This window comes from Passer domesticus, chromosome 3 (assembly GCF_036417665.1).
Source record: "Passer domesticus isolate bPasDom1 chromosome 3, bPasDom1.hap1, whole genome shotgun sequence".
Classification (NCBI taxonomy): domain Eukaryota; kingdom Metazoa; phylum Chordata; class Aves; order Passeriformes; family Passeridae; genus Passer; species Passer domesticus.
Window position 1 is genome coordinate 120,745,572 of NC_087476.1, and position 72,089 is coordinate 120,817,660.

Consider the following 72,089-nt stretch of genomic DNA (forward strand, 5'->3'; position numbering starts at 1 on the left):
CTCCTTCCATTTCTTCTGACACCTCCTACAAATGCTCTAATCCAAGGAGGTGCTGGACACTGGAGCTTGGCTGCCTGTGATGTGGCCAACATATTAAGCATGTCCTGTCTCCATTGCAAGCCAAATAAACTAAGTAAATAAAACAGGGCACCCAGGTCCATCAAGTGACCTTTTGCAGCATCACTGTCACTGGCCCAAGCACCACTCTACTGAGAATAATTTAGAGGGTAAATGTCACTGGTGCTCCTGAAGAGCTGTGGGGTTTGAGACGGGATGGGACACTCCAGGCTCTTCCAGGACTGAGAACTGGCTCGGTGCTGAGCTGCAAACTTCAGGGATGCAGGAGGAAAGCAAAGGCAGGCTCTGTGTCATCTCCTCTGTGCTGCCCAGAGGGGCACAGGGACTTGCAGAAGGACATCTTTTAGGCTAGGGCACACATGGAGAAAGAGGACATAACCAAGTCATGGAGAACAGGCAGAACCATCCTGTTGGGAAGGGGCTTTTCCCACAGTGAAACACCCTGATACTCAAAGGTGCTGAGCATCAGGAGCTGTGAGTGGCCAGTCACTGCAATCACATCCCACAAATGCTGAGGTGCCATGCACTAACCACAAATGAATACTTTTTGTTTTACAATACATGGAAACAGAATTTAATAGCTCATTGTTGCAATATTAGTCATGCACAGGCATCAGGTCATGGGACTGGCTTGGCATCAGAAAGTTCTATGAGCCTACAAAGAAAGCAAAGTGTTGCTTAGGGGAGCATGCCTCTGAGCAGCACTGTCACTTCTGGGGAACTGTGTATGGACTCAACAGCTATTTGGAAATTAAAATGTACACAAGCTGATCGCTCGTTAAGATGTGTTTCGTTTTGGTGTGTAAGAGAGCATTTATCATAGTTGGCCCACACCAACAATCAGCTTTGGACAGAAGCCACCTTTACTAATGAATGGGAGGGAAGAGTTTTTAATCTCTCTGAGATCTCTTATCAATTGATTTTGGATGATGTATGGGTGGTTTTGTTCTCCAAGAATTACGATACTCCTCAAGTGGCAGCAGAGACCCAATATTTTTGTTGAATGGCTTTGTCTCCTGACACGCTGCCATTTGGTCTTGACAGTGTAGCAGCCTCCCTGCAGATTCTTTCCCATTGTCTCCCCTTATCCTTGTCTCCCTTGCATTGTCCAGCCTTCCCTGTGATTGCATTAACACAGATCTAAACAAACAAGGGAGGGGGGAATAAACCAGCTGATACTTTTGATGAATTCTAGCCACAAAATATTAAAAGGATGATTTTAAAGCTCTGTGCTTGTGGATACGGTGAGAATAAACCTGTCATGTCAAGCCCCTGAATGGTACCTGTGAATGAAGGTGGCCAGAAGGCACTAAACTGGCACTGAAGAGAGAGCCTTTGATCAGGTCCTCAGGAAACACTTCCTCTGTCTTCCTGAAGTGTAACTTTAGACCAGGCTCTACCAAGGCCACTTCACTCTTTTGTGCATCCCCTTGAGCTCAGTGGTGAATGAGCTGAAACCTGCTCTGTTTCCTTTGCTAGGTGGCACGTGTCAAGGATCCCTGCGATCACTTTTGTTCCTTGCTTTATCTAAAGAGCTCCTTGCAGGAGCCCGGGGTGTCAGTGGCCATGAAAAGAGCACAGCTGGAATATTGCAGTATTTTATATCCTCTGGGCAGACAATTAACTCAGCCCCATTAGTGGCTGGAGTCTCAGGTCTGCATCCAAACAATAGCAAGGAGGTGTCAGATCTCCCTCAGGAAAGCGGGAGCACCAGTCTCCCCATGGGAGATTCCAAAGCTGCAGGAAGCCTGGTGGCTCTGCCCCGTGTGTTCAGAAGGACAGAAGTGGGCGCTTGAAGGGTGTGGGCGGATAGAAGATCTCTGCAGCAGCTCTAAATACCCTCAAATTGCTCGCATAGCTCCAGTGAGGGGTCGGTGTGGCTCCTTCCCAAGTCAAGAGAGATTTTGTGCTCAGTGCCACTGGGCAGATCCTTAGTCCTTGAACCCCTCCAGCAGCTCTTGTAGGATCACCCCTGAGGATGTGGTCCCAGGTGAAAGCAGAAAAATGGGGCAAGAAAGAAAAACAGTAGAGTTTCTTTTGGTCAGCTGCTATGGATTTCAGGATCTCAGCCTGCTAGAGGAAGAAGGAGCACAGTGACCAGCCCTTCTAAGACAAATTCCCCTCTCAATAAACACACACATGGAGCAGAGTTTCTGCTCCCATACATGGATTTCCACGTGTCCTCATGACGATCAGCTCCAGGAGAATAATGTCATACAGGATGTCAAAAACAAGAAGCAACATGCTAGAAGAGTGCCACTTGGAAATAAAGCCCTGCTTTTATTGGATAGCTGATCTGCTAAAAGCAGTTATTTGAAATATCTGCAGATCGTTGGGATCCGTGAATAATTGCTATCTGCACATCTCAAATTCTTTGCAGTTTTTGCTGTTACATAGCTCTGCATGTCTATAAATAGTAGAGCAATGTCGCTCACTGCATAATACAGTCTCTGTGTTTTTACAACTCATCATGAACTTCTATGTAATTTATTTTTTATTGAAGAATTCCAATTAATGGCTTCCTGGTGATTTTAAAGCCTCAAATTATCAGTCTCTGAAAACAAAGCAGAGAACATAATTATCATAAACCGAGAATTTTTCATTTTGAAGCTTATCTGTTTGTGCTAAGTATCTTGTCTGTAAGTAATTAGTGCCTTTATTTTTTTCAGTAAAAATAATGACCATTCTATGCTGCACATCCAAATTCCACTAACTGCTGGATGTACTGTATACATTATATTTGAAAATGCATCACCTTGGACCAGCTTTAAAGTATTTCATCAAATGATAATGGCAACAACAAAATACATCTGTTTGTTGGAATAAATTATGTGACATATTAAAAAAAAAAAAAGCTATTATATCTTTTTCTCTTCTAAGAGTAAAAAGCCTTTAAAGAACGTGCACATTTATTACCATGGTGGTGTAGGATGATGGTGAGGCTATTTATAATTATTATGGGCTATTTATAATTCCCTGCTGCTGATCAGGACTGATCAGGTGATGGTGTGGATGGACAGAGCACCCTTTACATGGATGCCTGTCTGTGCTGATGCATCTTTGCACCGTGCCTAGTGCACCAAACCTAAGGCTGGAAGCTGAGGCAGGTAACAGGAGAAATCTGCAGCACCTCTCCCAAGCGCTCCTTGTAAAGAGGGAATTTAAACAAAACAGTGAGATCCTGCTCCTGAAAACCTGGGAATCAGGGTGGACTGGGATATTTAGAGTCACTCCAGTGCCAAGGGCAGATTTCTGGCACTGGTATTTTCATGAGGGACAGAACTTAGCACGAGTTTCCTGCACAGCCTCCCTTGGATGCACAGTGCCTGTCTGTGTTTGCAGGTGGGATGAGTTTTCCCAGCTCCAGGTAAATCAGTTTATAACCTGGATTGTGAGGGCTGGTCCTGCCTGCCATCACTGAACCTGAGCAATTTCTGTGCTACATGGCCCCCCAGATAGATCAGGAGTCCCCCACAGCAAGGGTGGAGGGAGACCTTGGCCAGATCTCTCATCCCACATTTGCTCTCCATGTCCAGAGCACTCTCCAAGCATCCACAGAGCAAGGTGGGGACTGAGCCCTAAAGGAGGAGGAGTATGCCCTGTACCAGCCCTACTCAGCATTACCACAAGTCTAACACACAGAGCTCTGCTTTATTTCCCTGTCTTGTACAGTAATGCCTTTTCTATTGTGGCATCAAGCAAGAAAATCACATAGTCAATAATCCAGCAGCAATGCATGTTGGATAAAGTGGGGAGGAATGAATTAGGAAGACAGTGAGGATACTGCCCTGTAAGAAAGTGTTCCTGGTGATCTGTGGACTCTCCTCAAGAGCAAGCTCATTTCCCGATTGCCCCAGACTGTTAATCAAATAACACTTCCAGCCTAAGATAGGCTGGTCTCTACTAGACACTGCACCTTCTGCAATGCCTGCAAACAGGTATGAATCAACTCCCTACTTTTACTTTTATAAAGGATTCTGCTGATTGTAGTAGGAACTTCCTAAAGAGAGTGAATTTTGAAGTGAGCCCAAAGTAAAATGCTAACGCCATAATTTTAAACCATAAATAAACATGCCTTAAATATCTCAAGTTGGAGTAACATCAGCTCCCCTCTCTGGCTGGCTCCTCGCTCTGTAAGAAGTGGGATGGTGCACAGGGCTGGACAGTGAATGTCCCTCGACATCTGAAGGGGGTTCAAGGTCCCTTCCCAGCCTGACCATGGCACAGATCAGAGCTGGTGACTGTCCAGCCCCAGCTCACACCTCCTGCATCCTTGAACCAAGATCCCGGGCTCCACTTCTGAGTTCCCTCTCAGTTTGGCAGACATCCAGGCCAGCTGCTAAAATAAATCTTTTTTTTCCTTCTCCTGCGAGCCCTGACGTTCTCCTACTGCAGAAAGGTAGCAATAGCAGTGGTGTTTCTTGGCTTTCATCCTGGCTGTGTGATCCACCCCGAGCCACCTCTCCCCACGTCTCCAGCCCGCATTCCCAGGCTGCAGGATGAAGGAGAGCTCGCCGTCTGCCTTGCAGTCTCTTTGCTCCCAGGCACTAAGTAAATGTCAGCTTTTTTCACTGTGTTACATACATTGTTAATTTTAAAAAGAAATCCAATATCATTGTTTTTCATGCTAGCTGAGATGATTCTGAAATTTAATAAAAATAGTGGAATTTTTCATTAATGGCAGCCAGGGTTTAAGCCAGCACTAACTTTCCATAGCAGCAAGAGCAGATGAAAGGAGGTCATCCTCATCTTGTTATATTGCAACTGTCCTCAGTCACAATTCAATGGCAATGAATTCAAATGCAGCCCTTTTGCTTTACTGAATTTGCATAAATAAACTGGCACAAGGAAAAGGGACACCCCAAGCACCTAGAAACATTAGACCAAATAATATTTTCTGTAAGACAAAAATGCAAGAGCATGGAAATTATGAGATACTTTTTCCTGGTCAGGCATTTCTCTTGCTGGCAGGGAGGGAAAAACTAAGGGTAATTAGGGTAGGAATGTGGCTAAAGCATCCAGATTCACCTTGCTCCTGTGGCAGCCAATCCTAAAGGAAATCCTTCTCCAGTGGGTACCCACCTGAATAGCAGGTAGGTGCACCACTCTTGGAGAAATTCCTACATCATCATCTGTAGTATCTGGATATCTTCAGAGCAGATACCAGCATGGGCTTTGCCTTCCCTGACTGCAGCTCTGTGGTCTGCCACCACCACATGAAGGATGAAAACTAAGGGGAAGAATGTGAAAAAAATATTTTGCTTGCAAAGTATATTTTCTTTATGGTTGTTACTGGAAAAAGAAAGAACCAAACCTACATCAAAACTGTGCTGTGAGGCATTTGTTCTTTCAACTTTGTTGTTGTAAAAGGCTCCCCAGGTCTCACCCCTGTCTGAGGCCAAAGTAAGTAAGGCTCTTCCTCTCCCCCAATTCTTCCATTACTAAATCAGCAGTTTATCATCCCCTCTCCCAAGGCCACCATTGAGTGGCCACCTCACAGCACGTTAACAGTCAGCAGAAAAATCAGGAATGTCAGCCTGTGGCCATCCACGTTGCACATGGGACTCGGAGCAGGACCAGCAAGATGCTCACCCAACCCAACCAGGTCATCTACCAATCAAGGAAATGCTTTTCCTGAGCCTCTTCTTTGGGCAGAACCAGATCAGTTCCAAAAGGAAGAACAATGTCTGCTCTCTCCTGGACATTTGGAGTCCCTTTTGTATGTAAAGATCTGTATAACTGCTCCTGAGTTGGTGGGAGGGAGGGTGGTGTGGAAAACAAAGAGCGAACAACCCTCCCCAGTGAACCCCCAAGGAGCCTGCCCAACTCCAGTGTCACACACACTTTTATTTCAGCATCTGTGTCTTCCCATCAGCAATGCCTTCGTTTAACAAGAAAAATACAACTTTTATTTTTCCCCTCTCCTTTGCTTCTGAGCCTGGCCTCTAGACATTCAAAAGCCAAAGAGATCCCAGAATCCACTTCCTCTGAGCAAGAACACAGACTGGAGTTTAGCCCCAGGTTCTGCCTCTGCCAGCACTGTGCTCTGATATTAGGAAATATCAGAGATTACAGAGAAACTGAGAGCAGCACTTCTGTGGGAAGACTGAAAAATATGAATGGCTCTTTGCAGAACAGCCCTTTCTTCCTGCAGACTTGCATTTCTAAGTTAAATTTGTCACATATTTCCCCAACTCGTCACTGCAAGCAAGGAACTTACTGCAGCAAGAAATTCACTGGGTTTCCACAAATTTTCCCCTAATAGATTCTCTCCCTGAGCATCGTTTGTGTGACTCAGGGCAGAGCTTCCAGGCTGGCACACGGCACTTTGTGCTGGACTGCCCCAGCCAGAGCAGCAGCAGAAATCACTGGAAACTTTGGGACTGGAAATTGGCAGTAATGTGTGATAATGAGGAAGACGGCTCCTGTCTGTGCTGCAGAAGCCTGACCTTTTAACAGAGCAAATGTCAGGCAGAGATACACAAATGTGTTTAGACCAATATCAGTCGCTTTGCTGCAGGGGTGCTCACGCAGGCCCATGGACAGCCAGGGATTTGCAGCCACTGTTCTTGCAGAGGGGGACAGTGCTGCAGGTCACTCGTGGAGGAAAAATCCCTGGAAGTTGTGCTGTTGGGTACAAAGGAGCAGATCCTCACAGCAGAACTATCCTGGATTTAGTGTATCCATGCTTCCCAACCCCACCTCACACAGAGCACATAATGCACTGTCTTTGCATTGGCCTGGTTCTCCTTCTCATTCTGCTTCACCTGAAACACTTCTGTTTTCCAGGGCTGCCAGAAAAGACTGAGCCTGCCAATGAGTCCAGCTGTGAACCAGTCAAAAGAGCCAGAAGGGCAGCTGGCTTGGGTAGGGATGTAAGTCCATTGTTTGGGATTCAAGGCCTAGCTTGTGGCCATCACCTGGAACGTCTGGGAGTCTCCAGGTGCTCTTCACAAATCTTACTTTAGTTCCCTTGTCAGTTAAGGAAGAGCTACCACTATTCTAGGAAAAAAAAAAAAAGTAAAATAAAGACCTGCTTCTTCTCTTCCCACACTCAGATGAGGACATCTGGCACAGTGACAACAAAGAGCAGACCTGTGTGATCCCAAATACCCATCCTCATCTCCTCAGTCCCAGGAGGCCTGACAGGTCACACTTGTAAGAACCCCCCTATGGTACCTGAGAGAGCCCTGAAATCAAATCCAGTTAAATTAATCCGATTGCTTTCCTGAGAGGAGCTGCACCCACATAAAGAAATCCAGCAGGACTGGCCCCTTAGCACAGAGCCCATCAGGCCAGCACATCCAGCCAGGACAACCAAGAAGCTACCAGCTCACACCAGGGGACACCAGGCACCTTTTGGCACTAATTTCTAATTTCGCAAGTGCAATTACAAGAGAAGTGAGTGTATGTGCTAAAGCATGTGGGAGGGTGCAGCACCCTCCAGCTCCTTTTGAGCAGTGCCACAGCAAGGCAAGAACATCGGTACCAGAATCCAAACATTGGGAAATGTGTGGCTCCAGTACCCAAAACCTGGCACGCCTACCCCAGAGCTCCCATGGCTGCATTTCTTGCTGCAGGGAGGAAAGCCAGGGTAGCTGAGATGCACATAATTGATCATTAGCTCTGCTTTAGCCTTGCAGCAGAGCTGCTCTCCTTGGGAGAGGCACAGCAGAGATCCACAGGGAGCATCCTGGTATCCCTGGGTGATGGCGTGTGGAGGACCCTCCAAGGGGCCCAGCTGGTCCGTGGGGGCCAGGGGAAACAGCAGCGAGGGAAAAGTCCAAATTGTTGTGCTGCCTGAGTTAGCAATGCTGTTGGGGGATAGGAGAAGGTAATAAGCAGAATTTTCTAGGAAGCACGCTGAAAATAAGGTACTAAGAAAAGTCACTGAAAATGTCAGGCAAGCCAACAGGGAAAGGTCCAAGGAGCAAGCAAAAGCACAGCATATACTTTTTCATCTATTCAATCTGACCCTGGGCCCGGTGCCACAATCTTTTTAAGGTTAGTGGTGGGAAAGCTGCCTTTTGAATGTTTGCAGAGGCCTATTAACATCCTGTGCTGAGGAACCTTAAACCCCAGGTAGTATTTCAGAGGAAATGGACAGCACAAAACACAGACTGAAAATTAACCACAGCAGACCCCAGGCCTAAATAAGTTCCACTAGCCCTTTCTGAAATCACTTAAAGGCTTTCCTTCCAGTTGGACTCCTGCCCAACCACTTTAATAGGTGCAGCAGGCAGGGGGGAAGAAAAATGGAGGGGGGGAGAGAGAAGAAGGACAAAAATAAAAGGGAAAAAGAAACCTATTTGGCCCAGTAATTTAAACATTCTTTGCAAAATAATAATAAAGTAAAAAAAAAAAGGCACTTTAACAAAAATTGCAAGTGTAGCAGGATCGGGAGGGTAACTTGGTGAAATTCTCTGTGGATGGCTGCAAACCTCTAATGGAAAGTTGTATAAGTGGCTGAGGCCAAAGTAGGCATTAATTACAATGAAAAATCAGTTTAGTGCAGGCCACAACTAAATTGGAAGCTGGTCCTCTAGGTAAAACAAAGAAAGTGAACAGAAGCTTTAGATTTGATTACATGGCAATACAAGAAAAATGTGCTGTATGTTGTCTATTATTAAAGCTGCTTTTGGGCCTTCTGTGTGCGCCTAAGGGATTTTAATAAAAAATTAGTAATAACCCTGCTGCCCTGGCTCGCCGCGGCTTTTGGCGTGTTTGTGGGTACAAGGCTACTCCTGCAGTACAAATTAAGTCACTTTAGACAAGCACAACCTTGAAAGCATTGTGTGGTAAGTTCAAGCAGCACACTGACTCCAAAGGACACAGTCCCTTACTGGAGGCCAGCTCTGGGTTTGGAAGCTGCAGTAGGATTTCATCAGGAAAGAAACCCTGCAACTGCTATATTTGTCTGTGATTATTCTTGGCAACACTAGAAATACATACCCAGGTTCATAAACACTGCATAAAATACTGCAAAAGAGTGAGTTAATGGCAAAAAGTCACCATTAACAGATTTTTTTTAACAAATGCTAACTCTATAACCTTCTTTACATTGATGTAATGCTACTAATAACATTGTCTTTATTGCTAATATCAGCACTTGGTCCTTGGCATGGCTGGATACAACTAAGCCAGGAAAGTTTACCTGGATTTATTTAAAAATACAAAAAACCCCCACTCTCCCGACTTTATAAAGGTAACTTTTCAAATCCCTATCCTTGAGATATTTATTTTAAAGTTGTACAAATTCAGTTCTTTTTATTCCAGAATATCCATAGCTCAGTGGATCCAAATCTGCCGCTGAGTCCCTGTTTGCAATTTCCTATAAACTAAAGGCAAAATTTGCTGTATGCAGAATTTTCTAACCTCCAGAGAAATAGGGGAAAAATGAAAAACCATTTTAGGGCCCATCCCTCAAACCCTGCCTGGATAAGAGTGTGTCTGTACTCCTGTATTATCGGTGTTTGCTATTTCACTGAGTTGCATCAGTTTCTGTGATCTCTACTAAAGAGCCTCCCTACTCTTGGGTTATTTTCTGCCCCTTCAAACCCATGTTCACCACTCTTTTTCCTTGCAGAGGAAAGTATGGAGAAAGCATCCAATTCCTTTCTAAAGTTACCAAGCAAGAAGGATGGGGGGAAACAATACAAAACAAAACAAAACAAGAAAAAGAAACGGCGAAAGATCCTCCACCAGTTTAATTCCACAATTTTTAAAGCCACCTCACTTGCTCATTTTTCAAATCTGACTCACAGCTGGGTGTGTTAGGTTGACAATCTGGCAATTCTCCTCCTAAGCCAGGTGGCTCCATGAGCTGTTCCTGGGGAGAACAGGGCAAACAGGCATATGCAGACCTGGGCTCCTCCTGCCCATCAAGGTGACATGGACAGTGATGTCCCAAGTGCTGTGACATGGGAAAGGGGCTCCCCTCTGCAACGTGACCTAGATGTGTCCTAGAAGAGCTCTGGAAAAGAAGCAACTTTGGCTTTCAGTGCTTTGTACCACGGGTGAGTTGGGCTCCAAAATCCTTTTATCCCAGTCACATGTGGCTGCATGCTCAGGTCCATATCACGGTGCGCCACACGCTCCCTTCCCTTCCACCTTCCCTCCTCCCAGCTGCACTTGTCCAGTTTTGTGGTGTCAGGCAAGGTTGTCACAAGAAAGGACTACCGCAGTTTACTGCTCTGATGGCCAGCAGAGCTGTTATACAGCACAGAATCCTATTACTTAGAAGAAGTTGGGGCATGAGCACTGAAAGAAAGGATCCTTCCAAAAATGAAGCAAAACCAAAATCGTAAACCTCTAAGTTCCTCCTCCAGAACAGTGGAGCACTGGGGATGGGTGGCTCATTCCCATTATTCACAGACTACCCCTATTGCAGCCTCCTCTCAATGAGAGGGTGAGGAGGAGCAGAAGGGATTTCCTGGGGAAAATCAGCAGCTCATGCCCTGAGTGCTGAGGTGGTACAGCTCTAAGGGAGGAGACTGGGAAAAGCAAATTGTGGTGCCGAACATTTCCCAGTAGCTCTCCCCTGAACCCACGATGAGCAATGGGCTAACTCAGACCCACCTCATCCCAACAGATAAACTCCATGGCTACCAGGCAAGGAAGCAGTGGGCATTGGTGGGGAATAGCCTGGTGTAGCTGGAATAGTAAAAAACCCCAAACAGTCCCCTTTGCATCCACATATAAACCTATAGATACACACATTTTGCAACGTGTCTGAGTTTGAAATGTGTTTGCACATCAGGGCTTCCAGACGTGTCTGGAAGGTGCATCTGAGTCCCTTCTCTTTCTTTCCAAAAGTGTTTGCTTTTCCTCATGAAAAGCTGCAGCCTTGGAGGCCGCCTGGCACCACATCTGCTCAGCGGGTGCAGGAGTGGTCTCCAGAATCAAGTCTCTTTCTCCAGCTAAGATCCCTTATGCTAAGATCTGCAAAAAAAATAATGTGGGGAGGGAAAAAAAAAACCCAAGAAAAAGGAAAAAAAAAAAAAAAAGAAAACAACTAAAAACTTTTGTCCGTGGTTTCAAAAGAGCCCTCTTCATGCCAGATTCATCTACATTAAATTGGTCATGACCTTCCAGGTGTCTTTAAGGTTGAAGTGTTTGCTGGACCATTTAAAGCTCCTCTCCCGGGCTCCTGCGACCCTCCTGACATGGAGAGCTGGGCTTTTAAGAGTGTAGCCACCTTGTCAATGCTCAGAGGTCACTAATAGCCTGCCTTGGGCCTTCCAGCGGGTCGCGTTCGGCTTGCTAGCCCAACACAAAGGAAAAGGAGAGGAAAGCTGGGGAGGGGGGATAATTATCATTCTTCCTCTCCACCCCCCCTCTCCAGGCTGAGAGTTATGCTCCATGTCACTGTGTTAATGCGCTTGCATCCAGGGAGACACATAATGCTCCTCTCAGCCCTGTTTATTAGTGAGATCCATTTGCGAAAGGCCCTTCTTTTGTACCACAATATGAATGTGCTTTGATGGCAAATAATTACGCTAGTCCTTTTGACATGAGGATCCACAGGCTGCCCTAGTTAAGCCAGTAATTAGCCTGTCCTCCTTCTTCTTTTTTTTTTTATTTTTTTTTATTATTATTGAGAAACTACAAATTATCCTCATATGAGCACTGGCCATTGCTTTTTCTCTTTTCTATTCTGCCTCTCACTCTCTCCCTCTCCCTTGTATCTCTCGGCACTTTGGATAAGGGGAATGCAGCTGCACTAGAGCAAGATAAAGCTCCGCCATCAAGATGATGAACAATTTGGATGAAGAGGCTTCGAGATGAACACAAAAGCTGAAGAAGTGCGGCTGATGCAGCCCCGGACAGCTGAAGAATGCTGCAGTCTGCAGATGAATAGCCCTCATTTGCGAATATACAGATTTTCCATGATGAATAAAAACTGAGTGTAGGTCACAATAAATAAACTTTTTTTTCCCCCCTTCTTCTCAAATAATAATTCAGGTTCCCGGCACCAAACAGCTGTAAATTGAAGGTTGTGCTTAGTTTTCTCAACTCTCAAAGGGGATAATTAAGCTAAGCTCATATTGTTTGATATATTAGCGTAATGATGAGCTACTATATTCTGGCTTGTTTCGAGTTATTTTAGGGGTTTTTTTTTTTCCATTATCTTTTTTCTTAAATTACATTTCAAATACATTTTAAATCTAGAAACAGCATTTCAGAAACACAGTTGCCCTATGTTTGGGTCTATCTGGAATGTATTCATATAACATTTAATTAAAGATGCTACAGCCCCCTTTTTTGGGGAAAAAGCATGGAGGTAAAAAATGCTGGCATTATTTGGCTAGTCCTGACATAATCTCACTCAACTGCCAAACCTTTATCCTTATTGGTGCAAGACAGCTAAACGTGGCTGTATTCTTCATCGTGCAGTCACTGCCTTTCTGGAACTTCAGGGCTGGTAGACCTTGGCAACCATAAAACCACTTCAGCCCTCCTAATTTTTCCATAATTTCATTGGAAGGTCATCAGAGGATAAATATATTTTCTGATTTTGCCTGTAAGCTCAGGGTTCCGTGCACAGACTGGTGGATGTCATCTTTTTAGGAGAGCTGACCAGATTTGGGGCCTCCAAGTTTAAAATACCTGCAAGTTGAAGAGGTGTCTTGAGAGGTGGAGTAAAAGTGAAGGAAGCTGATGAACCTGAGTGCAGGTGGAGAGCAAGGGTCCAAAACATGCTCATAAAAGCAGGCTATACAGTAGTAGTAATGAGTAGGACTACTCAATGAAATCATTTGTTATCTTGTCATTTTCTAAGCTAGAAGAACACGTGGAGCTTTTTCTCCATGATCACAACCCACAAAAACTGAACAATGACTATGTTAGAGAAGAATGAAATCAGGGAGCAGCACACTGATCTGGCTTTAGTTTCAGTATTGTGTAGAAAGTTCTGCTAACCTAAGTCAAACAGACTTTTCCTCTTACCCATATTTTGAGAATTAAATCCCACAGCACACTCATTTGTTTATATTCTAAGGCTATGACACAGCTTCATAACATGGTGAGAAGAGACAGTTCAAATATTTCAGGAAAAAAGTAAGATTATCCTACATCTTGACCTGTTTCTGGAACCAATGTCAAGCCACATGTTTTTTATGGTTCAAAAATGTGTGTGAATTGTTCCTTTCATCTCTAGTTTGGGATCAAAGGGAGAACAGCCCCTGTGATATTTACAGCATGCCTAGAAAGAAACCCCAGGAATCTTCCACCAAAGCCTGTTCCTATGACTTTTCTGAGTTGCTCTGCATGGCCAAGACTCTGACCTGGGGTGGGTGAGCATAGGGGTGGGTGTCCGTGCCAAACTTTTCCAGCTCTCCCAGCCTCAGTGGTGATGCCTCATCCTGATTTCCCAGTGAGGATTATCAATCCCACTGTCACTTGCTTGACCTGTTGTCATACTGCAGGGAGGCAGCCCAAACTCTGAGGATTTCAGTGGATTCAGGGCACATTCCCTGTCTTTTTTCCAAGATCATCGTGGTCTGCTCTAAAGCTTTGCCCATAACCCTCTGTCCTTGTGTTCATCCCATCCAACAGCAATGGGATGTCACCACGGATGAGGTGAGGCCCAAGTTTCTCCTCCTGGGAACATCCACAATACACTAACCACAAGTGTATTAGGAAGACCAGTTAATCAGAAATTGCAAAGCAGGGAGGCCAAGGGGGAAAGAAAAAAAAAAAATATTTTTTTTCCCCACACCTGGGAGAAAATTCCCACTGGTGGTTCACTTCAGGAAAACACTTCCACAATCCTGATCCAAAGGCCATTAGAGACTGCCGGTCTTCCCAATGGCTTCAAGGGAGTTTCAAGCAGGTCATTACTAAACACAGAGAAAAATAAAACCAGGGGCTTTGCAGTGCTGTGCACCCGAGAAAAGCAGGGAGCCAGGCACATCCCTAAGGATCACAGCTCCAGGGCCCTGCAGGTTTCTTCCCAGTGCACTGATGGTGGTCAGCAGGCTTGGATTATCATCCAGAGCCCATCCAGTACTTGAGCTGATGATGGATTTCCATTCATGCTCGCAGTAATGGCTGAACATTTATTAACTCTTTTCTCACCCATTATCTCCCTCCTTAAAAGGGTGCTCGCAGCAAATCCAGGATCAATAGGTAGGAAAACGGTTTTTTCATTTGACAGCTGCATAAAAGCACACCTTTAATTTGTGTATAGCCCCTATAGACTCTGCTCACCAATTAAAGTTTCTATTTATTTTTAACAGCCATGAAATCATTATTAATATTTTTGTTAGGACCCCAGATTCCTCATCAGAGAAGTGCTAGGGCCTGTTCATATTTGTAATGAGAGAGAGGGAGGGGGCAGCTCCTGCTCTAAAGAGGTTGCAATTTTAGCAGGTAAGAGACAAAGAAGTGCAGATAAACCATCCAGGAGCCAGGAGGGGTTGAGGACAAGGAAAAGGTGAAAAAACCAAACAACCAACCCTGTTGTGTTTAACAAGTTCAGCCTCAGTTTATGCTATTATAGGATTTCAATATATTTCAGATTATGCAATCTGATTTAATAATCAGTTGCTCAATACACGTCTTGTTCTTCCTCATCTCTGCTGTAAGAGCTGATGGAGGCAAAAGGCCCTCGTGCCCTGGTGGGGAGCACCAGTCTCACATTCAAAACTTAAGAAGGACCCAAGGGATCATCAATCAGTAGCTCACTTTAAAATTCTCTTTAAAATGTTTTACTAGCTCACTTTACTTGGCATTTTTATCACTATCTATATCTCTAAAGCAGTGATATAATTAGTAAAGTTATTAATGTTTCTTATGTTTAGTCTTACAAAAGTTACAAATATCTATAAATCTGGCTTACAGCAAAATAAATAATGACAATAATTCTGTCAAGCATCAATATAATTTGCTGGACAGCGTTGTGTAAACCAAGCAAATATCTGAACCATTAATGAGCTTAATCTGTGCCATTTAACCGCCCCTCAGTAAATTGTTCTGCAGGCCAGAGAGGGGTGTCCAGCTCAGTTACTCTGCAGATTTCCCAGTGTTTGCTTTCCCACAAAAGTCACCAGCCTGACTTAACCCAATTCCTCCTCACACTCTCACAACTTGAGACAATCTCTTATCAAATGTGTAGGAAAGGGGGGTTTTTTATCCCATTCTTGTAAAATTTTGGGTTTTCAGAGAAGTTATGTTCTGCATGGATCCACATTCCTTTAGAGAAAAACCCAAATGAAACAAACCAAGGAGCCTGCCACCAGAAAATAACTCCTCTTTCCTTTTTTTTCCCTGACAATATTCACTTTTTAGTGGTGAGGGCTTTCACTTAGGACAAGATGCAGTCAGGTATAAGACTCTGCTCTGTGTGGTTCAAACCACTAACAGGAATCGGGGAGCCAGCATCTTTGCCTTAGGGTTAGGCTCTCTCATTCAAGCCAAAATTTATGCCTCAGGCAGGAGAAACTTTTCATCTCTAAAACATCAAACCAGGATACTGCAGAGTCCTGCTTTTTGTCATATTGCCTGCTCCCAATACAGGGATTTTTGTGAAAACTCCTGGACAGCTCATGCCCCCAAGACTTTGAACCACAGCATGGGCCACCCTTTATTCTGCTATCACCTGATTTTCTTTAAAATTGAGTAGGTATCAACATATGCACAAAAAAAAAAAAAAAAAAAAAAGGAAACCAACAGAAAGGGCAAAGTCTTCCTGGCAAAATAATACAAACCCACCACCCATGGCATCACCATTTCAATAACAAAATAAATGTCTGCTCTCATGGGCCCCGAGTAAAAGCCCCTTTAAGTAAAAGTATTAGAAGAATACATCAGCCATAAGATATAATACCAGTGACTAATACCACAGGATGAGCATTTTTAACTTTCACTTTGAAATGACTGGATGATAAGAGAGTACAATATATATTTTGAATTCAGGGTGAGAAGATCTTTTTAATATAAGTGTTTTATGATGTAGCCATACATCATTTCTAACTAAAATGCTAAACAAAACACCATCCTTTTCTGAAACATAGATAATGATGGATTTTTGTTATTCCATTTTATTCCATAAGATAATTTTTCAACCCAAACTTTTATTTTATTGATGGCATAAGAAGGCCCCAGTAGATCTTCTTTCATATAAGAGACAATTTCATGAAAACTGTGAGCTAAAACTCGAATGTCATCGCAGAGAAAGAATTTTTGGATACGTGATCATTTATTGGGAGAGTCCCACAAGATGGGATTAAAGGAGATTAAAAGGACCAGGTATGCTTTGTTGATTGCTTTGGCACTTGAAAACCCCTCTGATCTCAGAGCAGGAGTTTTGTGGGTATTATTATAATAATAATGGGGATCTTGGAGGACGGGAGGTGGATAAGCAGAAGCGAACTAAATCCAATAATGTTTGTACTGTCACAAAGCCAGGATGGTTTGGGATATGATTTAATCCTATGGAGCCAACCTACCCAACACTCCTAAGCAAGAGATAGACAAACAAATATACCCAGTAAAATAGAGGCAAATCTGCAAAGTGAAATCCCTCACCCTTCCCTGGGCAAAATATTTTATTCCCTCAACACCAAAACTCGCCAATAATTTGGCTCTGTGTGTGCTGAGCAAGAATCCCAACAAATCTCTGCCTCCTCCACTTCATAGCCTCAGCAAAACAACATCCAAGGATTTGCCTGTGCTTTCTGTCTCTTTCCTTGTTTGTTTTCATGTGTACCACCAAAACAGACTGTGTCACTACCTATAAGGAACCAAAATATTTCAAGTACTGACTACTGCAAAAATATGAAACACCTTTTTTAGTACTTGGTTCAAACACAGGGATCAAGGGGGAAGGAAAATGGCATTTCCACCGCTCTGGTGTTGAGGATGGATGGCTGCTCACTGCACCATTGCCTTTCCAAATACCTTACTGTGTCTATCACAGGATAATTTCTCCCCCAGTCTCTTGTTCCAGGGACTCCCAAGCTTGGCTGTGTTTTTAAAAAAGAAATTTCCTGGAAAGGCTGATGTAAGAATGGTGGTGTGAAGTTGTACAAATTTTATCACTTCTGCGCTTCGAGAAAATCTGAATTAAACCCTCAACTTGTAACACTTTAATCCATTCTTCTCATGAAGTCAAGGGAGCAACACTGAGTTGGACCAAGCCATGAGCCAGCCCACAGCAGACACGCCTGCAGCAGAGACACAGGGCCTGCTTTTACAGCAGTTAAATAATAAGTTAGAAAACCTCCAGGCCTGTAGTTCTTGTTTTGAGTTCTTACACTGACTGCTTTGCCTCTATACCTCCTGAAGATTTTGGCCGTGGTGCCTCATCAGAACAATAGCCCAGAAGAAGCCAGCAGTCCTGGTTACAATTAGTTGAGATTATTTTAACTACCTGTTGGTTTGTTACAGATTTAAGGACTGGCTGATGAGAAGAAGGTTCTGGCAAAAACATCTCTGCTGAGCTAGGAAGACTTAGGGATTTTTTAATTTTTATTTTTTAAATTCTGCAGCATGGTTTGGAAAGACTCTGTAAAAAAAAACTGAGATATATTCTTCCCTGTTTTTCATATCCATTCCTGACTCTTAGCTCTCTAAGGAATTCCATATTCCTTATTTACACACAGTGGCCAGCACAGCACCCTCCTGTCCCCAGCTGGCCTTGGAGCTCAGTCAGAACAGAAATATAAACAACAATAAAAACAATTAAAAACCAATCTGAATAAAAGCAATCTGAAGAACAAGTGGATCACACAACCAGTGTGATCTTCCCCTAAGTCCTGGATGAAAAACCTCACAAAATGCACAAGGGAAAGCCTGAACGCATTAACCAGAAAAAAAAATAATTTAAGAGATCTGTGAAAGAAGTTCCACTTAAAATAAAAGGCAGCAGAGACCGAACTCTAAGAATCCAGGTTTTCAATGAGCTTTCATTATTCATTGACCCAGGTTTCTTCTTCATGCTATGCAGAAAGCAAAAGATTAAACCAGTGCTGATGGTAGCAGGGACAGGAGAGTGGGTGCTGTGGACAGCTTGGCCCCGTGGAGCTGGGGAGGGGGTGCTTTGACTGTGCACTCAGAACTTCCCAGCACAAGGGTGCAGCAACTCAGCTAATTGGGGAAGATAAAAGGCAGGTTTTTATGAGACAGGCACCATCATTATCAGAAATGAAGGATAAAAACTTGAGCAGCTACGACTTATTTTATCGCTGGGAAGTCTCAGAAGGAAAAAAGAATTATCAAAGTTTTTGATAGTTCCATTTAACCACAAGAAAACTATGTTAATGTAACCTTAAAGGTTTGACTAAAACGGATGAAATCAAGGCAACTCTCAGTCCAGGCCTCAGCTTCTCCCCTAAGCCACCTGTAGTTCTGGGACTGTGTGAGACACAAACGCTGCCTGTTTGGGGACAGTGTCATTTGTATGGGCAGACCATACTGCTGCCTCTTGAACCCCAAAACCAACACCCAGCACAGCCTCTAGAGCTGCACCCAAAGTGGGCTTCTGTTTTCTATGCTTTTCCTTTGTTTCTTGTAGGGAAAACACACAGACATTGAGCAGTTTCATCACCAACCAGTCCAACACAAAACGTCCCTCTCCGAAGTGCAGCCAGGCAGTGAGAAGCAAATGCTTTAATGGCCAAGTTTAAAAAGCCCTGAAAGTCTGGGTTTCTAATGAAAATACTGAGAGACCTTTGCCACCCAGCAGGGTGAGCAGGCGCCACCATAATGACCATTTAAGCCCTCTTTTCTGAGAAAGGCTTGGCCCAGCAGCGCGGGAGGAGTAAACAGGGCTGGTAACTTAATGACCTTTGAGCATTAGCAGATGGCCTTTTTATGAGCACAGATTAGCAGAACATGGGAGTTTTTAATGGCCACTAACAGGTGCCAAGGCTGCTTTTCCCTTCTCTACCTACCCACAGCACCTAAAGCACCAATCTTCTCCCGCCCCGTCCTTTATTCATCTCTACACCGCAACATCTTGGATGACACAGCAAGATGTGTCCTGCAGCATCCTGGTCAAGCTGTAGGTCACCCAGAATCATGAGCACATCACCTTTGGGTGATGGCATTGTCAGCTGAGCCCTCAGCACAATATCAGTTCTGAGGTACAGCCAGTTCAGTGGGGGTGGCAAAAATAGTTGCCCCCTTCTTTCTGGTCCAAGAGAGATGTAGGAAACCCCAAGAGCAGGCTCCAGAGCTGTTGGAAGGCAAGAGGGAGTCTAAGCAAAGCCACAACAGGGATTTCTTATTTATAGCATCATGGTGTTCACCTATGACATCCCTGGCTCTGTCCCATTAAAGACACCCTGGTATCTTTATGAGCTGGGGCCACAGTGAGTGCTCCATTCGTGTCTCTGCAAATATTCCCTCACCCAACCTTATCCTGGCCCGGGAACAACTCAGAAGCACACCAGGACTCAAGGCAATTACCAAATTGGCTCCTCTGCATTTATCTCTGTGGGTGGGTAGAGGAAAGCCCTCACAATTAATCTCAGATGCTGCCTGATTAGACACAACTCAGGGGTTATGATCCTCTCGGAGCCAAGGGGCCTGCCTGAAGTCTGGAGCTGCACTGAGCGGGCTGAGGCAGTTCCTGCCCTCACCTCGGGTGTGGGGGGTCACACACAAGTGCAGGTCTGCAGTCACTGGGTGGGAAACTGAGGAAATATAGGGAACAAAACAGCGAGAGCATGGCCAGGGAGCAGATTATGGTGTCCTTCAGCCTGCATTCTTTGGGCTTCCCACTTTTGGCTTCTCTCAGCTCCCATTACTGGCCTCCAAATCTCTTACCCTCCTCTTTCTTGGCCTCCCACTCTCAGACTCCACTCTCTTGAGAGATGCCATATGCCAGTGCCTTATTTTTCCATGGAAAAAGATAACACGGTGCAAACTCCAGATTTCGTAATGTGCGGTGGCAGTGCCAATCTTGCAACTGTCAGGTTGGAATCCCTTATTAGAAGGAACATATTATGGCAGGGATTTGAGGCAAAACACCAGGGAAAGAGGTTGGAAAACTCAGGGAAAAAAAAAATTCCTTGATAAAACAATTAAAATTTGCCATGCAGAGGAATTCGTCGTGTCCAGAACAGAATTCCTGGAAAGCAGCACTGTGAGAAGCTTCATGCAAAGTACTGCAAGAAAACAGCCCCCAGCCAGGAGGAGTGGATCTGGGAGTCTGCAGAAAATGGTGCATTAAAGTGTCCACTGTAGAAAATGACACAGGAGAGGGGATGTGGAGTGTGGGGGAAGCAAAATGCTGGCACCAGCCGTGCTGGCTCTGAGCCCTCCTGGCACCACTGCTGGTGCCTCTGGGTATGGGTGGACCCATCCCTGAGAAGAAAAGGAGAGTTTGTGGCTATGAGTCCAGCAGTGGGGCACAAGTCAGTGCGGGGCCAACCCCAGTGGTATTATAGAAAAAAAAAAATATCCCAGGTACAACAAGGAAGTGGAAAAGTTAAAGATGGAAGCCCCCAGCAGAGCAGGGCTGAAGGAGCTGATGCAGGCCTCATCCTGTCACGCAGGTGTTCACACAGATGGGAAATAAGAGAACATTTTCCATTACCTAACAGAGAGGTGCACCTGGAGGCTGGGCTAATGCCCCGTGTGCTGGTCATGTCCAGAGGGTCCCTTTCCATCATGATTCACTTTGGGGACTCTCTTGCAGTGCCATCAGGATTGTGTCACAGGAAAATGCAATTTCTTGTAGAGACACAGGGTCTGCACAGACACTGGCTGAACCTGAAGACAGGAGGGATAAAATACAGAATCAGAGCTTCAAAAAACTTTGGGAAGAGTGTGGTGCTGCTGTGCAAAAGCCAAATGAAACATGAATAAAAGTTAAGAGAAAGATGTGCTAAAAGGCCTGATGGTTCGGTGACACCAGATTTCAGAAGAAACAGGAGTAACTTACACAGATGCCAGGAAGCACTGATGTCTACAGACTTCCCCAAAGAGAGAACTAAGCCACACTCTTGAAACTACATTGTCTAAAGATAGACCTGGGCTTTAGGTGACAGATATGGGAACCCTCACCCTGCAACCAAAGCAGGCAAGCTTGGTCATAATGCCCTGGAAGGGCCATGGGGTAGCACCCTGCTGAGCCCTGAACTCACACAGCCCTGCAGAGCCCTGGTAAATGCACTACAGGGGAGGACCCAGCCTTTCATCAGCTTCCAGCAGGAAAAGGGAGAAAGTCCTCTGAAGTGGGTGTTCTTCCTAGGAGCACGAGGCCAGAGGGGGAGCACGGTGGGGCAGCTGAGCGTGCGGACAAGACACAACCAGAACTCATTAACTCACCGCTGTGGTGCCGGGGTGCCTCCAGGGAGACCACACAGCAGCACAGAAAACCCCGGAGACTAATTGAACGTGGTTAATTATTAGGTGGTTTAAGATATATTTGAATTTCTTTATTGTGCTCATGTTGTTTGTTGTAGTTATTTTTGGCTAGGGAAATGATACCTTGCAGGAACTTTGGGAAGAGCCATTTGGAAGGGACTCGTGTCCCTCAGGGTTGGGGTGACACATGGCTAAGCCACCTCAGCCTCCTCCCAAGCCTCTCCAGTGCCTGCCAGCATCAGATGCCAACCTGTCCCAGCACGTGCTCTTGTAAAAGGACATGGCAAATCAAACACCTTCACTGATGGCAGGCAGATTTCTGCTGGAATCCAGAACATTTCAAAAATGATTTGTGAAAGCCAGCAGTGGGATCACAACCCTCCCAAACACCACGACATAACCATGGACTTGGGGGTCTAGGCTTTAGCTGGCCTAAGACTTTATGAGATGGAGATCTGCACGGAAAGTTCACCTTGGTAAACGTGGATGGATTTACATCCCTGCATCAAAGCCTGGTTAACGCTGTGGGTTTCTGTGCATGAGCTGAAGAGCAAGGCCAACTTAGCACAGCGGCATAACCAGTGCAACCACATCAAAGGCAGTGGGGAGACACTCTTTCCCAGTGGAGGGTGCACTCATGTGACTGCTCCGTGCCGGAGATCATGAGATTATATGAGCACTGAAATTTAAAGCGAAATTGGGTGTGAATTAAGCCAGCTGAGGTGAAGGGAAATGTGAGCAAGAATCTCTGGGAGGCCAACACGCAGAAGAGTTTTGTTCCAAACTTTGTGTCGAGTCTGTGAGCCATTTCTGCTGAGTGTTCAACCCATGTTTCAGCTCGCCTGGCTCGAGCTCTGAACACTGAGACCCAAGGATCTGCTCTGCAGAGAGTTAATTCCTGGCAGCCACATTCAAGCCTCCAGACACAAGGGGTGTTACCCCCAGGGACAAATTTGGCCACAGGCATCTGTATTCAGTCCTGGATGAGCAGGAATGGCTTCCTGGACTTGCAGAGCTGATTTGTGCCAGCTCTGAATTTGGCCCTGTGTCTTTCTCTTTGTTCCATGTACAGTTAAATAGACAAGATGAAAAAAACCATGACTAATTAGACTGTTAAATTAAACTGCTTTAAATTTATTTTATGTGATGCATAAAGTTCATAAAAAGAGGTATCCAGAGTAGTATCAGTGACCTTTCTCTAGGAGCTGCAGTCCACCCGGATGCTTTTTTGAACCAATTGGCTGAAAACTCCTGGATTTCTTAACACCTTTTATTCCCTCTCTGCCACTTTCAAACCTGAAGGATTTATTTTTATCAGTCCCTCACCCACATAATGACTTTAAAATTCCTTAGGTTCATACCTTAAAATATAGCTGGGAATTAGAAGTAATGCCAATTAACAAGTCAAGGCTCAAAGGCACTGATGGAGTTAGCTTGCACTTCTCCCTGGAAAACTGTCATAAGTATATATAAGGATCTGCACACCTCAGGATTTCTGTTCAGAGCACTCTGTTGGAAAGCACCTTTTCCATGGAATTTGCAGCCCTACCACTAGTCTGCCCTGAGCCAAAAGGAGCAGTGGTAAACAAGCACTGCCCCACAAGTGCCTCCCCAGGCATTTGCCTCCCTCCAGGCTCTGGACTCACAGCAGATCCCTGTTTGGACAGGCTTGGCTGGCACGTCTGTTCTTGGACCCGCAGGTCTGTCCTCACCACACCAAAAAGGCAGTTTATATGCTCCAGGTGTCAGTTGGTTCCTGGATCTGAAAACCTGGAATTTCGAGACGGACAAAACCCCCTGATTTGATACGCAGACGTTCCTCCCACTCCCATTTACCAGGCACAAAGATAAAAGGCAATTTGGTTAGACCTCGTGAGCCTCTGCTCCAGGACTTGGCACATGAAGGAGGCCAGAGTTTAGTTCCCAGGTCTGTCGGTGGCTTCAGGCAAGTTATTTTACTTTTCCCCGATTCAGTTTCCTCCTCAGTGGCAAAGTGGTGCCTGCAATATCAAATAATACGTTTTCCCTCTGGCCTCTGCACATGCTTCATTTTTCTGGAAAAGCTGCTTTTGCCCTCCAGGGTCCCTCATAGGGTGGGGGTGGCTGCAGAGACACATCCAGATGCTGGGGGAGAGGGGCTCGCTTGGGAAATTCGGGAAGGGAACAAGTTTTTTCTTTTGTTACCAAGAGCTCCTTGCATCCTCTTACTGCTGTGAAAATAACCATTCCTATTTCACGTTTCATTGGGAGTCATACTGGTCATTCGCCTCCTAATTCTGGGTTCAATCTTTCATCCTGTGTGTTATCACCACTGTGAGAGCCCAGAGGCCAACCCAACCCAGGTCAAATTCTGCCTGCATTCTTCTGGCAGCAAAGTTTAGTCCCCTCTGCAAGAAAAAGGCCACGAGACCTCCTTGTACCCTCCAAGCTCACAGGACAGCACCGGCACTGGGACGAGGCACTCCGTCTTTCCACGCTTGAGGAAGACAAGTGGGGAGGGCAGATGGCTTTTGGGAAGCCTGGAGCTGTGCACTGAGGCTGTGGCATCCCCTGCTCCTGCTGATGCTGCACTTGTGCTGCTCTGTTTGGGGAGGATGTGTTCTCAGCTAAGGTGTGAATATCGCTCCCCTCGCAGCTAATCCTGACACGCCAGTGGCCCACGAGCACGATGTATTGCTAAGCAACACTTGGCAAAATCCATGCCAGGTTGTGTCGGCCCCTTTTGATGTTTCACAGAAGCATTGTCATTTCCATCTCTGGCATTGTTTCCAGCATTTTGGGTGTCAGTGTTCCTGAAAACCATCACAGAAAGGATGTTTATTGAACTGTCAGAGGGTGAATGATTGACACTAGGCACAAGTACTTTTCATGTTCAGGTTTTGGCATGCCACAATTGGATTATTTCCTGATAAATGCCATCCAATTCTACCAGATGGACCACTGAGAGATATGCCAACCTGTGTGAGAAATGGAGTAGATGCTCAGTGCCACTTATTGGTAGATGTGTGCTTCTCCAGTCTATCCTTTTGTGTAGCTGCAGGGTATTTCACTGAAGCAGTGACTTTTGTGATGCTCACAATTAGAAGAGCAAGGCAATTTTCATTGTGAAGAAGGGTAGGTTTCAATGCCCAAATCGGATTTCATTCACCTCAGTGTGGAAGAGCAATAGCTGTTCCTCTCCTCTTGGATTTAATGTGTTCTCTGTGGCTTGAGCATTAAAGAGCCATGAATTTTGAAAGTCAGGTATTTCTCATATATAAATAATTACAATAAACCTATCCTCTGCCTTCTTCGTCGTCTTTTCCTAATGGCTCATTTACAGATCCAAATGCAATAGAAGGATTGTGAAACATCTAAGGCAGAATGTGTTATATGTACCACCCAAAGTTTATTAAACAGCTGAATTCCTTTCACTGACACACAGCTGGAGAGGAATCTGTGGCCTCAGGATGGCAGAGGGACAAGTGGCAGCACGAGGGGACAGGCATGGATGTCAGTCACAGAGAAGGTTAGGGGCTGTCAAATTGCCCCTGGAGCCATGTGGGGAAGTGGGATTAAGCAGGAAGGGCTTTTTCATGAACACTGGTGCCTGCACTGAGCAGAGGGGAGAAGATGGGAACCATCCCACACACCCTCACACAGGCACTGGGTGAGGAATTGTCACAGGGAACGGGAGCTTTGCTTCCTGGGTTTCAAGAGGGAGGCGAGTTGTCTTTTTCTGTTTGTTAGAGGTGATGCAGGAGGAAATCCCTAATTCTGCAGGATGGAAAGTTGCATGTCTGTGAAAACACAATTTTTCTGTCTGGACTGACCCACTAGAGAGACAAAAGAATCATGAAGTTATCTATTCGTGTAGTCCTCAGCACTTTAATATATACATAAAAAGCAGGGCCTTTGTACTACACCTAATGAGCAGAAGTGAATAATGTGGTATAATTAGCTTCCCTTTCTCAGCCTGCTCTCTCCGATATCTCAACACACTTCTGACAACAGCATGGTACAAGTGGTGACTGGTGCCTACATCTCAGATTTACCATCACTTCATTGTTCTCTGCTAACACATTTTTCATCTCTGCCATCATGAGGGCCTCTCTCTGCCGCTCTCATTTCTGTGTTTCAGCCGTTGGCTCAGTCCCTGCCAGCCAAAATGAGACACAGCTCAGGCAGAGGCTTCGGGGAGCAGCGGCTGTTATTGCACCGTCCCCTCTCCAGAGACCTGCGGTCAAACCCTTGGGTGCACACGTGCACACAGCACCCCTCAGAAACGTGTCTGACTGGCAGCCCTGCCCCACCAGCACCTAAAAATAACAAGTAGAAAAACGTACAGTGCCCCCTTTTTTTTTTTTTTTTTTTTTAATGGCCTCGATTAACTAAGACCTTGCAGTTGTGATGGTTTGTGTATATCAGCCGATTTCTGTGTCTCACCAGGGCTCGGGAACCTCAGAGCTGTGAATTTCCAAAGTTCACAAAGCACTGAGAAAAAGAAATTTATACAAAATAACATAGCTCTGTGCAACCTCCTACTATTCCAGGGGAAAATGCAGAATAATAGCCTTTTTTGTTTTGCTGTCCTTACAAAAGGGAGCTTAGAGGCAAACGGATGATGCAGGACTTGCAAAAACCGGAGAGTTCAAAAAATCCTGCTCCCAAAACAACCCCCTGTAAAGTGACATTACTGGGGTTACTTCCAGAAAAGTAGCTACAATTTTGATTGCAGATTTGTGAGTAAGCTTACAAATCAATTCAAAACCAAGCCTGTTTAAAAACCTGTTATGCAGAGATGCAGTAAAATGAAACGCACGCAGGTAATACCGCTGGTCTTGAGAACTTCAAAATTTCCTCAAAGTAATAACTTTAATTCAGTTCTTTCTGGCATAAACTTTTTCATCCCATTATGTCAAAAACTGTATTATCCATCCATTTGTCTGTCAGAACGATTCCCCCTGGGCCCATATACCACTGGTTCTTCTATTCTAAACCTCCCCATTACATCCTGCTATCAAGAGTCACAATTTTCAGTGAAAGTCTCTTGTGACTTTTGACAATGTTTTACAGTGAACTAGACCAGGAAGCTCAGAGTTAAAGGAAATCTTCCATTCTGGCAATGAATATGTAATAGGCATTACACTGTGCAGTATACCAAAAATGTAAGGTTCATTAAGTCTTTCAAAGGCAAGAACTTCCATGTAGCTTTGAATGAACCTGTCTCTGCAATGGCATTAGCAAATGATATTTTGGGGCAGGAGATATTAATACTACACATTAAGGAACAAATTTGTTTAAATGCTATATAGCTCTGCGTGGATGCAGATGATCCAGGAATAAATAAAAAGTGAATAGTCGTCCAACTTTATATGTAAATTGTCTTTGGCTTATATACATAAGAATGCTCTTTGCTACTAAATTCCTTCATATTAACAAGCAGGAGTGTAACTAATATATAAAATAAAGTCATTCTCTTTAATGAGAATGCTAAATATTTTAAAGAAATGCACAGCTATGAAATATTGTCAAGGGCATTTTTATACTTAAGTTTAAGAACACTTATGACTTAACTGTTGAATAATTTAACACATTCAGCCTTGAAGTACTATTTATGTATGTTTTTTAATGTTCATACTTATGTAGGCTTTTCTTTGCTCAGGATTTAGGACCTTTGATTTCTGTTTATAAAATTTACATCTTTAATCTCCCAGCTCTGTGCATTTCCCCATTTGACTCCTGCAACAATATAGGCAAAAAATGCTGAGAGGAAAAAAGGAGCTAAAAGCCTCGTGCAGCTTGGAACAGGGACTGTGTGGATTTTAGCAAACATAAGGACAGATTTTAAGGAAATGAGCTCCAAGTAGAAAAACCTCGATAAACATGAGCCACCTGTACATCTCAAACGGAGGATTTGCAAATGGGTTTATGAGAGGCAAAGACAGCCCCAGGAAGGGCCCCAGCCCGTCGTGGGAACCCCGAGTCGTCCCGCACAGCTCCTTTCGGGGAGCCCCGTGCGCGGCCACGCGTTTGCTGGGAGACAGGGGGGAATTCCCCATGCGGCACACGCGTGGGTGGTGGGACACAGCTGAGGCTGGGGGAAATGCCACCCCAGCATTCCTGACCCCTCAGGGGTCCCTGGGGTCGCTGAGCACAGACCCACCACCACGCCTGCTGGGGCAGGGGCAGTGATCCTGAGAACTCGGCTTAAAGGCTGACCGACCTCCACACCCAAAATGTTCAGGGTCAGTCAACAGAGCACCACAGGCAAAAGTTTTGCTGAGTGATGGAACAGAAGGTGAATTCTCCCCGCGATCGTGATATTGCATGAAATTTGCTCTGGGATAAATAAAAACATCGACCGAAACTGTTTACAGCGTGTCTTGTCACCTTTCATTATGGTCCTTCGCAACGCGCTGATGTTTCGTGACACAGCAGATGCAACTTGACATGTCACACACTGAGCAGCGACTTTCAGGAATTTCTAAGACATGTTTCTTTCCAAAAGCAGCATCTCGACCAGACAGTTGGTCCACGAGTGCATTTAAGACTGAGGCTGGAAAGAGCCGGGCTGAGATGAGACGAGCGTCGCTCGTAGAATATTTGGTCTGACTTTTCCTCTGTATTTTATGTGCTACAAGCCATAGGCAGGGAGATGGACAGATCATCCAGCACGATGGATGAGCTGCTGCCAAGCTGATGTTACTGTATAACTATGGGCCCCTCAGTACCCATTCTGCCTCTGATAGTCATCACTTGCCAGTGTCCAAATGGATTATATATATCTGGCATGTTTATGGTATAAAGGAAGATGAATCTGAATATCTGTGAACCTTGGGCTTCCAGGATGATGCATTAGGAAGGGAAAGCAAGTTTTTCAAGGGCAAAAAAAAAGTTAGTAGGGTTTTATCAAAGGGAATTAACCTAACACCTCCTTGCATCAGGCTGCATGACCACACATTGAGAGATCACTTACCTGGGGAGGCAGAAGGAGAGCATTAGGATTAAGAGCAAGGACTGCCACATATTTTAGCTCAGGGATGTCTTTCTAACTGGAAATTCTATGTGGTGGTCACTGACACACCGAGCTGAGTAATTTCTTTAGTGCTGATGTCTATTCAGACAAGCAAATCAGCAGAAAGAGTCACAAGGACCTGGCTCTGTGAGGTTCATCAAGTCGGGTCATGGCTGAGCAGGAGACCCTGCAGGGAGCAGAACTGGGGTCCCTGGTGTGCCCTGCAAGAGACACCCTGCTGGATCCAGCCACCAAGCAAAAGCCAGGATGCATCAGCCTTCCCTGGTGAGTGCTCTGGGAAGTGGCTGCTTTCTAGGTCATGGGCACTATCTTCTCAGGAGAGGCAAAACAGACGAGCATGGAAGACTACAAGAACTGTGAGGTACAGAACGATGTAGGATTGAGATAAGAAAACTGCTCCCTTGCTGCAGTGGACCGGATCCTCTGGCAGTGGTGATGGGCTCTGAGCACAGAGCCCATTTGCACTGACTCAGCATCACTGAAATGTAAGTATCACCCCCTCTGGTGTCTTTAGCTCCACGGTGCTGTCAGCACGGGCTTTTCAGCCCAGGGAGGAGATACCTAATTTGCTCACAATAACCGCTTGCACTCACTCTGCCTCTGCTTTCCAACAGACCTGAACTAGGAGGCAATTTGGTTCCACAAAAGCAGCCTTAAATGAAAATATGTAAATAAAGAGAGAACTGGAGAGTGAAAACACTCGTCGTATTCCCGAAACGAGGCGACTCGAGGTATGTCCTTGGGATACCAGCAAAGGGACCCAGAAACCTCAACAGGAAGTCAAAGTTTACAACAGGAATTCGAGACAAAATGAATGTTGCAGCTGTAATACACAAACTCACAACCTTGCCAGGCCTTACTCTCTTAATAAACACTGAAACCTCTGTATCTCATAGCTTCAAGGACCTCTTTTCCAAGAGTGCCTCCTGTAAAGCTTTATTTCCTTTTGAAGTCTGCTTTCTGCTTTACTCTGTTTTTTTGCTAGGAATATATTTAGGTAGGAGCTGGCCTTTGCAGGCAGCTGTGGCTATCAGTCAATCTATCAGCAAACCGCTCATGAAGTTCACTAGACAAAGGGTTAGTGCAGCTAGTACCACAATAATGTAGAAACAGAAATATTACAAAGTAAAGGCTTATAAAATAATAAAAATTCTACTTAGTTCAGATACCTCCCAGTGCCTTTGGCAAAATACCTTAAGCATTCCACATAAGGCGGGCATTGTCTTTATAAGATGGCACCTCATAAAATGGTATTAAATATCACCAACGGGGCTTCATATTTCATCCAGCAGGGTTTAGGCCAGACATGTTCTATATCACACATTATTAGAATGACATCTGCTTTGCAAGTTGTGTACCCAGGAGCATACCTTGATAACTCATTTCAGCACTCATTCTCGAGGCTTCTGTGGCTTCGTAATACCTAATATGTTTAACTCATTTTGAACAGAAGTCTAAAGCCTGTCGTGGCCCTCTGGCCAAAACTGTAGCTGTCAGGCAACGGAGCCAGCTATCAAACATTACTCATTTATCATTAGTGGTGATGCAGCTGTACAGAGAAATGTACCCACTGAAGTGAAGGGCTGTCAATTGTTCCCTGTATAATACTCCTCTCCTCAACAGGGCATTTCTGCATGGAGGTACAGCTAGAGCACTCTGCTGCTTCCCCATAGCACGGAATTTATGGTAGCAAGGGAACAGGGAATGTATTTTCATTTAAATGGGTCTGCCACGAGATGAATAAAGCAATCATCAATGGGATCTAGAAGCAGAGAGGGGTGGGGCCCTGTTTATAAACATCACACATAGGTGTGCATCCATACCAGTGCCTGTGCCTGTGTGCCCATACACACACGGGGTGTTTGGAAATAAACTCTCTGGATCTGTATTGGCATTTAAAAACTGGCACATGATCAGTACCAAAGGCTCTGCTTCCTCTTTGCTTGCCATTTCCATAAGAAGGCTGGAATGTGCAATTTAGGCTTCAAATTTCCATGTCTATTCTGCTTGCAAAACTCAAACACACGCTACCTTGAACTTCGCTATCCTCAACTCTGCTCCCTAGGGAGGAAAACAGCCAGATTAAATCTATATGAGAGATCTCCTGACTGCAGACACTACTGCCTTTATTCACAAAGGCAAAGCACAGCAATGGTCTGGGAAAGCACCACAGTTAAGATACTATCTCCAGGCTTCTTTGAACCGCTGCTGCATGCAAATATTTGTACACATGCATTATGAAGAGAGTGTGGCACAAGTCCCTGAATTTTGATTTGTCTCTGTACAAGCGAGATACAGAGGAGTGAGATGGGCTCTGGTGGTGAAGAGCAGAGATCTGGCTCCCACATCTGCCTTTCCTCTATCTCAGTGTGAATTCTCTTCTGGAGCCCACTGAGGCCAAAGGGAATTTGCTCATTGCTTTCAAGGCAGTCACAGGATAGCAAAAATGTCAAAAATGGATACTTGAAATCAGGAATCCAAATCCACCCCTAGCAAGCAACTAGAATACAACTGTTGCTCACATATTAAGTTCTCACCTTGGTCCATCTGTGCCCAAGTTTCTGGAAAATGGAGATGGTCTGTGCCTACAAAATGGTTTCAGCTCTTTAAGTGAGCAGCAAGCACAGCCCTGATGTGACTTTGAGCAGATGTTACACAAACCCTCAAATTTCTACCTGCATCTCCAGCCATCCCAGATTCACCCCAAACAAGTTTGCTGAAAAATAAACTTTCTTCAAAGAACTTCAAGAAAGCCTTTTGTCAAACATGGTCCAAGAGAGATTGTAGCAAAACCATGGTCAAAAGGACTTTTGTCCCGGCTTTTGGCCTTGTACAAAGTATCCATGAATTCTGCAATGGATACGTCTGCCACCTTGCCAACAGAACAGCAATTAAACAACTTTATATGTATTAATACATATTTCTGGTACGTTTCCACTGTGGCTATAGAAATCCAGTGGCCAAAACACAGCAGTGCTCCAGTTCTGTCCCAGGTTTAAACACAGTGGCTCACACCAACACAATTCTCATCCATAACAAGACAAGTAACAGGGAAAGGGAGGAAAAATGCATCCCTGAAAGTCACAAATATGGAATTTCTTCTGGGGAAAAGCTCCTCTCCACCAGAATGAGCCACACAAGTAAACTTGGAGGTGCCTGGGGCAGCTACCTCTTGAAGGATGTCACTGAGGAGGGGAGTGGAAGCCCACAGCTGGGACCTTCTTTTTCCTCCTCTCCCCCACTTCTGAACACCACTTATATCCAGTGGTGTAAGGACTAAACTCCCTCCATCCCTCCTGCTCTGGCCACCGAGCCAGGAGGCTTTGCATTGCTTCAGAAGCACAAGGGCATTTTGGGCCCAGCTGGAAACGAACACGGCAGAGAGGAGCACAATGAATGACAGAGCTTTCCTGGCAGATGCAGGCTATAAAAAGAGATCGCGATGTGGTGAAACAAGTCTAACCAAAGGGGTTTGCCAGAAACACGGTGAAACAGGCTTCCAGTGTGGAAATGACACTGTCAGCTTCAGAAGGAGAAAACCAAACAGCCTGAAGCTCAGCGAGCACGCAGCAACTTGGGGATACTGATGAAAGTGGAAATCACTTCACTTTTCTTTGATTTCCCTCCTCTGCAGCCCGTGGTCTCTCAGGGAAAGGACCCAGCCCCTCGCTGGCAGGGTGCAGAGTGAAGAGAGGCCGGTGGCACCTGCTCCTGGCAGGCTGGGCTGTGGTTCACCATGTTCCACACAGCAGGACCACGGCTGCCAGGCTCCCTCTTTGACCTGATCTGATCTTATCCGCACTTCCAGGTGCCTCTGGAGCCCAAGGCTCTCTTATTACCATGGGTCTGCCCACAACAAACGTGGATGCATTTGCGTTCATTCCTTATTTTCCTTACTTAATGTTGGAATGGGCAGAGGAGCACTGCAAAGAGGGTGGTGAATGGTGGTTTCATTAACCACATTTTATTTCTAAACCAGCAAAACTCAGCCTTTGAAGGGGGCCCCTCCTTTCTTTTTTTCTTTTTCTTTTTTTTTTTTTTTTTTTTTGCCAAACCCTGGACAGAAGCCATCTTTCCGAGTCAGAAGGGATGTACATGACTGTGTAAAATCCCAGGAGCCTCTCCTCAAAACAGCCACAGGGGTTTGCAAACAAGTCACAGAAACACCCTCTTCACCCATTCCCCCAGGGCTAAGCAAGCTCCCTCTGAAACACTCCCAGCTGCTTTCTGCTCACAGAGCAGCAAGGCCTGAGCACAGGCTTTAAAATTGTGTTGCAACTAGACCATGCAGGGAAATTCTTGACTTTTTAAACATCCTTTTTTGTAATATTACATGTTAGCAGAAACAATGGGTTTGGTTATGGCTGTGAAGTTAAGCAGGGGCTGGAGAGGAGCAAGTTGTCAGCTTTCCTCATAAGAAACAGCCACAGCTGAGCTCTGTGTTAGATATGCCTGGACAGGGCTTAATTCTGACTGCTTTGGGTGACTGAAATGAACTCGATCTTATCATGGCACCATGACTTTTGGGGCTTACTTTATCTTCTGCAGGAGACTCACCCTTCCTGTTGCTGCTCAATCTCCTCATAACACATTTACACCCCAGTTCCCTAAGAGAGGTGTCTTCCTCTCGTCAGCCTGAGCTCCTATCACCTGCTCCCATTCCTACACCACCACCACTTTGCTCCATGAGGTTTCCCCAAAACCCCTGCAGCACTGCTTTGTGCAGGGATGCTGGGAAGCCAGCAGCAATGATGGGGTGGTAGCTAGCAGCCTGGGGGGCTGAGGGAAGTGGCTGGGCAGGGGGCAGCAGCAGGGCTGGGGAGCACGCTGTGCCCTCACTGCCCCAGCTCTGCAGAAACCACCTCGTGCCCCGAGTTTCTGCGAGAGCCCCGCTGGCTGCTGTGAGGGGTCAGTGCTCGTCTCAGCCACGCCTCAGTGCACCACAGCTTCCCACAGCTCCTCCAGGCCTGGCTGGGCTGCAGCTGGTGAGTCATGCACAGGTTACTCATGGAGGGGATTTATTCTTGTCTGCAGAAAGTCCGGCGTGAGTAAACGCAATGTGACTGTGGCAGGGGCTTGTTTCGGGTCTGGCCGGTGCCAAAGCTGAGCTGTGCCTCATCCCCAGGTGTGTGGTGAGGCAGACAGGGCCACGCATCCCTTCTCATGCCTTTCTGCCCACGCCAAAGCTTTTGAGTCAATGCAGGCACTGCAGAATGGGACCAGCTCATCTCACAAGCTCCTGTTCAGGCTAAAAACACTTCTGCTAATGACTGACTTTCACCAGACCACGCTGCCGGGAAAGGCTCCAAGTCCTCGTGAATCTTCCAAGTCTCCCACTGAAGCTTACCTGACACTTGGATGAGATCTTGGCTTCACTCAGGCTGGTAGCAAAGCACTCATGCAAGCCTAGCGTTTTACTCCTTAGTGATCAAATTATGCAGGAATCTAATTTCCCTGTATGTCTTCCAGTCCCAGAGCACCAACTCCCTAAACCACTCCTGGAGACTTTTTAACTGTAAAAACTGCTTTTTTTCATTTCTCAGGAACAATAAGATACCCAGGAATAATGACACATTTCTGACCAGGAAGCTGTCTGGTCATGGTGCTGCCACAATATTAAGTTCCAGGTAATTTTTCTTGGATGAGTTTATGCAGTGAGTGTAAAATCCTACCTGCTGACTGCGAGAGGAGTCACGGGTCTCTGGGACACTCCTTCAGAACTTGGGCTTCTGAAACGAGAAAATGTTTTCATTCATATTTTAAAATTCCATTCATTAACAGGTGTATAAGGTTTGACTTCTTCAAAGTATGCTGCAGACACAGCCTAATAAATCTCCATGACACCTCACTGCATCTCCATTTTATAGATGTGGTGATTCGAATATATCCAAGTGAAATGACTTGCCCAAGGCTAATGAAGGAATCAATGTCAGAGACAGGATTAAAAGTAGAAAAATTCCTGGCCCCCAGTCTCATAACCTAACTGTGGTCTGCATTTCCCTCATATGAAAACAGAAAAGGGAAACACATCTATTTTGAATATTGTGAAAAGTAGTTCAGAGCAGATGGGCGGCCTGATGTTTTAAAATTGCTTTGCTTTGTCATAAAATATCAATAATACACAGGATGTGGTTCTTGTCCAAGAGGATACCAAGGTGTGAACAGCACAGAACGTGTCACTGGTAGCTTTCAGAGCAGCTGAGATGGCACTACAGAATAAAATAAGGACAGTCTTTGAGATGTCTCTCCTGCCCTGTTCCTTAAAACAGATTTCTCCCCGTGTGCTAGAGCCGGTAAAAGCAGCTTTGAAGCTGATGAATACCTGTTGGGTAATGAGTCTGTAGTGAGACACCTATTGTCACACCTCAGAGGCAGCACAGGAGGTCTGTAATGCCCATTGCTCAAAATTTTGGGTGGCTCTAACCCACCTCTTCCTTAGATGCTAACACAGAGTGAGGCAGCATCTTCTCTGTTGCCAGAACGTAACAGGAAGACAATGCACCTGTCTAGCTGTGTAGAAGAATAATTTAAAGGGGAAAAAAAAAAAGGAAGGTACACTTGGGTCATTAAATATTGATGAGTAAGATTCATTGACTGAGTGGGAGACAGTAGGATATGGCTTGAAATAAAACCCCATGAGGGCCACACCCCCTAGTATGCCCAGGGCCATCCCTTTAAAGGTAGGACAATTATAATTAATTGAGCAATCTGACAGAAAGCATACATCCATACACTGGAGCAGAAAGTGACACTGTGCACGGAGCCATCATGGACACTTGAAGGGTTAATACTGGTTCACTAGACCAAGGACAGTAAATTCTGCCTGTGGCTACCACCAGTCTATTGTATTATTATTGCAGGCTTTAGGAACAGCTTTTAATTTTAACCCTTTCCAGCCCTTTCTTCTATTTTCTCTTTATAAATAATTGTCATTGAATAAAATGTCATTAAATCTTCCTTGTCCTAACTTTCAATAATTTCTTTTCACTTTCATCATTTGGAACACTGTGCAAAAATAAAGAAAGAACCCAAAGAACATGGGCTTCCTTTTCCTGCAACTTTTAAGGTTGCCACAAAACTGGGGGCCTTTCATTTTGTTGCGATCAGTCCCCACTCTTTGCTGCAAGGATGAAGAATCCCATCCGCCACTTACTGGAAACTGTGATGTGAGTATCCAGAGCCGTGACAAACACACAGAGGGAATGCAGATAGCCCTGTACCCCCTCCAGCCTTGCTGACACCTGCGTTCATCCACCTGACTGTGATTTTAAGATGACGCGCTGGGAATTGCTCACGCCTGTAAGAGCTGACAAATCAAACGCTCAGAGCCGCTGGTTACCTGTAACGCAGAAATCCCACCCTGGATAACCATTCCAGCATTATGCTGAGCACATCCTCAGCCCTAGACAGGCTAAAGAGGAACAACCAGTGGAGAAGGGATGTGCAGGGGACAGCAGAGGACTGGCTCAGTGACCCAGGAGGTCCTTTCCAATCCTGCATTTCTATGTGCATCTGTTCATATTGAAGTTGATGGGAGACATTTCCACCGACTTCAAAGGGTTTTTATCTGGCCCCAGTTTCATTTATTTTCAATATATAGATGCAAGAGTAATGTCACGCATGATTTTCATGAGACATGCTAATATACAATCAGTTCTGGGAGCAGCAGAATAAACCCAGGTAGATAAATTGTTCATCCCAAAATGCTAAACATGCCAAGACCTGAAAAATGTATCTCCTCATATCTGACCTGCAGACAAGTCCAGCGGTGTCACAGCTGGATTTCCAGTCATCATTACCCATAATCAATCATGCCAAATAAACTGCCCCATTACCTGGTTGCACTTTTTGTGAAATACAAGGAATAAAGTGAACAAACATTTTTGATTGGGGGATCAGCTCACTACAGGGCTGGTCCATATTCCCAGCAGCAAGGAGGAGTGTCCCATCATGAAACCTGTAGCTTCCTGTGGAAGGGTATTTACTGTGAATGGGACATCACCTGCCAGAGAGACAAGCCACAAAATGCTCTGGAAAGGAAAGAGGTGCAGAAGCCTAATGTTGATGGAGAGAAAGAAAAAGGAGAAGACGGAGACGGAGACGGAGACGGAGACGGAGACGAGAAGAGAAGAGAAGAGAAGAGAAGAGAAGAGAAGAGAAGAGAAGAGAAGAGAAGAGAAGAGAAGAGAAGAGAAGAGAAGAGAAGAGAAGAGAAGAGAAGAGAAGAGAAGAGAAGAGAAGAGAAGAGAGAAAAAAGAAAAAGAGGAAGGAAGGAAGGAAGGAAGGAAGGAAGGAAGGAAGGAAGGAAGGAAGGAAGGAAGGAAGGAGGGAAGGAGGGAAGGAGGGAAGGAGGGAAGGAGGGAAGGAGGGAAGGAGGGAAGGAGGGAAGGAGGGAAGGAGGGAAGGAGGGAAGGAGGGAAGGAGGGAAGGAGGGAAGGAGGGAAGGAGGGAAGGAGGGAAGGAGGGAAGGAGGGAAGGAGGGAAGGAGGGAAGGAGGGAAGGAGGGAAGGAGGGAAGGAGGGAAGGAGGGAAGGAAGGAAGGAAGGAAGGAAGGAAGGAAGGAAGGAAGGAAGGAAGGAAGGAAGGAAGGAAGGAAGGAAGGAAGGAAGGAAGGAAGGAAGGAAGGAAGGAAGGAAGGAAGGAAGGAAGGAAGGAAGGAAGGAAGGAAGGACACAGTGGCTGTATGATTACACGGTGTTTTCTCTTCCTCTCTTTTTTCTCTGATCAGGCACTCAGCCTGCTCAGCAGAGTCACTCCAATATGTTATCTAATGGCTTCATTGTTACTTGTGAGATTCCCCATCTGTGGCCAGCCTGTGCCACTGCCTCGTTCCGCTGAGCAAGAGAACATTCGCTCGCTCGCTCTGATCTGGGGGGACAGGTCTTGCTCTGGAGCAACAGAAAATGAGCTGCTCCTTAGTCAGGTCTGAACCCCTGCACTTAAGTCAGCCTTTGATGAAAGTTTCCTCTGGATTTCAACACTGCTCCTTATAGCTGGACAATCTGCTGGATCTCTCTGGCTCTGTTTTTTTTTTTTTTTTTCTTTACTCTGGCATCATTCTGATCTATGTGGTGGTCTCATATTTTCCTCCAGAGCTTTCTGCATCAGCCTTGTTTTCAAAGCCATATAACACAAGCAATGATTTCTAACCTGCAGTTGCTTCAGAAGGATGGATGTTCAGACATAATCAGTCCATTTTGCTATTTTTTCACCTGTTATACAGTAGCTGCTCCTGCTGTTTGGATGCTTCTTTACTCACTTTCCTTTTCAATCTCTTTTGTCCTCATAATTTACTGTAAAACTCTAAGTGATTTATAAAACACAGAAAAGTGTATCACATCCAGTTTAGTTCTCCTCAAAGCAGTCATTTCCTCCTGCTGGGTGCCTCTAATGAGGATGTTCCATGGAAGGATTCAGCCATCCAGGGACACAGCTACTGGTGACTCCTCAGATGACCAGGACAGAAAAATGACAGCACACCATGAGAAAAGAGATGCTCAGGGTGCTGGGATAACCCTGATGTGCATTCAGAGGTCTGAGTGCTTTGGGGCTGTACCTGGACCTCAAAACTATATCGGGAATCACACCTAGGATCCACAAGTGGCACAGGTCTGAGGGAAGAGCAATTCCCAGGTATTGGGAGCTCCAGCTCATATTTTAAGTCCATCAGTCCATACAGACCTGCAGAATTGCTCTGGTTGACTTCACGATTATCTCTCTCATCAGTGGCCACGTATCACAAAGGAAAAGTTGTGGTTTGCTGTCACTTACAAGTGTCACCCCCTACAAAGGGGAAGAGGAGCACGAGAACAGCAAAGCTCAACTGATTTGTTCAGGCACCAGTATTCCAGCGTGGCAAGATATTTTACCTATGACTGTCACATCCAAATTTAGTAGATAGCATGCTTGCTTTTTATTTGATTTTTAGCAGGTCTCTCCACAATAAATATAAGAGCAGAATGCATAAACAAAGCACCTGGCACTTACAGTTTATCTTGGTGACGGAAAATTTGATTGATGATAAGTTCAGAAAGTGGCAAATATTCAACATAGGGCTAAACAACCTTTCATTGCTGATTTTAATTTTTTTTAGCTTGTTTCCTCCTAGCTTCCTTGTTCCAGTGTTCCATCAGCTGCTGGGTGGGTGAAAAAAAAAAGCCCACCCTATTTGCTCCTTATGGATTTTCACTGACCAAGTTGCGTATCACCAGGTTAAGAATTAAATTGAGAACTTTTGCATGTCACATTCCTTCTTCTTGTCTCTTTCCAGGACAGAGACCGTGAGACAGACCTTTCTGCTTGTAAAATGCTAATTTTTAACTTATCCTTGTTACTGGAATACCAAAAGGGTGGATGGGTGCAGGCAAACAAGCAGAATGAGGTAGCTTAGATGAGATGCCAGTCAGAGAAGCTCCATTCATAAAGAAAAAAAAGGAAAAATATTTTAAAGAGTGGGAAATTAAGGCACAGTCTTGTAGTGGTTTATGTCCAGGAGCTTCTAGGAGGAGCATGGACAAAGGGCAGGCACAAGCTGGACCCCACGGCTGCTAATCTTGCGCCTTAGCAACAAGACCACTCTCCCTCTGCGCGCAGGCTCGGAGGGAAGAGGGCCAACCTTCTAGGAGGGAAATCCTTGTTGGATTAAGCACTTTGCTTGCCTTCCTCCTCTCACCCCTTCCCTCCTCCAGAGCATGGAGGATGGGGAGGGGGCCAGGCAGTGAAGGGGTGCCTGCCCCCCCTCATTCTCCAGCCCAGCCCATGTCCAGCAGGGTCCTGGGGCTCCTCGGCAGCCCCCGGATGCCCGCGCCCCTCGGCCGGGGAGGAGGGATATGATTTGTAATTGCAATATTTTCATTACCGTCTCTTAGTTCTTTGCACACTAATGTCAAGAGCTTTGTCTTTGTAGTGTTATTGGCATTTTTCATCATATTCATGAAGTGTGGGTCAATTTTCTTCAAAAGGCTCACTTCGCCAACTTGCCACAAAGACAGACAGTAATAAATTCTACTAGTGCACAGCGAAGGCTTCGTAGCTGCAAGCAACAATAAAAAGCAATGAGCTGGGTGTCACTAAGTAACTCCAGTTTACACTGCATTTTCTTCTTTTATTGAAAACTCAGAATATGAATTTATTAATGAACACACAGGCCTACTTTGAAGGGGTGTGGGGGGGGCCCGAGTCAATTTATTTGGTATTCACACAGTGTGTGCCTACATTGTATTGTTTCATCATTTTATGGCCAGGCACAGCTTGTTAGGCTGTGGCCCTCCAGAAAAAAGCAGGCTCATATAGCAACACCTTGACGTAGATGTACAGCTGCTTTCACTGTGGCTGTCTCACCTTTAGCCCCGTCTGTCTACTGCCGGCTTTCATTTTCCGCATTCATACATCAATAAGCTTTGCATGCTGACACCTAATTTTGCAGGCTACTTTGGTTATGGAGGCCATGTTTTGCATATCACTACCCACCCCCTTCTGACATCTACTGCCTTTAAAGAGGGAGAGAATAGAGAGAGCACGAAAGAGGGATTCTTTTCTTCTCAGCCTAATCAGAGATTTCTTTATATTTGTCAAAAGCAGATCTGCCAAATCAACTTTAATTGATTCTTCCACAGTTCTCATGTATGATTTTTGAAGGACTGGGCTTGTGTTCCAAGACACAGTGTTGTGTTTCAAACAAATATGAGGTTTCTACAGTAAATCAAATTTGGATGCCAATTAGTTAGCATTTTCCATTCCAATTAAATTTGAGACCTTTCTGATTTTGAAAGACTTGTGTGTCTATGCCTGTGTGCATGTACTGATGTGTGTGTGCCTATCTCTATCTATTTTGGAGCAGCAGAAAGATATATACATATAAAATATTTAATGTGCTCTCGGTGGTCTAATAAGCAGGGAGGGGTTAGAGCCACCCATTTAAATACACAGTTTGGGGGATTTTTTTTTTTTACCCTGTTTATTTCACAAGGGCTTACCAGCCCATTCTAACCTGTTATGTGACACCACAAAGGTTTTTACTTTCTCAGTCAGGTGGCTAATGTCATTATATCGTTGACAACTCATAAAATGTTATAATCTAATAGGGCTTTCCCTCCCCACACACACATAGTGAAAGCTCATTGCAGCAAAGAAAGGATTAGGGGCAAAAAGCAAGATTAATGTTTAAAAGAATGGAAGCAGGCTGAGTCCAGATAGAATACTGTAGCTTAAAAACAAATGTAATTTGTATATTAAAATGTGTCTTGATCTTCCTAGATTTACTCTAAATAAACCCAGCATACAATACAAGGGATTTCCTACTGGATATTGAATATTTCAAGCAAAGTCTATATATTTGGGTTGAATCAATTTTTAAATGAATTCCTCCTTTTATGACTAAAAATCAGTTTTTAGGCAGACTCAGAATAGAGAGACTAAGACTGAATCCCACGCTACCAGGATGGGAAGGAAACAAAAGCTTGCTTAGATTAGCTGGAACTCTCATGTGCAATCACAGGCAACCATCAAACTATCCTGGACAATATTTGTGCTGTGGACAATGAATCTTCCCAGCACCCATGGGTCTGGCAGGCAGACAAGGGACAAACCTCTCACCAATAAGTTTTAGCCTCTTGGGTCCCCAGGAGGACCTCAGGCCAGCCATCCAGCCAGCCCAGCTCCAGCAGACACCAGGAGCAGGCAAATCCATTTCCATTCATTTCCAAGGACTCTAACCGCAGCAGTGAGGAATTCACCCTCAGCAAAATTCAGGTGGGAACAAGCACACACCTGCATTTCTTCGGGAAAGAGATTAATTAGTTTCTTCCTCTTATAAAACATAAATAAAGGAACAAAGACCTGAGCTTGAAAAGGTGAGAAAATCCAGGCGCACTTGGCCAGCAGGGAAAAGCAATAATCTTCAGGTAGTTTGGCGCTGGAACGGCGTGTTTTGTATTCTCTCCTACTACACACAACCACTGGCTACGCCACCAAAAGCAGTAAAATGAGGAATTATGATGGCTATTGAACACCATTCACATATTCACAGTGTCGCATCCGATGTCAATTAGCGAGCCTGTTTCCATAATTGTTGTACAAGGGGAAAATCTACGGTGTTAAACAGCTCTTGAGTTCACGTTTCTGGATGGGCTTTGTTTGGTGGAGTGTTTAGCACACATGAGGTAAAATCCATGGGAAATCTGCCTGGCACGAGACCTTTGACAAATCTGTGTTGGGAGAGTTTTTATATTCAGTCTAATATGTGTGTTTTAGGCTATGTTTTTCAAGCCAGCTTCTCTTCCTACCTGGGTAAAACCAGGTCTTTTGGGTGAGGAAGCTGCAGATTTGCTGAGATTTTTATTGGACAGAATGGGCAGGTTAGGGAGGAAAATTGCAGAGGACTATGCAAACATTTTGTAACTCTCAAACCAAAAATGTCTCAAGCCTTTTGTATAAAATCTCTTGGACTCTGACATTTAGTTGTCAGCTTGCATAAAAACAAAAGGATTCAATATTGAAATGGAACTAATGTCGAACGTCAAACTGGTCTTTCAAAGGTTTGGGGTTTTAAAACTCTTTTTTTAATAAAAAGTCTAACATTTAATGCTTTGTTCAGCTGATGATCAATTTTTCTTCTACATTTCAAGGTCTGCAATAACCCACCAAATCCTCTACTTATCTCCCATTGTGCTGACTTCTGTAAAAAATGTGGCCCTTCAAGCTACAAAATGATAGAGGAAAATCAGACAACACACAATAAAGTCTATAAAATCATGACCAGTATAGGGAAAGCAAACAGAAAAGAAGTAGTCATTATTTCTCACAGCACAAGAACCAGGGCACACCCAATTATGAGGCAGCAGGGTTAAAACAGCCCATAAGAAACATTTTACAAAGAATAACTAAATTATGCAACTTAGCGCACAGCAGGTAGAAGAGGCCAGGAATACAAATGGATTGTAAACACCATTAGACAAATTTATAGCAGAGCTCCACGGAGCACAATGATCCTGCATGGCCTGTGGATTGGGACCCTACCTGGATAGGGCTTGGGAAAGGAGAGGTCCCTGTCCAGGTACCTCCATCCTGACAAGAAGACGGTGACACTGGGGGTTGTAATGTCACCCTCACAGTGTGAATTGCTCATGGCATGCCCTTCCCTGCCTGGAGATGGTAAAGGAAATGGCCACAAGAAGGCTGCTGGTCCGAGTTTGGAACCTCCAAACCCCAAGGGAATCACTGCACTGCTGAGTGCATGCCAAGCCCTTGATCCAGACCACACGTGCAGCAAAAACAATGGCCCTGATGAGCAATTATGTGCCTTTGTCTGGAAAGCCTCCCACCAAGGTGCACCCTTGTGTCTGGTGTGCAACAGGGCTGTGGATTAAGCTCTTTGTGTGTTTGTCACTTTGGGGGTATTTAATTGCAGGGTAAGTCGAAAAAGGGAAAATTAAAAGAGGGCCACAGGCTGGTCTGACAGTGGTGTCAAGAAGTGCCCCGTTCAGCAATAGGAGCAGGCACAGGGAGTCAGGATGGGCACATAAATGTGGCTGACGTGAGCTGTCTTTAACAGCTGGCAAAGACCAGAGCAGAAGTTTTCAACCATTTCTTGATTTATGGACCCTTACACTTCCAACGGAGAGGTGATCACCTGTAACAGTGAATTAAAGCCTCCTGACAATAGGGTTTTTTCAACTGCCTTTCAGGCACCCTTTAGGGAGGTGGCTCAGCGACCCTCTGGGACATCCAGCCCCACTGGAAACCTACCAGCACAGGAATGAGCAAAGGGATAGGCAGTGTCCAAGCCTGGGGGTTAGATTTGCCATCCCATCTCCATTTCCTGTCTAACTGCGGAAAAAGAATAATTTTTTTTAAGTCTTCATTTTCCTTCATAGTTTTAAGGCTAAAAAGGACTGTTAGATCATTTACTCTGACCTTTTACATCTACAGGCCATCACACTTCCTCCAGTTTACGAGTACCTCCATAAAATAAGAGCCCATATTAATTTCAATCACCACTGAGGGAAATAAACCTGCTCCAGTCAGGAAAGGATCTCTCTGAGGTTCGCCACTGTTCACACTCTCACCATTCACATCCTTTCTAATTACTGTACTACTTTCCCTCTGTATATCCATGAATGCATTGTTAAAATACCGGGAACAGGAGTTTAAATTACACTGGCACCCCATTTTGGCCACGTTTTACATAGTAAAAAGGATTCCCAATGGAAAGACTTGCACAGCCTAAGCCAGACAAGGGAAATAAAAGCACCCACAAAAAAAATTTAAAAGGGAGAAATCCCTGTTCTCCCCAGGCCTCATAAGCCCAAGGAGATTAAACGACTGGTCAAAAGTCACCTCAAAGTTTGTGGCAGAGATGGAGCTGAAAACTACTTTCTCAAGTCAAATCCAGAGTTTTAATCACCAGAACACCCTTCCTCTCCCTTCATTGCTTTCATTTATCATTTCAGGCTAGGCAGACTACATCGAAATGATGGCTTTGTGAAGCATAGAAACACAGTTTTACGGGCAATAAACAATAAATATGAACCTGAGAGGCATCTCCAGGAAACCTCCATATACCAAAAAAGAGACCCTTTTTCCCTTTTTTTTTTTTTCCCCCTACAGAAGATGGCAAACCCCTTTCCCTTCCCAACCTGCCCGCACTTTTTGCGCGGCTGAGCGCGGTGCCAGGTCCCCTGCCCGGCGCGTTGGCTGCGGGATGGCAGCGAGCTGCCCTGCTCCCTGCCAAGATGACAAAGTCCTGGCTGGCTCAGCCGCCGCCTCTGCCAGCCTGCCAGGGGATCGGCTGTGCCGTTCCATTTAAGCGCTGCTCACTAATTATTAACTGCGGGCTCGGCATTCAGGGCGCAGACAATGGGATCAGCCAGGCACCGCTCCACGGGCGGGGGCGCACCGCACTCGGCACGGGCTCCTTTTTAATTATTGTGCACTGGAACCGGTCCTGGAGAGGAGAATTGAAAAGTATATAAAATTCTGATTAATAACCACAAGGGCTTTCTTTTTTTTTTTCTTTTTTTGGTTGGTGGTGCTCTGGGTTCCCTCCCACAGAAGCTCAAATGTTCTTCCTGTAACGCCACCAAAACCTGCACAAACTTTAAAAATCCCCAAGAGAATGTATTTTGGTTTACAGGACTACTCCACAATAACAATGAATTATGCAGAGTTGAGCCCAAAACCTATTTCTGGATCCAGAGAGAGACTTTGAGAGATGATGGATGATCCTGTTTTATGGCATCCCTGAGAAAGACATAAACCTCTCCCCAGGGTGGGAGGGCTCTGTTGTGGACTGCTATCCAGGCTTCAAAGTTTCAGGCCTCTGCTTGGTACTACACTTTGCTTTGTGTAAAGGCTGAACTCCTGTGGTATCTGTGTCACCTGCTCTCCCAAGGGATTTGTGCAAGGAAGGGTTGTCTTTATCTCCTCTGGCATTTGTGTCTCACTGGCTCTGTCGCTTTTGAACTCCCAAACTACACGCTGGACAAGGATTTCTGTGAAAATGGCTCCATGCTCATTCAGAAATTAAGTGCATCTTAGCAACACTTAAGGTGATTTTCCAAGATGTTTCCTTTTTTCTAACAGCATCTTGATAAATGTATTCCCATTTCAGAGAGACATTGTGACGATTTTGTTCAAAATAGTAAGAGGAGGGGAAAAAAATTAATCAGGGTCATCTGAAAATAATGTTTCATCCTGGAAAAGCTTTTTTCAATGTAACAGAATCCTTCGTTAGCCTCTCTGAGGACACACCTCAGACAGGAGCTGGAGCCTCTCTTCCCACAGTTTTCCCAGCAGTGGAACACATGATTTGCATTAGGGACAGGGACAGCATCCTGTGGCCTCCCCAGGGGTTCAGTGTTGAGGAAGCAGCATCCCCACCATGGGCTGACCAGCACCCGGGAGGCAACAGCTCCTCTGTAACACACAGCATGTGAGCAGGGGCTATCATGAGCAGGGATAAGGAAAAACATGTGCTGGAGCAGGTGCCAGGGCAAGGATTAGAGAAAATGTGCTGCTGTATCTCACAGAGCAAGAGCACGTCAGGGTCTGAAAGCGAGCGCAGCCCTTTGGTGTGGGAGCCTCGAGCTGCACCTGCAATGAAGCCTTTCCTGCAAATGGAGACATCAGAAGGAGATGACATTCCCCAGGGGATGGCAAAATGTTATGTGAATCACACCCGACTCCACTCAGAAACATCTCTCTTAGGTCTGAGTGGAATTCTATAGCAAAGGCATATATTTTTACATTAGGATCTCTTTTTCTTTCCCTTTCAATACCTTGGAAGTGCTTTTTCACTAAGCAGTTATTAAAAAGTAAGAAGATGTAGTCTTGTACCTGAGTAATATTTCTTCCCCAATATTTCTCAATTTAACCAGATGACAATCCCTCCTCTTCTTCCTCATCAAGCCTTCCAGTTTTGAGCCTTGACACATTCTGACCGAGTTTCCAGTGCTTCTGACACTCCACTTTGCTCCCACATGGACCAGCGTGCAGCAGAGACCCCCAGTTCACACAGGCCCCCTGCTCACCTCTCTGCCAAGGCTGTGCTGGGAGGAGGAAAGAGCCCCCTAAAATGACAGTAGGAATTGTCGATTCCTTTTCAGGCTCCACCAGGCTCTTACAGCCACAATTCCTCACATCCATCTGTGGCAAGGCATTGTGGGGTATTGTGTTTGACTCTCAACAAACTGTGTTGCTAGGACGACGTTTATTATGATACATAATGTGAATAAAGGATGAAACTGTACACAGCGTGCTGATTTGCTATAACTGTCATCTGCGATGATAGTCTCTAGTTTATACCTCAAATGAATTTTGCATGGATGGTACCGATGCTACCGAGTGCTGCAGAGGTGTATTTTACAAAGCTGCCTGGGCCTGGCATGAAGATCATGCCACTTTAAACAGCGAATCTGTTATTGTGATGTTTGTGAGAGGAGAACAAGTGGGAAAGTCACTTTCAAGTGCAGCTCAGTGCTCTTTTAATGAGGAATGGGGTCTTCTTCAGAGTCAGCCAACTACTGAGGAGGAGCTGACACCCTTAGTAGTCAACATCCTCAAAACAGCTGACAGCTCCAGATAAATCAGTTTGTGTACTTCCTCCCCTTCTCATATCACCTGCGGTGACAGGAAAGCACTAATTTCCTTTGAGAGGGAGAGAGATGGATGCACGCGTGCATCCTGGGCATGTTGATCCTTCAGTGTAAAATTAACAAAAACAGAGGCCAGGGAGAGCTGGGAATAGGCACAGCACTTTGTCAAGAGGAAGACTCTGCTGTGGTATGGCCCCATATTCATCATTTGGTAATTTATAAATGTGCATACGGCAGAGCCACGTTGCATCAGCCCCTGGAAGGAGCAGCTGTGACAAACGGAGTGGGTTTGGTCACCCGACTGCCCAGTTCACAGCCACAATCCTCCTCCTCACAGCACATGACTGAGTGTCCAGTGTGTGTGTGACATCGGCCACGTGCACCAGTGGCACTTGGGCACAATGCTGGGTCCTGCAGCTGGACACAGCCCAGCCCTGCATGTGCAGCCACCTCGGAGGAGTTCCCAGCACCCACTACCCTTGAAGAAGACCATCCCAGCGAGAGCAAAGTAAATCCTGTTTAGCTGACCATTCCAAAGGGAAAGGTGCTGAAATGCTGCTGTTGCAGATGATATTCCCAGTGCCTGGGGCCAGCAGCACCCTTTGGGGTTGGTCAGGAGGCACTCACTTGTTTATCAGTCACTCGCAATCGATGGGGAGTTAAGTACTGCCTGCACCCTCTTGCACAGACAATCCTCGCCGCACACCTCCTGAATTCATTACTCTGACGCTGCCACAAGGCTGAATGATGTCGTAAAAATTAGATACTCCAGGCTGTGAAAAGCAGTGCACCCTCCTTGGAAAGGAACACACCTGGAAAAGCCCTCAGATAAAAGCACGGAGGGATTTCTCCCAGTAGGCAACACAGCTCACAACTCTCCCTGGGCCCAGGAGCCTCTCGTGGCATTTTGAGCAGGGCTGGCTGCCACTCGTTTTGTGCCATTACTTCTGAGAGTCAGCTCATCCCACCCTCTTCACTGAGCTGCCACGTTTCCAGAGACAGGCTCTGACACGAGCTCAAACAAGGCAGAAACAAAAGACACCCAACCTGTTTGCGGGGAATGAACCACTCACTGTGACCCTGTTCCTGGGGGGATCTGCCCCAAAAACCAGACGTGCACTGTCCAGGCCTGAAAAGAACCTGTCTCCCCTGCCTGTGCTCAATGCACATGGTATTTCAGCTGAACTGAAGAACCCCTCTCCTGCACAAGGACCTTTCAATGAAAATAAAAAAAAATAAGAAGGAAAAACCGATCAAAGCAGACTTTAAAAATTTAGAGGAGGATCTGAGTTTCTAAGGTCTCAATTTCTGCCTTCCTCAGCCGACAGTAACCTCAGTGTTGCCTTGATGCATTAGGTTACATTAGTTAAATCACTGACCATCCCACCATTTATGAAACGGGACACGATTGGCGTGCTCAGATGAGACAAGTCACAGCAAAAACGTCTAAAAGGGGGCATTTGCCTGACAACCATTTTAAAAACACTTGTAGGTTTGAATTTTAAAACAAATACATATCACTGTATATGCAAACACAGAACTATAAATATATCCATACGTGCATGCACGTGTGCACACACATATGTATAATCACACACATATGCTCCAGCGGTTTTCCAGCTAAACTGCTGCCATGTGTTGTACATTATCCCAGGGCAGCGAGCAGAAAGGCTGAAACCTACCTCTGGGGCAGGGGATTTTGGAACCAATTTCTCCCTGACCAGAGATCCACAACGCCACTCTGTGCACAGGCCCTGCTGCCCACGGCCCAAGCACAGGCAACTTCAGCAGCACAGAGCCCCACCAAACCAACAAGGACATTTTGGTCACCCCTGAGGTCGCTCAGTAAGTGCTAATCCCTGCTTGGGTGATGCAGAAATGCACCTCCCTGAGCAGAAGGACTTGTTTCCATTGCAATCTCATAGAACCTGGGTTGTTTCTCTCTTGTACTGTTGAGTGGAAAAGCTCTTTTGTGTGTAAATAACTATTAGGTGCTATTTTTTTATAAGCAAAGAAAATTCATAAAATAAAGCAGACAGAATTCATTTATATGAAAAATAGAGGGATTAAACATAGCCAATAAATTACAATAAACTGTCCACAGTGAACAATGCTACCAGATGACCATAATGGAGATCCACTGCTCTTGTGCTTTTATTAAAAGAACAAAGCACTGCAATTAAATGTAAAATCCGGTAATATGTCATCGTACCTTAAGCATCCTTTTCTCATTCATTGAACACCGTCCTCTGATTTAATTGAAGCCCCTGGTCCCTTTGAGACAGCAATAGTCCTTACTCTAGGCCAAGTTTAGCATTTCATTATTTAGTAATCTGAGATGGAGTCATGCTATTGACTCTCAAGCAATCCTCTTTGCTTCTTACAACAAAAAGGATGCCCACAGAAATAATTGATACCACATTCTACTCTCTAGTAAATCGTCCCTTAGTGGATTGTGAAAAGAGGTTTTTGATTTAGACTTAAGAATAACAAAAGTTGGGTATATTTTTCACTGATGACCCCCATATGACACGTCCATAACCCCTTTCACAGCAGGAATGTTGGCCTAAAGGCATTTTAGCAGCTAAAATGAGTGACTAGAGGCTTTCCAGGTTTTGTTATATATATTCGGTATATAAGTGATGCCTTCGTAGAGGAAAGTCATTTTTTTCTATAGAACAACTCACTGTAGACCTGATCCGGGCAAGAGCTGACACTTCCCTGCCTGGCATCAGGCAGCATCGGTGCTTAGCACCTCGTAAAGGCAATCAGCAACTTGCAGATTCATTACAGCTCCGCGGGCTGGAAATGGGCTGGAGCAGCATGGACTGTTTTCTTTGGGAGGTGAAACAACCCAGGTGAGTCAGGGACCGGATCTGAGATGAGGTCCCCACGTCCCCCGAGGTAGGAACAGCATTAATGAATTTCCCAGCTCTGAAACACCCTTACCTCCTGGAAATCTCTGTCATGCCCTGGCCTTTGGGATTTTCATCCCTCCCTGATGGACATGGAGCTTGGATCCCTGCAGACTGCCCACGAAGGGGTGGTGCTGCAGCCCCAGCTCCTCAGCTGGTGCCCAAGCCTCCCCAGACCTGCCCACACAGGAGCTCCCCTGGTGACAGGGGTGGTGGTCACTCCTCTGCCACCTCCCCAGAAACAGCCCCACAGCCTGGAGAAAAGCCACAGATATCCTGCACAGCCCTCCTTCAGTGCTGCTCGGGGATGTCCCCAGCCACAATCACTCCCAGAGGGCTCCTAGGCACAGTCTACTCTCCTTTTCCATCGGGAACATAACACTGCTTGTACAACTGCACGGGATGACAGTGGATCCAAGATGGATCTCCTGACTTCAGGACACCAGACCATCCCTCCCCTCACTAATTCCTGCCAGCACTTTGTGGTCCTGGAAGGACTTAGTGCATGGAGCCCACTGCCAACCTCTCCTCTTCACCATCACACAAGGTTCTCCTCATCTTAGGGCTGGCTATTCCAGGGGGGAGCTGTACAGACCTAGGGGGGCAGCCAGGATTAGGACCTGCCCTCCACAAGCCAATTCACAGGTCAAACAGAAAAGATTATCCCGACACCTCCCTGCTTTTGTGCTCTGGCATCTCCTGCTCCCTGGAGAATCAAAACCATGAATTTTCACTAACTTTGAAAGCCCGGTGGTGAAAAGTGGCTGTTTTTCATCCGGAGATCTGCACCATCATTACCAGGCAATGCAAACACAAAGCCAAGCTGGGGAGACCAAGTTCCCCCCAACAAACTCGCACGTTCCCATTAATATTAATGGGAATTACACAGGTGTATTGGGAAATCGCCCCCTCGCAGGGCTGCGACTCTCGTGGCCCTGACCTACGCCCATAAGCCTGCACTCAAACTCCTCTGTCTGTAATTCTGTAATCTACTTGGCATGTTAAGCATTTCAAATTAAAAAGTGTCAGGGTCAGAGCCAAAACAATGCATTATATGGGATAAGATTTTAATTCAGCCTGTCCTGGGAGAGACGTGGGGAAGGAGGAGAAATTCATGCCAATTATTTTGCATTTTGGGAGAGTTATTTGACTGTAGGACCAACCCATAGCAGGGCACTGTTCAGCGAGTTTTGTTTTGTTTGTTTGCTTCTCTTCTCCCAGTACTCAAATTATCTCCAGGTCCTTAGATCCATTAGACTAATTAATATTAAGAACATATGCATATGCAAATTAGGCCATGGTGCCCATATATTTCACTTTACGTGACAGCTTGAAGTGTAGTTGTGTGAGTCAATCAAATGCCATAAATTTGCTATGCACAAAAGATCATTAATATTAATTGGGGCATGGGCACTGTGCAGTAGCCCATGCCACCATTAGAAATGGACCCCTCGCTTTAATTGTTCCGCACATTCATTTTTTCTTCTATTTATTTTTCTAATTTTGAATCAGTACCTATGGCCTGATTAAAATATGTATTTTTTCCCCCAGGTACTCTACAGAACAGCATCAGAATTGTATTAAAAAATACCGAGCAGACCTTTTCTAAGACAGATGGCACACAATGAGGTTAAAAAAAGTATCTTGAGATCCAACCAGCAAGAACAAAAAAAAAAATTGCTTGCATTGTTGTTTTCATTATCTTGCTTCTGTCATTTCATGAGCTTTGTATCTTGCAAGGAAAGAAAGAAGGGAGAAAAACTGTGAAATTAATCTTTTGTGCATGGCCTGATAAAGAAGAGACATGCTCAGACAAAAGATAGACTGAGAGAAGGTACCGTGATTGATGACTAAAGTAAAGGTGTCAGAAGAGTATTATGTAAATTACTGGAGGCACAGACCATTTCAGAGAGAATGAGAGGGAGAGGGGAAGCCAGGGAGAGAGAGAGAAAAAAAGGACTGCAGAGTCGATGTCACCAAGACACTGGTCCCCAAGCGCCAATTTCTTGCCATCTTTCATCTGCTCAGACAAGCTCACCTCACTTTCTATTTGGTTTGCACAATGTAACAAAGGAGGAAAAAAACTGTCAACATTAGCAGGAATACAGCCCAAAAGCGGGGTTCGAGCAGGCAGCGCCTGAAGTGAGGCAGCAAGACGGGAACTTTAATGCAGCCTGGAGCTCCTGGGTGAGCCTGATTCCCGCTGTTGTTTGGGGCCAGAACGGGGATTCAGGAGGCAGGGCCAGGGGGTCTCCCTGTGTTTGATCCCCCGCTGCCTTCACACGCCCCTGGTCTGACACACCCTGCACGGACCTGCCCGCAGCACAGCCTGGACCTGCCCCCTCTGCTCCTCTGCCCAGGCACATCTTTAATCCCATCCATGCCCGCTGGACAGAGACAGAAGGCATGGACAGATGCCACCTCTGCCAAGCTCTTCCCAGGAAAGCCTTTTCTCACCATTGACACAGCCACACACGGTGGCTCCTGGCCACACTCACATGAGGCCCAGCACACCTCATCTCTGGACAGAACTTAGCCAATGCCTGCCACAGAATTCCACAAGAGTTCAATGAAAACACAGTCCAAGTCAACTTACACCGAGCCAAAATATGTTTGGTCTCCCATTCCCTGTCCTCCTGGCACAGAACAGCCCAAGGTTTTCACATCCCGAAAGAATGATGCAGGTAATACCATGGACAGTACGAAACCATTTTTATACTTTTACTTTTTGAAAAAAAAAAAAAAAACACAAAAAAAAAACCAAGAAAAACCCCAACAAAACAAAAACTCCAAGGGAAAAAAGCAAAATGCTTTCAGGATTTTTTTCCCTTCATTCCTGACTATATGATTAATCTGGCTTCTGTTTGAATTTCACCTCCGGCAGATCTTTGCCCCTATTTAATTTGATCACTGGCTTTTATTCAAAAACTTCATTTTCCAAGGAATAAACAACTACAAATGGTCACCTATCACCTCCATGGTAACAAGTGAAAGGAGCGTTCAAGGGGAAGAAAACACTAAACTGGCATTTGATGAAATGCACGGTTCCACGCCGCAGGTACTCCTGGTACGCAAGGTACACAGTGCCCTTATACATCGACTAATTACCCTGATCCCTGCCCTATAGAGTGAATCCCTGGCTTTAAAAAGGGACAGCAGAGGGAAACGTGAGTGGAGAGGCTGGAAATGCTCATCTGCCCTGTCTCTGTGCTCTGACAGCTCAGTGAGGGCATCCCTCAACCTCATCTTTCCTTTTCTGTGCAGCGGACACAGCGATCTCCAGCTCGGCTGTGGATTCCCTCTGCAGTGGAATGGGATCTGCTGTGTGGATTGCACCCTCCCTGCTCCCCTCGCTGCTCCTGCTGCCCAGCACTGAGGGACGTGGCTGGATCTGGGGCAGAGATGGCAATGCTGGCACGGCTCCTGGCAGGAATCACTTCAGTGCAGAGAGTGAGTGTGCAAACAAAGCTGCTTTCCAACTTCCTTCCTTCAGAATCAATCAGCTGTCACATGGCTTTCATTTCAAGTGTTGAGAGACATTAAAACGAGATTTAATAACAAATTGCTTCAATTTTGCATGCCTTCTAAATTCTGTTGGCCAGGCAGGATAGTCCATGGAAAAAGCATTCAGTCCTTCTCATCAAATTTTTCTTTTTTTTTTTCTTTTTTTTGTACCATGAGTGCAACAGTTGGAAAAAATTTAGAATCCAAAGAGGCAGCTATTTCTATACCTCAATTTGCCCCTCAAAGAGTGAAATGATAAAATGAGGGGAAAAAATAGATGTTCTGGGCACCAAGCTCTGTGCAAATCAGTTCTTAAAGTATCAGTGAATTCATATTTTAAAGAATACTTTAGTTTGGAAGATTGAAATTCTTTTAAAGAAGAAACTCTCAAAGGAAGTTGTCATTTTAGGCTGCACAAACCAAAATCCTTCCAAAATCAGGTGCTTAGAAAAAAAATTGAAGCACTTTAATAATTTAAATTGCTCCCCTTTGCACATGCCCAGAACCCAAATCCCTTTTCTAACTGAAGTGCTTATATAAAAATTTGACAGCTCTTATAATTTTAAATTGCTCTACACTGAGTATGCCCAGAACCTCGATCACTTCCAAATTCAAGGGCTTATAAAAATTTGAAGCACTCCAATAATTTTAAATTGCAATGCACAGTGCAGAGTGATTTAAAATTATTGGACTGCTTCAATTTTTTTAAAAGGTCTTCAATTTGGAAGTGAGTCAAGCAGCATTCTAATACAGTAGTTTAAGACATACTGTATTGATGTAAAATTTAACATCTAAAAATAATGAAAATTAAACCGAATACACTGTTTAAAAAGTGAGGACGAGTTTCCTAAACAGACCTAGGAAATCCAGGAAACCACAACTTCGGGCTGGTCGGTCCTGCTTGGTGAAAGGGTCAAGAGTCAAGGAGGAGGACATGCTTGGGACATCACAACAAATGTAAGGTCAGCTTCCAACCTCGGGCTGGACACCAGGAAATCCCTCCTGGGAGTGCCCAGGGAAAGATCTGGAGAGGAGCAGAGCAGAGCTGGGGGGGTTCCCCATGCTGAGGGAATCCTAGGCATGGCAGCCTGGCATGAGAAGGCATGGCCAACACCCTCAGGGGGACATGTGCCCCTCCAAGCCATGCCCTTTGCTTCAGGAGATGCAGAGGAGTCATCCCAGAGGGGTCGGAGCTCACGCTGGCTTCCCTGAGGGAGGAAGGGCCCTGGCAAAGACTGGATGGGGCCCGTGGGTCCCCTCCTGCAGGGGAGTGGGTTTGGACTCTTGACAGACCCGCTGGTTAGAGACCAGCACGTTTCTGGACGGGGTTTCTGTTTCCTCTCAAACCATATGCTCTCTAGTGGGGGCTCACAGCAAGTGTCCCACGCAGGGTTCAAAGCACTGGCTCCCCACTGCTTGGCTTCATGAGGAGTGGAAATACACGATTTCCACTAGGTTTAATGTTAGGCACTGGCTCTGTGTGTAAGGCTTTTTGGCAGCTATTTGCTTCCCTTTAAAATCTTTCCCTTTTTTGGAGGTGATTTATATTAATAAACTGTTTCGGATCAGAATTGGCATGATATGTAAAACCCATGCCTGTTTGGTATTTCTGTTGTGTATGCTTAATTTGAATGGGGGGAGGGAAGAAGACAACGCTGTTCAGCTGGCTGGGAGTCTTTTTTTTGTTCCAGACATGCAAGTTTCTTCTCAGGAGTCAACTGTAACTGTTAGAGAGTTTATCTTTAAAAATCAGTTTTGACATCCTGAAGATAGGGAAAGAAAAGAGACTTGAAGTCACCACATTTTGCATGCATTCATGAACATCTGCAATGTAAAATTGTTTCTCAACAGGGGCTGGGCTCCATTTCATCTTATAACAAGTTGGGGATCGTGTCTATTTGCAGCTTATTCAGCCTGTTTGATGGTAGGGACACTGTCTTTGGCTGCCAGCTTCATTTTAAATTTGGGGTCTTGTAGCCTTCCCTGTTGCCTTTTGCTTCTTGTTAAGTTAAAACTCACAAGCAATGACAGGAAGAATCTTTATGCCTAATAAATTAGCCTTCACGCTAATAAAATTTTGATTATTTTCTATTCCAATGGAGCATCTTTGGACATTGAGAGAGATGGCACCTAGGGCAGGGCAGGTTTTAATGTGAATCCCTGGAAGAGAGAAACTGTTCAAGTATGGATCAGCTGGAGTGAGTCACACAAGGAAGTTTGGGTGGCAAGGCCAAGCAGAGATGCTTTCAAAATAGAGGAGCCCCTTAAAAACAGGATCAGCCAAGGAAGAAGGAAAATGACTCTGCAGGAGGGATCTCCCTTATAATATACTGCAGGCCACTAAACAAAAGTTGTAACTTTTCCCTTCAGGTTCATGAAGGTTTTTTCTCACTTTTCTCAATCTGCATCCCTCTGGTCAGAATAATTCATTCCATGGGGCAGGGTGAGAGCACTTTCCCACTGCAGAGGGTTACAGATAAATGGTGTCCTCCTATGGCCCTGCATTACAAACTTGTACTTTTACACAATAGACTCACAAGTCATCACATAAAAAGTATCTGCTTTTGAAAAAAAAAATGGTGCAAAGAGGTTTTATTCAATAGGCTGTAATGGTGAGCTGTCATGGTCTATCAGGTGGATAATGTGCATCCTAAAATACTGTGTAAATACATATTTCTATAATAGCCTGTTACATTTCCAAAGGAGCCATTGCAGGCTGCATTTGAAGTGAGAAGGAGCTTATAGGAGATGGGCTCTGGCACTCTTTTGCCTCAGCAGGAGGTGGGCAATGACAATTTTTCCTGAATTAGGGAGGAAAAATATTATTTTCTGATTCAAATGAATAATAAAAAACAATGGAAAGAAGCAGCTCAGAGAACTTTGACTGGAAGGAAGGAAGGTAAGTGTTAATGTGATGAGAGCGCTGAGAGAGCTTTGCTCTCTCCTACAGTCAATGTATTTCCTTGCTCCCCAGCTGAGACGGCAGCATTACATGAATGTTCTCTGTATTTTCTTCCCAAGAGCTGGCACAATTATTTGTTGTGAATAACATTCATAGGAGCTTTGATCCTGAAAATCCCTATGTATGAGAGCAGCCAGGCACCTGAAAGCAGCAGCAGCTTTTTATATGGCACAAGCATATCCCAGAGTCCTACATATATTCTTGTTACTGGAAAATAGTTATTAATATGGTGCCTGATTAGACAGCTTTGCTGGCTTGCAAATAGCTGGGTTGGATTACTGGCCACTTATGATGTGTGACTTGTGATAAAAGTCAGGAATAAACTCTTGGTTTCAGCTCCTCGACTGGCAAGCTGGGTGTTTCAAAGCAATGGATGAAGATCCAAAAGTGATACAACACCCAGGGAAAGAGGGGTGGAACTGCTGGAACTTGGAAGAGAAACAAGCTGTGGCTGCAGTGGCCACATAAACAAAACCAAGAAAGGTCAAATGTTTCTGCTTAAATGACCCAATTTGATTCACCCAAATATGTTTCTACCTCAGAAGACTAAAAGACCCTGCCCAGCTTTTCCTAAATAGGGACTGGCATGAGCTGAACTGCAAATCCAGCCCTTGCTTTTCCCTTCCTCCTCCTCCACAAACCAGCACGTGTGACCCTCTGCCATGGGCTGTGCCCTGAACACAAAGACAGACAGCAGCAGAACCAGGGCCAGCCAACACCCTTCCCTTCTCTGCCTATTTGCCCACATTTTGGTATTTACACTCTGTGCCATCCCTCACACTCAGCACATATATATAATCCTTTACTGTAGAGCTGGAAAAGGATTCTCTATTATTTGCAATTATTTCCTAATTTGGCCAATATGAGAGGTTATTGCTGCTGAAAAGAATGAATAAAAGCATATCTGAGGCAAAAAAAGTGCTAGTAGTAAAGTTTAAAAAGAGCACAGATGAAGATTAATAACCTCAGCAGTCGGGGCCTGGAGTACTTAAAACAAGTAAAAAGACATTACAGAGCAGGAAAATGGAGCCAGCAGGAACTTTTGTTATGACACCCAGTGCCACATGCAACTTCTCAGGTCACTCAGAGCTCACTCTGCGAGCACTCCCAGCAAACCTGCCCTGATGTCAAGGAAACAGGCTTGATTTATAACTTTTTTTTTTCCCCCTTGCAAAGCTTTAGGTGAATGTGCTCACTGACTTATCTAAGAGTCACGGGGAAATTCAGGCAGTATAAGCTCACAAATAATGGAAGCCTGCAGGGGGAAAAAACCCCAGGGCTCACCATTTAAGGTGGAAAAAAATCAGTTTGCATGCAGACTGCGTTTGTGGAGGACCACTGAGTTGATAGAGCCTTTCAGCTGAGCTCAACACTCTTTGGCTTGTGGCCCAAGCAGGTGAACAGCAGCTACCCCACCAACAGCAGTCCAAGACCACCCATCCAGACAAGGGTGGAGAGGGGAGGCCACACTCATGGAGACCAGGGGTCTGCATGTCAGTGCTGATCGCTGTGACCAACAATTCTTCACCTGCTGGGGTAAAAATGCAGTAGAAGGCTAAGCAGACAGATGCAGAGCTACTCTACCTGCTCACAGGAGTACCTGAAAGGGCACAGACCCCTTAATTCCAGATTCACTCCTGGGGAAAGGAGTGGGCACACACATTTGCACCCCCAGAACAGCTGCCAATACTGCACAATAAAGCAATTAGGACTCAGAAGGACCGAGGTAATAAAGGCAATGGAGAGATGATTAAAAATACTTTGCTAAGGAGAAAACAGTTTTAGTCACATGCATACTGAGATGTCACCATTTAATAAAATGACAAAAACTATCTATCACATATGCATGAACACAGCACAATATAAAGAGGTTAACAGAAATTGATGGCATCCTGGCTTTAATTTTACACTGAATCGGAGTCTTTGGTGATTGAAATAGACAAAGATGTATAGGGTTATCTTGGTGAAGAGGCTTTGCTAATTACTGGCACTTGTCATTTCTCCATAGCTTTATCTAAGTCAGGAAGGCTAACTAGCTCCTTTTCCCCAGTGTGCATTGTTTGTTCAGTGGGCTTTGTGCTGAGAAAGCCTTTTTCATAACTGCACCTCATTATTAACGGGTTCATAAATAAATGAGTCCTAATATTTTCCTCAGTTAGCATTTATGATAGGGACATTTGGACTACAAAAGATTACACTTGTCTTTAATAAAAATAGTCACTTATACATAAAGCCTATTAGGGTCCTTGTTACGTTGAAGAGGAGGAGGAGGTGGCAGAAAAAGGGGAGGAGCAGGATTATAAAAACACTCTTTATAGCCCTATGATATTTTTCATGTGATTTTAGTAGCTATTTATTATCTCACATTAGCTAATTATGGCTCCAACCTGAAATGGGTTTCTGGATTCCTCTCTCTGTCCAGAGGTTTGCCACACTGCAAGTTCTCACACCAGTCAGACATACACTATCAACTAGGCAAACACTTGGAAAACTCCAATCCTCTGGAACAACAGGCATGAGACAGAACGGAGCTCTAATCTACAGCTGACACTCAGGTGTGGAGCTGTCCATTCCCAGATTTGACAGACTTTTTCTCGGAATGCAGCTCAACTCACTGCAGAGATCAGTCACCAAAGCTGGAAATCAGCTGCAAGGCTGGGGAGGGCCCCACTTGAGGAAGGTCAGGACAGCTGCATGAGCCACCAGAGATCTCAAACTCACAAGATCTCCTTTACATCCTCCCCTCCTCCTTTTCCAGGAGGCTCACCCCCAAAATGCCACCACCACCCCGTGCCAGGACAAATGACAGAGAAGCAGCTGGCAGGGGGGACGTGCTGGCACATTCAGGAGCAGTCCCAAACCTGCCACAGCCCAGAGCAGCATTTCAGCCACAATTCCAGCTTCTTTTGTGCTCTCAGCTCTGGGAATGGTGCCTCCTGCCCAGCCCAGGGCTGCAGGTCCACACTGCAAGTTCACTGCAACTCATGAGGATGAAGCCAGAAGAGCAAGCAAATATTTGCTAGGAGATTGTGCCATGGGATTGGTTTTGTAACTCCTCATGGCCAAATCTGCTTCTTCCCTTCCAGCATAAACACTAAAATTCTGCCATCTCCCCGTTTTTCTCCCTGAGGTTTCTGCTAGGATCAGGCCTGCTGTTAAGCTTCAGAGTGGTTTTTTATTAGTGTTACCAAGAAAGCCTTAAAATAATTACATCAATTCTTTCCAGAAGACATCCACAGCATTGTCAGACAGCTTTAGAGTGTTCAGGTCTCAAACAATGCTCTCCCTTTTACAGTTACTGCAACGCACCTTTTGTCAGCTATTTATAAAAAGCTCTGTGGTCTTCTTTAAACTTCATCTTTTCAAAAATAACTTCAGACCAAACAAGCTGTAATGGACAATTCAAGACGTCAGAAATGCATCTGCTTCCTGAGACCACAGAACTTTTTGGCTTTCTCTTAGGAAGGAATAATCTGAAAGCAAAAGTATCAGAAAGCTTGTGCCACAGTGTACTGGAGAATCAGCTAACATGGCCTTGAGAGACAAGTTTGAAGACCCAAAAGCATTTACAATATTTCTATTTTGTTTTTCTAATTAGATGTGACTCTCTCTTTTCTTTTTTCTTTTTTTTTTCCTTCTTTTTGTTTCACTTGATCCTACAGTCACTGACATTAAAATCATTTAAGTATATCTGGCAATGGGTTGGTTTTTTTTGTTTATTTGGTTGGGGGTTTTTTTGGTAACTCAAAGTGAAATACACAAAACCAATTTAATCACAAAAGTACTACTTCCTTCAGGATGTCAGTAATTCTCAAAATTGCTTTCGATATTTTCTAGATATCAGAAATGGGTAATGCAGCATTTTAAGTGGCAGAAATGCATTAGTACTATGTAAGTACATGATCCTTAATGTACTAATCTCAGCAATATGTGTAATGAGAACTTTCAGTAACACTTTATTTTAAGTGTCCTCTGAGAAATGCTAATTTACAATGAAACACCTATGGAAGTACATGTGACATTTACATGAATACCAAATGAATTCATTTTGATCAATGCTATTACAATGAATATGATATGAATTCACAATGATAGGGGGTTTAAAGAATTAGTGCATTTTCCTTGAACATTTCATGTTTTGAAGACCAGCACGTGCTAAAAACCACGTTGCATGTTCACCAGGAGTTCTGTGTGTTGGGATGTGCTGGAGAAACCCCACGGGACTGTTTGAATCATGTTTGCACCACTTAAAAAACTGACCAAGAACACCTGTCAGGAGTGGCACAGGTTCTCACTTCAGTGCCAGCAATGAGACCTGTGAGCTCCGTGCATTCCTTGGCTTGCTTTTGAGGACAGTGTGTGGGATAACAGGCTGGACTCTGTACCCCCTGCTCACCCAGGCACGTAACCACTCACCCACCCAAACCCCAGCAGTACAGCCTAGTGCACAGCATTTCCATTCCCAAGGATAATGTGCCTTGTGCACTAAACAAAACTAACTGAGCAGCCCCTCTGCAGTCTGAGCATCAGTGTCAGGAAAAGACTGCCCAGGATTTGCAGCCTTTGTAAAGACAACATTTAGTATGAGTGCCAGAGCAGGGGCTGAGGTTTCAAAAATCTGAGCCCCACTGTTGTCCTCCCTAACTGAGAAGACTTGGAACAGCCCCAAGATGTAGAGAAAATGTTTTGAAAGCCCTTAACAAGCTAACTGGTGGAGAAAAAAACATGGTCAAAAGCTACCAAAAAACTAAAACAGCTGATTGAGCCTCTGTAGGATTGCTGTTAGCTCTCCCAAACCCGTGAATGCTGGTTGCCCTGGCTGCCGTTCCTTTCAAATCTGTGAAGTTTCAGAGTATGTTCTGGTGACAATGCAGGCATTCCTGGTGGGTTACATCTCTCTGGGCAGGCAGGGAGAGCAGTCCACCACCAAGTCCAGAAACTGCTGTGATCTGTCTGCAGACTCTGTCCTTTCCACGGCAGAGGCCACAGCCAGTTACAGCTGCATTAATATGGTCAGCATCTGAATAATGAATAAGTGGAAGAAAGACAGACAGGAAAGTCCTAGTAGAGCTGGTCTGAGCTATGGCAGAGCTTTACATTTCTTGGAAACAGCAACAAGGAATGATCACGGAATCACAGAATAAACTGAGTCGGAAGGGACCCACAAGAACCATCAAGCCCTGCACAGCACCATCCCCAAAAGTCATACAATGTGCTTGAGAGTATTGTCCAAACACTTCTTGAGCTCTGTGACCTCAAGAAAAGGCTTTTTTTCACTTGAAAAACCTTCATACAAACTTTTTCTATACATATGATGAACCTATATGGCAACAGTGGTGCTCTTTAAATGCGACTGTGAATTCTCCTCTTTTTCTTACTGCGAACCAGCCCTGGGTTTATTTAGGATTGTTCCCTCTCACGTCCACGTTTAGTGGCTGATGCCAATGAGCAATTGGGCTAATCAAGGTGTGACACCCGGCAGAGCAGAGGCTGAGGGGGCTCTGTGTGTGCTGGCTGAGTGCTGAAAGGTCCCACTGATTGCCAGCACCGGGGCTATCAGGCGTCGGGAGCTCTCGGCAGCGACTCAAGGCTTGGAAAGGATACAGGAATCCTCTAACAGCACTGAAGGTCCCTCCTCACACAGTGCCAAATATCTCCTGTGAGGCACTCCCACACTTCCCAGACACATCCAGTGCCCAGCAGCAGCTCAGGGTTCTTCATGGGCCTCGACACCACAGAAACTCCCATCTGCCATAAAGAAATCCAGCCCACTCGTGACCCTACTGCCAAAATTACCCCAAAAGTTACAGTTCATGTACAAATGGATGTCCACACACCCCTACAAGCACACACATGCACACATAATTAGTCAGGGATAAAGCAGGCTTGTAAACTTCCCCTGTTTAGGCATCAAAGAAGGGACTGTTGATTTGACTGGAAATTAGAAGAGAGTTTAATAAAAGCATGAGAGACATCCTGAAGTATTGTGCCTGTGTTGGCATGAGGTGCAGAAGTGCTGCAAAGCACCTCATTCTGTCATTTAAAATAAAAATAATAGTTTGATGTTTACATTTAATTCAGTCTTTTCATTTAGCCAAAAAGCCAGAAGAGTGGTAAAAGAAAACAAAAAAAAATGGTGTTTCATTTGTCTGTTGCTGGGATAAGTAACCTAAACAAGGAACAGACTACAGATAGCAAGTTTAAAACACGATGTGGGATAATAAGAATATCAATAATATAGTTTCTCACTCTACTTTTACTCATCTGGACCACATAGGTTTTGGGATGAAGTTGGTGCTATGAGATATATGTTAAAATTCACATTTTGCATTCTCATTAGAAGCCCAGAATTCAGATACCAAAAAAGAGTGGGGAAAGAGAGAGGTGAAAAATTGCAAAAATTTTCTCAGAAAATTGCCTCAGAATGAAATTCTGCCCTTTTCTTCTACTCCAAAAAGTCATTACCATCTGACAGCTGTTTAGTGGCATATGTGTGTTGGTGGTACCAGTCCAATTCCTAGTGGGCAGGTGTCTGCATCACAAAAGCCACCATCACAATTGGCACTAATTGGCACCCTTGCCGGCAGTCTCCATAAAGAAAATAAGGATTAGATGGCACTGAGATCAAATTATCCTGTCACTATAAAGGTGATCCCCCCTCTAGGTCAGAAAGGCCCCTTGGCAGGACAGTTTGGGGAAGTTTGCACTTCCTGGGCTCTTGTTCCGACAGAGAGACACAAAATGTTGGGTGTCTGATGCTGGAAATGAGGCTCCTTTCATAGGCGCTTCCACTTTGCCTTTCTAGCTGAATTTCAAAACATAAAAAAACCCAAACCAACACCCAAACTCAAAATTCAAACAACAAACCAGAAAATTCCCTCTTAATTTGGACATTTCCCGTATAAACTTCCTATTTTATGCAGAGAGTAACCACATTGCTGTGCTGGGGTATCAGTATCTCTGATGCCTTTCTTTGTATGTTTTTCTCTCTTTTTTTCCTTTTTTTTTTTTTTTTTGGAACAGCATGCAAATTCTGTGATTTTTCTAAGTATAGGGTGCAAAATACCCTGGAAAGTGGGGGGGGAGGGGGGATGTCTTACAGCTCAGCAAGCTTTATGAGGATATTCTCTTAGTTATTGAGATGAGTTGAATAATTCTCCACTAATTTATACACCAGTGAAACTGGCCTGTTGGCAAGTCCACAATTAATGCGAATGCCAAGTGGGATTGCAGCTTTGTTTCATCTAGGAAAACACTTAGCTGAACAGCAGCTTTCCCAGCTGAAAATGTGTGTCTGTCTTTAAACTTGCAACAGAAGCTGGCATTTCTTCGTTTCCATTCACTCTATCATTATGATGCATTATACAAAGTAATGATGTAATACTCTGGAAAGCTGAAACGCTAGCTCTTTGCCAAAAATAATAATACAAAAAGTGTACAATTATTTTCATCTATGAAAGCCACTCTCACTACCATCTCCAGCTCCCCAGTCAAAGAGAAATCTTTCCTAATAGTAGATCATTTCTTTCTGTTTGTGAATCAAACATGAATGTGGAAGGGGGGGGGACGTCAGCTCATCCGTGCTGAATTACAACTTTTAAAAGATGTAAACATATTCATCACTCCAGCACAGTAGCTTGTCACCACACATCCCTCACACCTGCATTTCAGTAGTGGTTTTCCCCTTACCTGTTGTTTCCCTCTGTAAGTGGCTGCACTGGGGCCAAGTGTGAAGGGATTACTGGAGGCAAAAAAAGGCACCAGGACTTGGATCTTGGTCAAAGGATCAAAATGCCAGGAATTTTTCAGGCCCAATCTTACCAATCCTTGGTCACAACAATGATGTATGCACGGGCAGAGATGCAACCTGCCCCAGAGCACAAAAAAGGCTGTGAGGGAGCAGAAATGAGATGTCCTCTGCTTTGGGTCAAGCATCTGCTCTGCTGCTTCATCTCCCACTGCTACAGCCCCAGTGCCACACACACCCCGACAGCAAAGCCATGGAAATCTATACATGGTGGCCTTGCCACGAGGACCAAAACACATCCACACATTTCTCAGGTGGCCACAGAGGGCCAGGAAAATTGCAGCTCCGTGACAAACAGTGCCAGGAGCAGGTGATGGAGGTGAAGCTTCTCAACAAACTCACCACCAGCGTGGTTTGTATTTTGGTGTCACCATGCTGGTGATCCCAGGACAGGGTTTTCCAGGTGATCCGAGGGCAGAGCTGAGGTCTGGTGGAGCAGAGAGGTGAGGAGAGACCTGGGTGTGCCACAGAGCTCAAGATGGCTTTTTAGGAGGAAAACTAAGAAGCTGGATGAAAGGGAAGTGCCTGGGTGCAGGAGGCAGGCGCTGTGCATCAACCAGGAGCAGGTTTGCCAGGCACAGGGGACTCTGCTCCCACAGTGATATACAACCCCACAGTAAGAGTATCTTAATAATACAATAAAGTGCTAGCTCTGATTAGAAAAGAAAGATGAATTCTTCTGCTAAACCAGGGTAACCCTAAAAGCGTGTTAACATGAAATACTAAATAAAATGCTACTCATCTATAATAAATCTTATTACACATTTTGGCAATTTTACTACTAACATACCGAAGGTTTCAAGCAATGTTTGAAAATAGAAATCTTAAATTGAATCATTGTTGCATGAATATATGCAAAATATTCATTTCTAGCACTGTGAGGGTTGAGTGCTTTTAAATTGGAGAAATCACTCATGACTTCACCTTTTCATGCAAGATAAAGTTGTATGTGGTAACATCATTACAATGTCATGAAAGAAGTGGAAATCATACAACAGTTCTGCCTAAAGCTAATATACAAAAAAGTACTTCTATATTTTTCAATATTGTCCAATATTTAAAGGCGCAGTATGAGGCTTTAAATATATTAAAAAAATCATTAGACTTCAGATGTCAGTGCGGCCTTCACTGAGTACTGAGACTAATAAAATCATTGATGAGATCTCTTTAATATTTAACAGAATTCATGTCTTAGGTACTAGCCTATTTTCAACTCCAGTATCTTCGGAGGGAACTAAATATAGAAATAAAAACAGCAAACGATTTATGTGACGGTCATTATGGATTTTTTTTAACTAGGGCACTAAAATTAAACTATTTACTCAATAATACTGTCATAACAACAGAGGAAACACTGCAACATTTAAATAGTCTTTCCTGTAAATCCTTTAGCAGGAGATTACTTCAAAAGTACATAACACTTTTATACACATTAACAATCAGTAAATTCAATCAGCGAAAATGAACGAGCGGATTTTGCAGTGAGTTGCTGCACCATGAATCGCCAATATAGAGCTCGGAAGACTTCTGCAATCTTAAAGGTGTTTTAAAAGAGTGAGAAAGGGATAATTTGAGTTTATATACTTCTTTTCCTTTCCCTCCATCTGATTAAAAAAAAAAAAAAATTAGACCTGAAAGTTCAGCCTCAGAAGTAGAAGTTACATTAAAAAAGCCCACTGCATAGTTTAATTATATTATTTTTTATAGCAAGTGAGGGGGAAAAAGAGAAGGAAAATCAGGATAAGGCAATCACCCAGTGTCAGGTTCAACTTTAAACCCTGGTACAAATGAAACAGATAGCTCCATCTCGTCACGGCAGCCGCTGCTCCAGAGCCTGGAGTCATGGGGATGCAAAGCAAAAACGTCTCCAGCTTCCAGTTCCAGCCCTGCCGCCCCAAATATTCACTTTTGCTAAAAGAGAAACGTGCGTTTCTAAATTATTGCCTCATTTTTACGTTAAAAAATATTTTTTCTGAAGTCCCACCTGCCGTGGCCGGGCGGTTGCTAGGTGACGGTGCCGCACGGACCGTCGCCGGTGATGAATGGCCTGGCTGGCGGCGGGCCCCGCGCCGCCACCGCCACTCGTGCCCTCTGATGGTGTTGCCACCAACCAGCACAGAGCCTGGAAAGGCCACGGCCAGACTTTGGCAGCACGAGGGTTGGGCTGCCCTGCACCACCCGGCCCACCAGTGGTCTCACCACTCTTTTGGCTCAGGCAGCAATGCCAAAGCCAACGGGGGCGTGAAACTGCCCCAAGGGGTCATGAGAGCCTGTCTGAAAAGCAATGATGGCAATGTTGTTGTTCAGGAGAACCCACAACAGGCATGGGTGCTCAAAGCTGATGGTCCACAGCCTGCTGTGGCCACCATCAGACCCTGGCCAGCACTGTCACCAAGCTCGTCCGTATCAGAGATGCTCATAAAACACGTTGTGGGTTCCTCTTGCATTGGTGCCACAAGTGGTGCACCTCTCTGGTCAACCCTCTGCTCATCCACTGCATCTTCACCTTCACGGATCCACTGGGATGCAGAAAGTGAGGGAAAGAGCCTTTTTAACAGAACCCATTGTATTTGAGCAGTGGACAAGGCGAGTCCTCCTGCAGGCTGGCTGGGAATGAAAACCCCAGGCACAGGGAGGGCTGTTCCCTCACAGATAACCCCGACAGGCTGCCTTGGTCATCACAGGATTCTGTCTCCTGTCCTGACTGCACTGCCAAAACTGTACCCATCACAAGATGCCCAGGAGATGGGCTCAAATCACAGGACTCCTGTCTCCTGTCGTGACTGCACTGCCAAAACTGTATCCATCATGAGATGCCCAGGAGGTGGGCGCAATTGGGAAATTCTTTGTTTCCCATTTGACACCAGTGTAATTCCAACCTCCATCAGGCCTCACCTCACTGGGGCTTCCACATGCTCCTTTTCTTTAAAAACATACAATGAGGACATGCCAACGAAACAAACAATTTGGTGGTGTTAATTCTCAGATTATTGACAAGACGAATGAGATTCCTTGGGTCTAATGCTCTCCGCTACTCAAGGGCTAGCTAAGCTCTATTTTTTTCAAATATGTGGATTTTGAAATGATGGATCATAATAACAGAGCTGGTGCCTATGAATGGGGATTGCAAACACTTAATATTTCAATAGAAGTGTGTGCAACATGATCCAATCACTCTGAAAAATGTACAAAATGGAAATATATAAAGAAAGCAGCTGGCATGAAAGAGAATAAACAAAGAAATATTGATAAAACTCTGTATGGATTAGGCAAAATATATTCAAGCGGCATTTGAATAATCTCATCTATATTTATATGTGTGTACATATATATACATTCAAAACACAGAAAGATTTCTTACCTCATCATTTCCCTGCTTTGAAGGACAGATCTCTGAGTTAGCACCCCGCCCTGCAAACCAGGGGGCTGCGCTCGCGCACGAGAACCAGAACTCCCCTGATGCCGCTCATGCCTTTGAGAGCGTGCTCACAGCGTGGGGTTGTCTCTGAGAGGAGCTCAGCACCCCTCTGCCCCGATTCAGGGAAAGCACATTTCATGTTAAACTCACGAGGGACCCCTTGGAAGATCCATCCTGTCGTTCATTAGACTAATTTCTCGCGTGTTTTTTATACGGCGCACCCAGCGGTTTAAGGACCAGGCCAGGAGGAATCATTTGCATTGCACTTCCACTGTAGTGTTTACTGCCCTGCGTCTCTGAGGTGAAACCAATCTGACCACTGTTCTCCAAGAGCTGAGTTAGTTTCAAGGCAGAAAATGCACCATTCTAGCACGCAGTTCCCTGACCCACGGCACATCCCTGCAGCTGGCTTGAGAGAGCTGCTGGGGACCACACATACCCACTGAACCCACACCAAAGTTCCACAGGCTGGTTTAGGCCTCTAATTTAAAAAAAAAAAAAAAAAAAAAAAAAAAAAAAAAAATTAAGCTAAATTATGCTACTTTGCATCAGAGGGTGCACACAAGCGGTGAGCGCAGCTCAGCTGATGGGTGGGAGCTCATTTTGCTGGAGGAACTTCCTATTGATTCTGAGCCCCAAGCTACGCTGCAGCTTGAGGAAGGAAGTGGTGGTAGCAACCTTCTCTCATAATGTTCTGCTTGCTTGCCCTCCCTGCACTTCTCCCACCAGATCATTGCCAGTTTTCTCCAGGCCACCTTGAGTTACAAGGGGAACCAGCTCACCCCCAGCTCTCTACTATCACTCAGCACCAATTCACCACTTTGGGCCTGTGTTGTGGGGTTTTCCCCTCTTTTAATCACAGCTGCCCTAAAAGCCACTTCCCCCCACTGCAGCAGCCACCCTCTGCAGAGACTGGCATCACAGTCAGCTCCTCAAGGGTGTTTTTCCATGGGAGTATTCCATGCCCCATCTCAGCCCCCGTGAGGCTCTCCACCAGCCATGCCACCCCATGAACCAGGGTTTCTCTGGAGCAGCACGCAGCAGCGTGCCAGGCTGCTGGCTCTTCTCCTGGCCTGCTGCATTGCTGGCTGATGGGTCTCCAGCCCTGCTCCCTGGTTTCACAAAGTACCAGCTGGTTTTGGAGTGGAAAACAAAGCAAGGACTGAGCCCCTTTAGTTTCCTGAGTCTGTATAGCTGCATGTGATGCCTGGGAATAATTCTGCCAGCAAAACCCTTGGTCACAGCAATACTATCAGACACACACCACCTAAAATAGACTAGAAAAGAGAATAGTCTCAATCATTTAAAGCAGCAGCCCCATAGCCAGGAAGGGAGTGTGGAGCAGCAGCCCAGACTCTGCTGCTCTCCTCCCTCAGCTCAGTAGTGTCATTTATTACTGTAAACCCTAAAACCAAGTTCAGTCCCAGCAGGTTAAGAGGTAGCACTTCCCAACTCCTGGCCACCCAGCACAATTTAGCTGACTACAGCAACCAAAGCCAGTATCTCTGCATGCCACAGCCCAGCTCTACCTGCACTCCCCAAGCACAGGTTCTCTATTACTGACTTCAGCAAGCACAAGTTTGAACACTTCATCCTAATCTACCTGCAGTGGGTTTACTGGTAGGTCAGCAGCTCTGTTTGCACAGTCCCTTAGCAGAATAGCAGCTGCTTGGCTGTATGACCTGGCAGATCTTTATGTGGAACATATTGGGATCACCTTGCCTGGAAGAAACCCCATGGCAGCATTAAAATCTAGAAGGATGGAGGAGATTCAGACATCTTCTGGCAACATGCTGCCATTTCCAGCTGAGCACTGAGAGACAGGACAAAAGGGTTTTGGACCGGGTGTGAATTTCCAAGGACATCACAAACCAGGAGAGGCTATCTGAAACCTAACCCTGCTACAGCCAGAAGTTTAATTCTGCCTTTTCACATGTCTGGTTTGCTCGTGTCTTACTTTGCCAGCCTATGTCTGAGCACTTACAAATTCCAAGCAGTCTGTATTTCCCCCAGATTTACACGCAACTCTGGTCAAAATCTGTCGCTGAATACCAGACTCGTATAATGAGCCTGAGATATTCCATCGCGTTTCTGACTCACATGATAGGAAGCAGCACAATGAGACACACACAGAGCCCAGAGCAGAGGTTTGAAACAGCAGCAGCTTTTCTCCTGGCACGGGGCAGGGGCACCTTGGTTTCTTGAGCAGGTGGACTACCTGACAAGCAGCGAGCCCCCTTACTTTTGACTACTAGGCTTTAAATCAGCGCTGCTCGGCAATTCATTAGTGTCTGCTAACTGTTAAACACAGGCAAGTTCAAAAACATGCATATGTTTCCCTCCCTGCCTCCCAGGTGGTCTCTGCTTCAAGCAGCAACCTTTTCACTTGGTGCATGAAGACTTGTAAACTTCCCGTGGCTACACCAGCGGTTCCTAACCAGGTGCCAGCGCCGGAGCCGCGGTCTCTGAAGAGCAGGAAACTCCATATGCTGATCCCTGGCTATGTAGATGCCATTCGTTTCTCCTTGAGAGTTTATTGTCAGAATTACTGAAATGTACACAAATGTCTGTATTTGAAGGTGAAATTTGGTGGAAAAATAAAGATATAATAGGATCCTTTCTTATATAATTTCCTGGTGTGATGTCTGTCTGAAAAATGAAGTGAAATTATATGATGTCAAAAAATCATGTTTCAAAATGATTGACAACATGTGAGTGTTTTGCATTGTGAAATGAGGTGGAAAATTTTAATTGCATGATGGAAGGACATAATATTTATTAGAACCTTGTAACCACACTGGATTTCAGTGGAGAGGACACAATTTTAAATTTTATATTAATACTTCGGGCTAAATCCTAAATGAACACACAGAAGCAAAATTCCGCCTCAGAATCTGTAAGTTTTTAATTTCTAATAATAAAATAGCATCTATAGGGTTGGCACATCACCATAGTGACAAAAAGACTCCCTCATTCATGCACTGCTATTCTGCTGTGAGCAATGTTCAGTGCCCTGCTCCCAGGTCACCAGAGAAATGGTGCTCTGGGCACACAGGGCTGTGATAAAGGTCTGCCAAAGAACTGGGCAGGAAATTCTAGGAAAATCAAAACCAGCTGATAATTCCAAGCCCACTTCCATCTTTACCAGTGATCGTGGGCTCACATCCACACCTGAGTGCTAACTAGCCCAGGTCCTGCAGACAGGAGCAGGGAATAAATCCCAGAATGAAAACTGTACCAGAGAAAATCCCAAGTAAACAGCACCAAATTTAAGGAGAGTCCTGGATGACTGTGTGGTAGGTTTTTACCAGGCTGGCCAGTGCAGCACCAGTTTGGAGCTCTCCAAGAAAGTGATCTAGAGAAGGAAAAGGCTGAGGTAATTTTAAAAACAGAGATATGTATTTACATGGAGGTAACTCAAAGCAGTCAATCTTAGCTTTAGGATGTGCCCCAAACAAGTCTGATGTCAGCAAGGAATCTGGATCAGAAATCTATTTAAGATTCAGCAACATTAGTTATATTTCCTGATCCTTCCTCCCACCTGGTGCAAAAGGGACTTGAGGAACTGAGAGATGGCAAAGAAACTCCTTCCCCTCCTGAATTCTGGCACTTTTCTGAGCCTGTTGATAACATCAGAGACTGAGGGGAAAGGCAAAGGAAATATTTGGGCCCAAGATTTGCAAAGCAGCAGCCCAGAGAGGTACAGGAGCACGGCTGCTTTGCCACCAGTGCCTTCAGCAATGGACTGGATTAACCCAGAGAGGGTTTTTCCCAGAGATCTCTCTCCACGTGAGCTTTCCTGACCAGGAAATGACCAGAGCACAGGGGAACTCCTGTGACACATCTCCTCTCACTCATTTGTGCACCATCAGGTTTGTGTTTGAGGATCTGGGTTTAATCTGAGGATATAAGATTGAACACAGTCCATACTCAACTTGAATTGGATTCCACTCTCCCCAACTTGCCCAGGACCCTGAACTACTCATAGCAAGGCAAAAAAAAAAGGCCATCCTTAAGTACCAAAGTGGAACACAAAGGCAAGAAAAGCATAATTCTCTGTAAAGGCAAGTAAAAAATTATGACTGTGAAGGACAACTTCTAAGTATGCTGTAATGGCTCTCATTTAAAAAAAAACCAAACAACCATGTAACCAAAATAAAAAGCATGGAAAATCCACAAGTCCAAAGGAAATTTTGAGAAAAATGCCACAAACTCTACCAAGCTGAGTCCCTTTCTGTTCATGACTGCATTACAAATGTCTGTGCTGAGTTGAACAGTTAAAATTATATCCACTGAGCCTAAAAGAAGCAGTAGGATGGGAGAAGCATGGAAAGCTGCATAGGGGAAACAAAAAGGCCAGCTTCAAATTCTGTCAGAGGCTCAGTATAGCAGTAATTCACAGAAATTTGAGCAAGGACATAAATCTCAGCACTGGAATCCTAAAGGGTCATGGAATGGTCTGCAGCTAGTCAAGCAGAAGAGGTCAGAAATTAAAATGGTTAGCAATGAGTAGTAAGAAAGCTTAGGTCCTTAAAGAATTGTTAGAAATTGATTGTTAGAAATGGATATTTATGCTCCTTGTACAGGAAGGAAGAGATTTTTCTCTCCTCCATCAAATTACCTTTGATTGAGTACTGGGAACAAAATATGCTCCTGAATATTCTCACCAGCTTTTGAAAGGTTTTTCTTTTATCTGTGCACCTCCACCAAGCAAACCAGCCTGCAGAAAAGTTCTGCCCACACCCCAGGTATGCTCCCAGAGAGAGGGATTTGCTCATCTCCGCGTGAGAAGCGCTTGTGTGCCTTTTTCCATACTAGGGCAGAAAACAGCAAGGAAGGGTTTATCCCACTGAGCAAGGGATTTCCCAGAACTCCAGCCCTGGGAAGGCTGGCAACACCCAGCAGCTAACCCGTGACAGATTAACCTGGTCCACCTGACACGTGTGCAGAAGGTCCTGTCACAGCCTCAGCAGCCCT

The 72,089-nt window shown here is 45.0% G+C and overlaps 2 long non-coding RNA genes across 3 annotated transcripts; one reads left to right on the plus strand and one right to left on the minus strand.

The window, feature by feature from the left end:
* The first annotated feature begins 18,941 nt into the window (after positions 1-18,941).
* On the plus strand, positions 18,942-21,027 carry LOC135297747 (uncharacterized). 2 transcript variants are annotated; one of them, XR_010359671.1, is made up of 3 exons: positions 18,942-19,483; positions 20,127-20,248; positions 20,768-21,027. It is a non-coding gene; the product is annotated as an uncharacterized LOC135297747 (long non-coding RNA). The 2 variants fall into 2 exon arrangements; XR_010359672.1 differs by lacking the exon at positions 20,768-21,027 and having other exon boundaries at positions 18,942-19,522; positions 20,127-20,278.
* On the minus strand, positions 20,671-46,062 carry LOC135297750 (uncharacterized). Its single transcript, XR_010359675.1, has 3 exons — positions 45,943-46,062; positions 34,087-34,143; positions 20,671-20,799 (listed from the first exon to the last, which is right to left on the minus strand). It is a non-coding gene; the product is annotated as an uncharacterized LOC135297750 (long non-coding RNA).
* Between the last annotated feature and the right edge of the window lie 26,027 nt (positions 46,063-72,089).